Source organism: Chiloscyllium plagiosum, unplaced genomic scaffold (assembly GCF_037043375.1).
Source record: "Chiloscyllium plagiosum isolate Xiang-an unplaced genomic scaffold, Cpla_swu_hap1 HiC_scaffold_22, whole genome shotgun sequence".
Classification (NCBI taxonomy): Eukaryota; Metazoa; Chordata; class Chondrichthyes; order Orectolobiformes; family Hemiscylliidae; genus Chiloscyllium; species Chiloscyllium plagiosum.
In genome coordinates this window covers 69169288-69238679 of record NW_028270160.1, presented here as the reverse complement: position 1 = coordinate 69238679, position 69392 = coordinate 69169288, and the positions used below count along the sequence as shown (strand labels likewise).

Sequence of the window (69392 nt, the reverse complement as noted above, 5' to 3'; positions counted from 1 at the left end):
GAAGAATATTCATCTCAGCACACTGATGAGACCTTGCCTCCACTTGTGAAGAAGAACTATGAGGGAGACATTAGTAGTAGGCAAAAACAAGGGCTGCAGATGCTGGAAACCAGATTCTCGATTAGAGTGGTGCAGGAAAAGCACAGCAGTTCAGGCAGCATCCGAGAAGCAGGAAAATCGATGTTTTGGGCAAAAGCCCTTCATCAGGAATAGAGGAATCTATTGGATATGACATGAAACTTGCAGTTAACAAGTCATGTGATAAACAAAACTGGACTCTACAATATTGGAAGTGGAAGTTTTGGGGTTTGGGTTTGAATCCATAACACTTGAACTATGATGCGAACATGAGATCCATGTTGTCACTTTAACAGTTTGTTGTGCATTGCCTTTGATGCTAGAACCACAACACCTTCAATGAATTCCTACATTAAAAGTGGACTAGTTTCACTGCTATATCCAAAGAAACAAAAAGGAAATCCAAAACAATAGATTAGAAATTTTGTAGGAAACATTGAAAAGTTTGTAATTGCCAGGATTTTATTGCAGTAAGAATTGAAAAGATATCAACGGTCATTATGGTATTTGGGGCAATTTGGGTAACTAGTTCTGATAACATCATGAAACTCCAATAATTGAAGTCATAAATATTCTTCAGCTCACCAACAGACACAATATTAACATCACTGCAACTGCATGAAGTGTTGCCTTTTCAACGTGTGTGCTTACAAAGAACAAAGAGAATTTACAGTCCAGGAACAGGCCCTTCAGCCCTCCAAGCCTAAGCCGATCCAAATGTACTGTCTAAACCTGTCGCCCAATTCCTAGCATCTGTATCCCTCTGCTCCCCACCTGTCATGCATCTGTCTAGATGCATCTTAAATAAATCTACTGTGCCTGCCTCTACCACCTCTGCTGGCAACGTGCTCCAGACACCCACCACCCTCTGTGTGAAGTACTTGCCACGTGTATCCCCCTTAACCCTTCCACCTCTCACCTTGAAAGCGTGACCTCTTGTTATTGAATCCTTCACCCTGGGTAAAAGCTTATCTCTATCCACCCTGTCTATATCCTTTATGATTTTGTAAACCTCAATCAGGCCCCCCCTCAATCTCCTTTTTTTCTAATGAAAATAAACCTAACCTACTCAATCTCCCTTCATAGCTAGCACCTTTCAGACCAGACAACACCCTCGTAAACCTTCTCTGCACCCCCTCCAAAGTGTCCACATCCTTTTGATAATGTGGCAACCAGAACTGTACACAGTATTCTAAATGTGGCCGAACCAATGTCTTGTACAATTTTAACATGACTTGCCAGCTCTTATATTCAATACCCCGTCCAATGAAGGCAAGCATACTGTATGTCTTCTTGACCACTCTATCCACCTGTGCAGCAACCTTCAGGATACAAAGGACCTGCACTCCCAGATCTCTCTGCTCATCAACTTTTCCCAAGGCTCTTCCATTCATTGTATAATTCACTCTTGAATTAGTCTCACCTAAATGCATCACCTCACATTCGTCTGGATTGAAAACCATCTGCCACTTTTCCGCCCAACTCTCCAGTCTATCTATACCCTCCTGTATTCTCTGACAGTCCCTTATGCTTTCTGCTACTCCACCAATCTTCGTGTCATCTGCAAACTTGCTGATCATACCAACAGTGCCCTCTTCCAGATCATTTATGTATATCACAAACAACAGTGGCCCCAACACTGACCCCTGTGGACCACCACTGTCACCTTTCTCCATTTCGAGAAACTCCCTTCAACTACTACTCTCTGTCTCCTGTTGCTCAACCAGTTCTTTATCCACCTAGCTAGAACACCCTGTACAGCATGTGACTTCACTTTCTCCATAAGTCTACAATGGGGAACCTTATCAACTGCCTTACTAAAGTCCATGCATACGACATCAACAGCCCTTCCTTCATCTATCAACTTGGTCACTTCCTCGAAGAACTCTAATAAGTTGGTAAGGCACGATCTCCCCCGAACAAAACCATGTTGTCTATCACTGATAAGCCCATTATTTTCCAAATATAAATAGATCCTATCCCTCAGTACCTTCTCCAGCAACTTTCCCACCACCGACGCCAGGCTCACTGGTCTGTAGTTACCCGCAATATCCCTACTACCCTTCTTGTAAAGGGGGACAACATGAGCAACCTTCCAGTCCGGCACCTCACCTGTATTTAAGGATGCTACAAAGATATTTGTCAGGCCCCAGCTATTTCCTCTCTCGCCTCCCTCAGCAACCTGGGATAGATCCCATCTGGTCCTGGGGATTTGTCCACCTTAATAACTTCTAGCCTACCCAACACATCCTCCCTACTTGTGTCAGAGTGATCCACTCCACCAAGGATATGCAAGTCCTGGGCCTCCTCCACCACCAAATCCTAACCACCTGATATCTAGAGGAAGAATGTCTCATCTTCTGCCTTGGGACCCCCCAACCACCCAGAATCAATATGGGTTTCACCATTTTCCTCATTTCCCCTGCCCCCACCTTCTCCTAGATCCAACCTTCCAACTCAGCACTGCCCTCTTGAACTGTCCTACCTGTCCATTTACCTCCCACCAATCTGCTCCACCCTCCTCTCCAACCTATCACCTTTATCTAACTATTGCATTCCCAGCTACCTTCCCCCCCCCCCCCCCCCCAGCCCAACCCTATCTCTCAGTCCCCTTGGGCCACCCTCCCATTCCTGATGAAGAGCTTGTGCCCGAAACGTCGACTCTCCTGCTCCTCGGATGCTGCCTGACCTCCTGTGCTTTTCCAGCACCAGAGATTCTGATCTCCAGCATCTGCAGTCTCACTTTCTCATACTTAAAATTAAATTGGGCGATTTTTCTTTTTCAATTTCTTTCTGGTTAGTGCAGACATGCTGCACTGAATTGCTTTATTCTGTATCTTTATATTCCTATCGTACCAAACCCACAACACTGATATTCAATCTACAAACAATCTGGACTTGGAAATATTCTACCTTTCATTCACTGCAGCTGTTTAATAATCCTGGATCCCAATCCTATCGAGAATTCAGCTAGATCACATCAAATCGAGTGCAATGCTTCATGAAAGTATGTCGTTCCCAACTTGGCAAGAACAATTAATGACGCAATGCAAATGCTCACCGAGCCACTGGGGAGGAAACTTCATGAAATGATAAATTTGCATGTTATTATATTTCACTTCGATGTCATAATCATTATCTGACTTAGCTTGATGGTTCATGTTTCTCAGGAAGCCTTTCTTCCACCAAGGAATAATTTGTTTTTGGAATCATTAAATGTTTCCTTCACAGCTCTGGTCTTAATTTGTAAACATTTTCCCGAAGGTTTTTTTTTACTGTGGAATAGCAGGCATGATATACATTTATAAAAGTATATCATTTGTCCAAACATGAAAGGCTCTTCCCTTCAATATGAATTGATAAATTTTCAAGCTGTGGTCATTCTTGGTGACAGGCATATTCACTATGGCAAAACTCTTTACTGTATTCATTACATGTAACTTGTTTTTGTTTTGTTTAAAAATATTTTGTAGTTGTAAGAAACCATTTTGAATGAACTCTGCGTGTTAATTTCAAGTCACATTTACCAGTTTGTTTTGTACGTTTTACAATGTGACACATGAGCACGTGGAAAATCTATATTATGATTTGACTAGAGACCAATTATTTCACCTAAAAAGTAGACACAGTGAGTTCAAGGAACTTAGTCAGTGAAAAAAGCTGAATAATTCTCCAGCAACATACAGCAACAGATTTTACTTAATTATATTTATGACAGTGGGCCAGAATTTATGCACCGTTTATATTCAACATCCAGAATTAACAAGAGGCAAATATGGGAACAGACTTTGATAGAGCACACTACGGAGCATATTGATTAGCAAAAGTAATTAGAACAGTGTCCAGAGATTTCTCAGCTAAACTCACATGGAACACGACCAAGCCAAGAAAACTTCACAAGGGGTTGTAATTCCTCACTTTCAATGATCTGGACAGGACACTTCTTCAAGAGTCCCTCAACATTACCTGCCTCAGTGACATGAGTGGCACCTTACTGGTACTTGAACTTGAACTTCATAAGGTGACCTGTTTAAAACTTGACAACATATTTCTTATTTTGTTTAGATTCCCTACAGTGTGGAAACAGGCCCTTCGAAGAGTAACCTACCCAGACCCATTTCCCTCTGACTAATGCACTTAACCTATGGGCAATTTAACATGCTCTCTGCTAGGATCTTGTTACTTGCAGAGCACACACAAGCTATTCTTCTCAGTGAAATATTCATCGTGGCATTTCTTCCATCTCACTAAAACTGATCTGGTATCCTGACATTCTCTGACATGTGGTTTTCATCATCACATGATTTCATCCACTAACCACTAAGCCACCTCACTAATTTCTATTTTGCTCTCAGTTCGTTATCAGTCCTTCAAGTAAACAACTTTTCATTATTTATTTTTCTTTGAAAAAAATATTGTTTCAGTATTTTCTATTTTCTGGTGCATTTTTATTTTTGTACCCCTGACCCTTACTTTTATTGTTTTTCATATCATTAATGAGATGCACAACCTTGTTACTTTTCCTTAAATTTCCAAAGGTTCCTTCAATTACATGCCCACTTCAATCATTTTACTGATTTAATAATAGAATAATGGAAAAATTCTATCATATAACTTACAGCGTAATTTCCATTGCTCAATGAACCAGTTGCTGTTAATGTCAGGGCAATGCTCTCCACCAAGTCTAATATTGCATCCTCCAATCTCTCACAGTAGAATTGGGTAATCAGGTTTAACTCCCTGTCGCTGTAACTATTCAGCAATTGACTAATTCCTTTTCCATCATCGTCTGTCCGAAGAAAGTGAACAAAACATGCAATTAAAAAATCTAATGTAAAAAGTTAAAGAAATATCACACCGAAAACCTTCTACTTTCAACCATTGATACAAAATATTAATTTGCAATAAATAATTGTGCGATTTTACTTGCAGACTCTTCCTGTCTCTATGTAGCAATTTCACAAGGATTAATGGTCTCTTTCTCCTCCTACATGACAGAGTCAAAAACCTAAATTGTTTCAGTTCTCATTAGTTATTTCTAATCACTCTGCCCATAGATATTACACATTTAGGGTAGCAGGCTGAACTTGAACACACTTAAGAATTCTAACCCTGCATCATTGCTGTGTTTTATTAGCATATGTTTCTACCCAGAAGTGTAATCACGTAAAAATGAGTTCTTTCCCACTGCAACTTCTTTTGTTTTTTTTGTATAACGAGCAGCCACCACTAGTAAAAACTCATGTGTATCCAATTGATGATTTACAAGCGCAGCCTTTTTTGGGCAATGCAATACCAAATATAAACATGGCAGGGGACGTAGTAGGAAGAGAGGGAAGGGATAAAATTGAAATGGAGTTGGACGGGAAATAAAGCACTGTATGCTCTGTGGTGTTCCATCCCTCTAAAGGCATTGAGATGGACATTCTGCGCCCCATCTCCAAGGACACCCGGGCTTGAATGGAACCACAGAAGGACAGATAGTTACCTCCCTCCACAGCCACACTGCCAAGACCTGATTACAACCAGCCTGACCATCCAATTGATGTTACGAGCTGGTTCAGTAAACTGAATTTTGTGTTTCCATGTAGCAGGATTGTGAGCCTAGATGATCTCTCCTGCTGCCACAGATCATGTATGAGGGGATAAAACAACTGTTTTTGTTCATAGGTGGTCTGCCCAGTGGCCAAGCACCAAATACCATTCATCTGCAAGTTGTGCTCAGGCTATCCAGTCTTCTGAGATGCTTGTCATGCTGTTTACCATTCTGATAGCCACAGTCACTTCTCAGCCTTTCCTGAAATTGTAACATTCTATCCTGGAGTGTCTGATACTCATCAGGGAATATTGCCAGTAACACAGCTGATCTTTGAACTTTACCTTTTCCATTTCTTCCTTTCATTGAAGTACATTGTATTTGTCCCACATTTACTCCGTCCGTCATAATTTTGCATTTGTTCACAAGCTAAACGAAAGAATATGTACCGTTGTTAGACTGATCAAAATGCTGGCGGAATTTTGTTGCTGCTGCTATTCAACAAATGTAAGCAAACTACATTCTAATAACAGCAAAATGATCGTGTTGATATCAAAATGCAATGACACTGAAAATATTTAACTGTATTGATTAGGATGAAGAGTAATCTAGACTCGGAACGTTAGCTTGTTCTCCCTCTGTGAATGCTATCTGACCGGCGGTGATCTCCAGCAATTGTTGTTTTCAGTTCCGATTCCAGCATCTGCAGTCATTTGTTCCCGCACCTTGATTAAGATCTCAGTGTGTTACCTTCTGGTTATATGATTGCCGTAGAGATCGACAGCACAGAAGAAGGTGATTCCGATTTATCCCCTTTTTCACACCTCTCTCAGACAGGTTGAGCAGGTTAATATTTAATATTTAACCGACACTGTCAACACCCAGCACAGTCAAGGCTTCCTGTGACCCGGCATGAAACGGTCTCACTCAGTGGGAGCGTCCACATCAATCCCGAAGGAGCGGGCTCGGGTTTGAGGACACACCTTGAGGGGCTGAGGCAGCGGAAGGAGCTTCCGGGGCCAGACCTGGAGGGGAGTGACGTCACAATGCCAGAGTAACGTTTTGGACAGAAGGCCTGCTGATTGGTCAGTAACGGTCAGATGACTCACTGTTCATACCTGAAACCTCCATTCACCTTTCCCTCCCCATCAGGTTTAAGGGCAATGGGAGTCAGGCTGGTGGGGGAGCAGTACAGTCCAGGGATTTAGAGTGGGATCTAGACTGCTATTTCTAGAATTAATTGCATGTTTAATGTTCTTTAATGAGATTCTAACTCTAGGGCCGTCTCGTTTGCTGGAAGTTAATTTTAATAGACATTAATTTTCAATGAAATAGTTGTGAGAAGATTAAAATGGCAGTACACTGGGTAGTTTGTTTATCATATCGAATGTGGGAAATAAGAGACAGTTCGAACATTCATGCCAACCAAACCTGTGGGAACTGTCCAATTGTAGCTTCTGTCAGATTACATGGGTCAGAGTGGGGACACACTTCGGGGCATTCAGGAAAGTGGGTGGAAAGCATCATAGACAGGAGTTTTAGAGTCATGGACACTACCAAGGTTCAGGTAGGTAGCTGGAAGGGACAGGCAGTTGGAGACTGGGACACCCCTGTGGCTAAACCATCTCCAACATGTATACCGTTTTGGATATTGAGAGGAGAGGAGTGGAGTGGTGGGTAGGGTCCGATCAGGGGATAACAACAGCAGCTGCCAGAACAGTGCTACCACAGCTGGCACTGTTGTTCAACAGGCAGGATGAAAGTGCAGAAAACCAGTACTAATAGCGGTCTCCATAGGCATTTCTGTGGCTGCAAAAGGGACCAGGATGGTGCATGGCCTCCCTTGTTCCAGGGTCAAGGATGTCTGTGAGTGGGCATAGAACATTGTCAAAAGGAACAATGAGTTGAAGCTGTACAGGACATTGGTTAGGCCACTTTTGGAAAATTGTGTGCAATTCTGGTCTCCCTCCTGTAGGAAGGATTTGTGAAATTTGAAACATTTCAGAAATGATTTGCAGGAATGTTGCCAGGGTTGGAGGATTTGAGCTATAGGGAGAGGCTAACAGGCTGGGGCTGTTTTCACTGGAGTGTCGGAGGCTGAGGGGTGATCTTATAGAAGTTTATAAAATCATGAAGGGGCATGGAAGGGATCAATCGACAAAGTATTTTCCCTGGGGTGGGGGAGTCCGGAACTAGAGGGCATAGGTTTAGGGTGAGAGGGGAAAGATAAAAAAAAGGGACCTAAGGGGTAGCGTTTTCACACAGAGGGTGGTGCTTGTATGGAATGAGCTACCAGAGGAAGTGGTGGAGTCTGGTACAACTACAGCATTTAAAATGCATCTGGAATGGGTACATGAATAAGAAGGGTTCAGAGGGATATGGACCAAGGTGCTGGCAAGTGGGACTAGATTAGATTAGGATATCTGGTTGGCATAGATGAGTTGGACCAAAGGATCTGTTTCCACGCTGTACATCTCTATGACTCTGAGCAGCCAAAGAGTGTGGTACAGGTTGGTATGAATAACATAGGCAACCCCTCTGGGGTTCACATCTCGGGATTACTCCATGTGCCAGTGAGGCGAGGAATAGGAAGACAGTGCAGTGAAAAACATTGCTAAAAGGCTGTCGGATGGAGGGCTTCCAATATGTGGATCGTTGGAATGTCCTCCAGGGCGATTGGGACCTCAACAAGGAGGAAGGATTTAACGCAAATTGGAGAAGCACCAATATCCTGGCAGGGAGGTTTGCTGGTGTCACTCGGTAGGTGTTTAAAGCAGGTGGGAGAAAGGGAGGACTGCAGATGCTGGAGATCAGAGTCGACTGTGGTGCTGGAAAAGCACAGCAGGTCAGGTAGCATCTGAGGAGTAAGAGAGTCAACGTTTCAGTCATAAGCTCTTTATCAGGAATGGGGCTTGTGGGCCAGGGGTTTGAGAGATCAATGGGAGAAGGCTGGGGCTTGGGGAAAATGTAACTGGAAATTTGTTAGGTAGGTGAAAGTGGCAGGGAAAGGTGATAGGGTGGAGTGGATAGGTGGGAAGGAAAATGGACAGGTCAAGAGGGTGGTGCTGAGTTGGAGGCATGGGACTGGGATAAGGTGGAGGGAGAGGAAATGAGGAAACTGGTGAAATCCATATTGCTCCTGTGTGGTTGCAGGGTCCCAAAGTGGAAGATGAGGTGTTCTTCCTCCAGGTGTCGGGTGGTTTGGGTTTGGTGATGGAGGAGGCCCAGGACCTGCTTGTCCTTGGTGGAGTGAGAGGGGGAGTTAAAGTGTTCGGGGGGATGGGGTTGGTTGGCGCTGGTGTCCCAGAGATATTCTCTGAAACAATCTGCAAGTTGGCATCCTGTCTCCCCAATGTCAAGGAGACCACTTCAGGTGCAAAGGATACAGTCGATGACGTGTGTGGAAGTACAGGTAAGTCTCTGTCAGATGTGGAAGAATCCTTTGGGGCCTCGGATAGAGGTGAGGGGGAGGTGTACGTGGGATCAATGTGGACTTCACCAGTTTCCTCATTTCCCCTCCCCTGCACATTCTCACAGTCTCAACCCTCCAACTCGGCACCGCCCTCCTGATCTGTCCATCTTCCTTTTCACCTATCTGCTCCATCCTCCTCTCAGACTATCACCTTCCCCCACCCCCCCACCTTCACCTACTTATCATATTCTCCCACTCTCCCCAGCCCCACACCCCTCCCATTTATCTCTCAGCCCCCCTGAACTACAAGCCTGATTCTTGATGGAGGGCTTTTGCCTGAAACATCGAGTCTCCTGCTCTTCGGATGCTGCCTGACCTGCTGTTCTTTTCCAGCAGCGCACTCTCAATGAAGTAGAAGAACAAACAGGAAGAGGTTACTGAACACTGCAGGATTGGCGATCTGAAGTGAATTTGTTCTAATGCAAGGATTATAACACATTAAACAGATGAACTTGGGGCTTGGATTCATGCATAGAACTATGACATTGTAGCTATTACTTGGTTCAAAGAAGGAAAAGAATGGTAGCTTAATGTTCTATATTTTATCATGCAAAATAGAGAGAGATATAAAAGATGTTGAGGATTATTGATTAGAGAGAATATCACAGGTTTACTGAGGGAGGACATCTTGGAGGGCTTATCCAGTGAGGTCATATGGGTCGAGCTCAGGAATAAGAGGGCTGCAAACCTTTCAATGGGTTTGTATTACAGGCTTCCCAACAGCCAGTGGGAGACAGAGGAACATATCCATGGAGAGTCAATGGAAAAATGTGAAAACACCAGGTTTGTGGTGATGTGTGATTTTAACATTCTAGAAATTGACAAGGACTCTCTTAAGGAAAGGGGCTTTTGTGTGGGTGGGGGTAGAATGTGTCAGTTGAGTCCAAGAGGATTTCTTGAAGCAATATGTCTCTAGTCCAATTGAGGAAGGGAAATACTTGACCCGGTATTAAGGAATGAGCCCAGTCACGTGATCAAAGTTTCAGTGAAAGAACATTTTGGGAACACTGACCATAATTCTGCAAGTTATACATTATTTATGATGAGGATAAAAGTGGTTCCTGGCAAAATTGGGAGAAGCTAGCGATGGCGATATTAGTCACAAACTGGAGCATATAGATGGGGGTAGCTGTTTGCGGATAATATGAGACTCTTTTAAAGGCTAGTGAATTCCAGGCCAGCGTTTCCTGTGAAAGTGAAGGATAATGATGGCTAGATTCAAGTGCTTTGGATGACAATTGGTTAAGCTACTTTTGGAATACTGTGTGCAATTCAGGCCTCTCTCAATATGTTGTGAAACTTCAAAGGGTGCAGTAAAGATTTACAAGGATGTTGTTAGGGTTGGAGGCTTTGAGCTACAGGGAGAAGCTGAATAAACGGAAGCTATTTTCCCTCTAGCATTGGAGGCTGAGGGGTGACTTTATAGAGTTTTATGAAATCATAAGGTACATGTATAGGGTGAATAGTCAATGTCTTTTTCCCAGGGTATGAGAGTCCAATGTCAGAAGGCATAGGTTTAAGATGAGAGAGGAAAGGTATAAAAGGGACCTAAGGGGCAACACTTTCACACAGAGGGTGGTGCATGTCTGGAATGAACTGCCATTGGAAGGGATTGAGGCTGGGACAATTACAACATTTAAAAGGCATCTGGATAGGTACGTGTATAGGAAGGGTTTAGTGGGATATTGGCCAAAGCTGAAAAATGTGTTGCTGGAAAAGCGCAGCAAGTCAGGCAGCATCCAAGGAACAGGAGAATCGACGTTTCGGGCATAAGCCCTTCTTCAGGAATGAGGAGGGTGTGCCAAGCAGGCTAAGATAAAAGGTAGGGAGGAGGGACTTGGGGGAGGGAGGAGGGAATGCGATAGGTGGAAGGAGGTTAAGGTGAGGGTGATAGGCCGGAGAGGGGGTGGAGGCAGAGGCGGAGAGGTCGGGAAGAAGATTGCAGGTCAAGAAGGCGGTGCTGCGTCCGAGGGTTGGGACTGAGAGATGGGGGAGGGGAAATAAGAAAGCTGGAGAAATCTGCATTCATCCCTTGTGGTTGGAGGGTTCCTAGGCGAAAGATGAGGCGCTCTTCCTCCAGGCATCGTGTTGCCGTGGTCTGGCGATGGAGGAGGCCAAGGACCTGCATGTCCTTGGCGGAGTGGGAGAGGGAGTTAAGGTGTTCAGCCACGGGGCGGTTGGGTTGGTTGGTTGGTGCGGGTGAGGGAAAAGCCAGGTCCAGTTGAGGACAAAGAAGGAAATTTCTGCATGAAGCCAGAGGATGTGGGTGAGGACCTTAGTAAATAGTTTGCATGTGTATTCAAAAGAAATGGACATGGTGAATCTAGACAAGGGTATGTTGATAATTCTAGGGCATGTCTATATAAAAAAAGAAGGAAGTGTTGGGCTTTTCAAAAATCCATGAGGTTACAAGTTCCCAGGAGCTGATGGTGGCTATTCTACGGAGGAAATATCTGGGTCCTGGTACAAAATCTTTAAATCCTCTTTAGTTACAGGAGAGATCCAAGAGGACTGGAGAATAGCCAGTGTTGTTCCCTTGTTTCAGAAGGGCAACACGGATAATATGGAAATGCAGTGAACCTTGTCAGTGGTAATTTAACATACCTGGTCAGTATGGATGGGTTGGACCGAAGGGCCTGTTTCCTTGCTATACAACTCCATGATTTTATACCGCCAAGCCAAGAGATCTTGGAGAAGATTCTTAGGGCCAGGATTTACTCACATTTGAAAAAAAAAGGACTAATTAGTGACAGGCAGCAAGGCTTTGTGTGGAGAAGGTCATGTCTCACAAACTTGATTGAGATTTTTGAGGAAGTGGCAAAGATCCCTGAAGAGAGCAGAGTGGCAGATATTGTCTCACTGGATTTTAGCAAGGCCTTTGTGAAGGTCAGTAATGGTAAGCAGATACTGGGGGTGAAGTCATATGGCCATATGACCAGTATTGTTGCACAGGGATCAGTATTGAGACCCCTCATTTGTTTATAAATAATTTGGAGGAGAATGTCCATCGTCTGATCAGTAAGTTTGCCGATAACACAAACATTGAGGGAGCTATGGATAATGTGGAGGATTGTCAGAGGATACAGCAGGATTATAGATAATCTGGAGATTTGGGTGAAGAAATGGCAGATGGACTTTAATCTGGAAAAATATGAGCTGATACATTTGGAAGGTCCAATGCATAAAGGAAGTTACACAGTATTTGGCAGAACCCTTAGAAGCATTAAAGTACAGGGGCTTGAAGCATACAGGTCCACAGTTCCCAGAAAGGGACAATGTCAGTGGATGAGGTAGTCTAGAAGGCATATGGCATGCTTGCCTTCATTGTTTAGGACACAGAGTATAAAAATTGGCAAGCCATGTTGCAGAGCGTTAGCAAGGTCGCATTTGGAATATTGTGTACAGTTCTGGTCATTGCATCATGACCAGAAACATGTGAGAGCATTGGAGAGGGTACAGAAAATGTTCTCCAGGATTTTGTCTGGTTTGGGAGGTATTATCTGTGAAGGAGATTGGACAAGATTGGTTTTTACTTGAACACCAGAGGCTGAAAGGCGGCCTGATAGAGATTTACAAAATTATGAAAGGCATGGATAGAATGCAGTTTTTTTTTCCCCAGGATAGAAATCTCAATTACTAGGGGACATAGATTTAAGGGTAAAGGGGGAATGATTAAAGGAGGTGGGAGGGGCAATTTCTTTTTCCACAGAGGGAACTTCCTGAGGAAGTGGTGGATGTGGGTATAATTACAATGTTTAGAAAGAGATGAGAGAAGTGCATGAATAGGAAAGGTTTGGAGAGTTGTAGGCCAGGAGCAGGCAGGTGGGACTAGTTTAGTTTGGGATTATGCTCGGCATGGACGGCTTGGACTGAAGGGTCTGTTTCTGTGCTATATGACAATATGACTGACTCAATGTGCTTTCAGAGGAAGTGGTCAAAGCAGACATTATAGCAATGTCTATTGGCATTTTGACAGACATGATTGACAGGAAATAAAAGGATACAGACAATACAATATACCACACTGTTCACCTCCATCAACATCGACCTGGCAAAGGAAACACTTACCACACTTTTAGAAGAGACTATCTCACACACCCCAACCACCATCCAATCACATTACCAACGAAAACATCATGAAGCTAGTGGACGTGTGCCTCACCACCCACTTCACCTTCAACAACTTAATCTACAAACAAACCAACGGCACACCCATGGGATCTCCGCTATCAGGATTCATAGCAGAAGCGGTAATGCAAAGACTACAACAAACAGCCCTACCGACCATCAAACAAAAAATCTGGGTCCGCTACACAGATGACACCTTTGTCATCACAAAACGAAACAAGATAGAAGAGACATTTAACATCATCAACAACACCCTCACAGGAATAAAGTTCACCAAGGAGGAAGAAACCAACAACAAACTCGCATTCCTAGACGTCACAGTCGAAAGAAAGGACAACAGAGAACTACAAACCTGCGTATACAGAAAACCGACAAACACTGACCAAATACTTAACTACACCAGCAACCATCCCAACACACACAAACGAAACTGTATCAGAACACTATTCCAACGAGCCGCCACACACTGCAGCACAGACGAACTTCGGAAAACAGAGGAGAGCCACCTATACAACGTATTCAAGAAGAACAGATACTCAAAAAATACAGTCCGCAGATTCCTCAAGAACAAACCATGACAAGCAGACCAAACACAGCCAGAAACCCTAACCACCTTACCATACATCAAAGAAGTTTCAGAAATGACAGCCAGACTACTAAGACCCTTCGGAATCCTAGTAGCACATAAACCCACCAACACTCTCAAACAAAAACTAACAAACTTAAAAGACCCAGTGCAACCCATGGACAAAACCAACGTCATCTACAAAATTCCATGCAAGGACTGCCACACACACTACGTAGGACAAACAGGAAGAAAGTTAGCCACCAGGATACACAAACACCAGCTAGTCACAAAAAGACACGACCCTCTCTCCCTCGTAGCCCTACACACGGATGAAAAAACCCACCAATTTGATTGGGACAACATATCTATCCTGGGACAGGCTAGGCAAAGACATGCCAGAGAATTCCTAGAAGCCTGGCACTCCAACCACAACGCCATAAACAAACACATAGATCTAGATACCATCTATCAACCCCTCAGAAAAAGAACAGGAAATGACATCACCACAAATGTCAGGAACCCCATCCAGGACAAACATATAAATAGAAAGCAGGAGACAACAGCTTCGCTTCATTTGGAGGTCACCACTGATGATGTTACCGAGCCAGGTAATGCAATGTTTGGATATCAAACCTACAGCTCAGCGAGCAAACCTACACCCTAAACCTCAACCTGAGCTACAAACCTTCACAAACCTTGCACATACAATACTAGTCCGATTAAAACACCCCTGATTAAGATTTACAAAAAAAAACAAAACTTCTTATCTCAAAATCAGACAGCTTTTGTTCTTCTCTGTATTTCAGTCTTCTTTCAGTCTCCTTGGGGATATTGCGTGACAGGTTACTGATCGATAAAGGGACCTTTTTAAGAGAGCTATTTTGCTGGGCAGTGTGGAGATGCTGTTGCATTTGAGAAGATGGTCCTCCCAACTGTTCAAATTTCCCTGGACTTATACCCCTAAAGCACTGGATTGTATCATTTTAAGATTGTCAATATACCAAATTCAAACTGGATTGGAGTTTGGTATTTTTTGGGGTATAATTTAAACTGATTGGCCTAATTCGATTCTGTTTTGTCGTTTCCTGGCAACCAGCTACCCTAGCTACACCAGTAGCTGGGGCACGTTACATTATCTTTTCTTTTTTCTGTCAGGTAGTTCTGTAGCTTTTAACTCTCTTAAAGGTATAGTACACCCCACATCTTCACAACACTCACCCAAAATTAACTTGTTGGATAAATTAATTTTGTACTTATGGATGCTTCTTAAACTCGCATTCAGATGCGTTGTGGCACAGCTCTGAAGTAGATGGGTTTTAAACAGAGGCCTCTGGGCTAGGGGAAGCAATGGCCTAGTGGTATTGTCACTAAACTGTTAATCCAGGGATGCTGGTAATGAGCCTGGTCCCCAAGTTCAAATTCCACCGTGGCAGCTGGTGGAGTTTGCATTCTGTACAAAATCAGGAATGAAGAGTCTCACAATGACCGTGAATCTATTGTTGACTTTTGGGAAAAGCCCTCCTGGTTCACTGATGTTCTTTAGGGAAGGAAACTGCCATCCTTACCTACATGTGACTCCAGACCACCTAGCTAATGTGACTCAATCACAACTGGCCTCTGGGCAATTAGGGAGGTGAATTAAATGCTTCCTGAGCCAGCAAAGTCTTTCTCCTGTGAATGAATACAAAAACCCAGCCAAAAGAGTCTCTAAATATTTCAATCAATCTGTTCAGACCCATCTTTAGAGAAGCTGGGTCTTGAACCCAGGGCTCCTGGGCCAGAGGTAGAAGTATCGCAAGAGCCCAATTTTGCTCCCGTGTTGAATATTGGGAGTAGCAATCTAAATTATTCACAAGTACTTAAAGGGTGAGGTGCAATGTTACTAAGCGTAATGTGCCTTCAGAGGCATATTGTGCAGTGGTAATGTCCCCATCTCTGAGTCAGGTGGCCAGAGTCCGAGTCATGCCTGCTCCAGAGGTACGCAATAATATTTCTGAACAAGTTGCTTTGCGGAAAGTAAAATGAACAGAATGGTTAGTTTTCAACCATCATTTATTGGTGCCCTGTTGCTCAGAATTTGAAATGCCCATTTTTAGGATGGTGCTTTTGCCTCCAAGGCAGAAACATATGGGATCCTGCTCCCAAGACCTGCTCCAGGTGGATGCTTGTTGCATAATAATAATGGAAAGTCACTCATCATCTGCGACATTCTCTGGTGGAAATTTAAAACTCCATTACAGGAGCCAGAAAACATCACACCACTGCTAGTTCAGTTTGGGAAAGCTGGGCGGCATGGACAAGTTGAACCCAAAGGTCTGTTTCTGTGCTGTATAATTCTATGACTGCAAGATTAGAAGAATTTTGAGCTGAGTTCTGTTCCTCAACTAACAACCCAGAGGTCACAGACATTTCATGTGATGTCTCTTTATAAATTTAGAAGTTTAAGCGATAATCTGATCAAACTCTTTGGGATATTAACAGGAAAAGACAGGGTAGGTAGGGATCAACTCTTTTCACTGATTCGAGAACTAGGTGATATAGTCTGTGTATAGGACAAAAGGTGTTAGGAAGCACATCTATGCATAAGGCAGGTAGATATTTAATATCCTCTTCCACAAATAGCTATGGATGCTGTATCAGTTCTAATTTCAAATCTGAGGTTGATAACTTTTTGTTAAGCAGAGATATTAAGGGATCTGCGTCAAAAGCAAGTAAATGGGGTTAGGCCACAGATCAGCCGTGATCGCATTGAATGGCAGAAGAGTCTTGAGGGGTTGATCAGCCTATTCCTGTTCCTATGTTTCCTTTCATTTTAGTGTTTATTGGGTTGTCAGTGAAACTGTTGTCAATTTGCCCACCTCTTGACCTCAGCAGGCTTGCGAAGCGTGACAGAGAGTATTTACCAGTCAATCACACCGTGGGTCTGCAAAAAAAAAATGGGATGGCAGATTTTCTTCCCAAATGTAAGTTGCTGAAAAAATAATCAGCTTTGATGAAAATAGGTGTTACATTCACTGCCACTGTATTCCACGTGATTTCATAGATTTCAAATTGAATCAGCCAACACAGCAGAATTGGTCCACTGTCTGGAGCTTTCATCGTATTAGTTCAAGAACCACAATACAACAATACTGCCTCTGTGCAAAATAAATGTTCTTTACTTCTATTCGTTACAATAATGTGAAAGGACTTCAAAGTCTGTGAGAAGATTTATAGCTCGGATGCTCGTTGTTGTGGTTGTGTGACTCCACTTTCAAGGAACTATGAACCTGTATCCCCAGATCTCGTTGTTGTATAACGCTCCCCAGAGGCCCATGACTGTAACTCCTGCCCCGGTTTGCCCTACCAAGATGCAATATCTTGCACCTGTCTAAATTAAACTCCATCTGCCATTCCTCGGTCCAGTGGACCAGTTCATCAAGATCTCGCTGTATTCCCAGATAACATTCTTTACCATTCACTATACCATCGATATTGGTCTTATTCACAAATTGGTTAACCATTCCTACTAAATTCACATCCAAATCATTTAAATAAATGATGAATAACAGTGGACACACAACCTCCACCACCCTCTGTCAAACCAATTTTGGATCCAGTTGGCTAGCTCTCCCTGAATCGCAGGAGCTTTAACCTTACTCAACAATCTACCAGGTGGTACCTTGTCAAAAGCCTCACTAAAGTCCACATAGACAACATCTCCTACATTGCCCTCATCTACTTTCTTGATCACCTCTTCGAAAACTCAGTCAAATTCATGAGACACGATTTCCTATGCAAAAAGCTATGCTGACTATCCCAGACTATCGTTGCCTTTCCAAATACCTTCAATCCTGTCTCTCAGAATCCCCTGTAGGAACTTACACAGATGGTAAGCTCAATGGTGGAAAGTTCCCACGCATTTCCCTGCAACCTTTCTTCAATAATAGTACAACATTAGTAACTCTTCAATCTTCGGGCATTCCATTCCTGGCAGTCGATGATACAAATATCTCCACCAGGGACCTCTCAGTATCCTCCCTAGCCTCTCACAGTCCAGGAAGACATTTCATCAGGTCCTGGGGATTGAACCTTAATTCACGTTAAGACTTCAAGCACCTACTCTTCTGTACTTTGGACTGTCTTTAAGACATCACAATTTATTTCACCAAATTCCCTCGCATCCATGCCTTTCTCAACAGTAAATACTGACAAGACATATTCATTTAGGATCTCATCCATCTCTTGTGGCTCTAGCAGGTCTCCCAACCTCCAGTTCCGATCATCTCTACACCAGGAGAGATCCCAATGATCCAAGTACCTGAATACCTGCCCCATCTCTCAAGCCACGCACTCATCAGCCACATCCTCCTATTCCTCCTCCCGCTTCCACATGGCACCGGAAGTAGTCCAGAAATTACTGCCCTCGAGGTCCCACATTTTAACCTTCTGCCTGACTCCCTACTATCACTGTTCAGGACCTAATCCCTTTTCCTACCCATTCAGTTGGTACCAATATGTACAATGACTGCTCACACTCCCCTCAAGAATTTCATGCAACCACTCAGGGATGTCCCTGACCCTGGCACCAGGAAGGCAACACACCACTTTGGTGTCTCGATTGCTGCCACAGAAACATTTGTTTTTAACTGTCTGTAACCGTTACAGGCATCTAGACATAATTCTTGACTGAGGAAAAATAGTTGTCACCACAGCCTTCTCACGTGACCTGATCAATCATTAAACTTTTTCCTTTGCATGTAACCTGCCCTCAAAGTTGAAAGACTGAAGCCCGTTTGTGTAACCTTTGTTCGGGACTTGCAATGATAGATCGTAAACTGATGGCTTCCTATCAACAAGTATAATTACAAATCAATAAAAACTAGTGCTTATCAGATTGAGTCACCCTTGGTAATTGTAATCGGAGTCTCAACTTTGACCAGAGAGTGGGACAAATTGACTGTAAGGACGGGAAGAAGACTCTCAATCAGTGGCCTTTGGTTAGGCTGTGTGGTTAACATGATACTGTATACATCCAATTGTGTCACTTTGCACCGTGCTCATTATGAGGTAGGAACAAAATCAATGAAGCATGGCTCTAAACACCACCATTCCAGTAAAACTCTACTTCTCCCACTAATTTGAGTAAAAAACAACAGCTTGAGGTATCAGTCTGATTACTGCGTCACTTTGTTTCGAAATAAGAATAAATGTGAGTGTTATCTATTTTGGGTATTTTCACAGACGGTCAGACTTGTCCTCTGCTCTTTGCAGCCTCCTTCCTAAGCAAGTTGTCAGAAAAAGCTCAGCAGAGAAGATGGAAAATTGATCACATTAATTTCCCAAGCCAGATATTGATGTGGTTGAATCTGCAGCTATTACCAGAGTCTCAGTGTTAAATGGAAGGATATTTGATAGTGACTGAAACAAACAGAAATTGCTAGAAAAGCTCAGCAGGTCTGGCAACAACTGTGCAGAGAAATCAGAGTTAACGGTTCGGGTCTAGTGATCCTCCCTCAGAATGTTGCACACTGTATAAGGGATTCTTTTGAAATTATTGTAACAAAGAAAAGTAGAGAATAGTTCTGAGGACAGGTCACTGAATCCCAAACATTGTCTGATTTCGCTCCACAGATGTGACCAGGCCTGCTGAGCTTTTCCAGCAATTTCTGTTTTTGTTTCTGATTTCCAGCATCCCCAGTTCTTTCAATTTTTATTTGATAGTGACTACTTCAAACAACTATAAACATGACTGCACTTGGAGCATACATTGCCACGGCACTTCTATTTGCCATTAAGCCAAACAAAACCCAATTCCTAAGCTGCTATACCTAATCTTTTGTCATCCCTAAACACGATCCTGTATGAGTATCCTTTCACATTGTTGTGGTTCTGTTTGCCGAGCTGGGAATTTGTGTTGCAGACGTTTCGTCCCCTGTCTAGGTGACATCCTCAGTGCTTGGGAGCCTCCTGTGAAGCACTTCTGTGATCTTCCCTCTGGCATTTGTAGTGGTTTGAATCTGCCGCTTCCGATTGTCAGTTCCAGCTGTCCGCTGCAGTGGTCGGTATATTGGGTCCAGGTCAATGTGCATATTGATTGACTCTGTGGATGAGTGCCATGTCTCTAGGAATTCCCTGGCTGTTCTCTGTTTGGCTTGTCCTATAATAGTAGTGTTGTCCGAGTTGAATTCATGTTGCTTGTCATCTGCGTTTGGCTACTAAGGATAGCTGGTCGTGTCGTTTCGTGGCTAGTTGGTGTTCATGGATGCGGATCATTAGCTGTCTATGTAGTGTACAAAATCCCATGCAAGGACTGCACAAAATACTACATAGGACAAACAGGAAGACAGCTAACGATCCGCATCCATGAACACCAACTAGCCACGAAACGACACAACCAGCTATCCTTAGTAGCCACACACGCAGATGACAAGCAACATGAGTTCGACTGGGACAACACTACTATTATAGGACAAGCCAAACAGAGAACAGCCAGGGAATTCCTAGAGACATGGCACAATCAATAAGCACATCGACCTGGACCCAATATACCGACCACTGCAGCGGACAGCTGGAACTGACAACCGGAAGCGGCAGATTCAAACCACTAAAAATGCCGGAGGAAAGATCACAGAAGCGCTTCACAGGAGGCTCCCAAGCACTGAGGATGTCACCTAGACATGGGACGAAACATCTGCAACACAAATTCCTAGCTCGATGAACACAACCACAACAACGAGCACCCGAGCTATAAATCTTCTCACAGACTTTGAAGTCCTTTCACATTATTGTAACAAATAGAAGTAAAGAACATTTATTTTGCACAGAGGCAGTATTGTTGTATTGTGGTTCTTGAACTAATAGGATGAAAGCTCCAGACAGTGTACCAATTCTGCTGTGTTGGCTGATTGAATTTGAAATCTATGAAATCACGTGGAATACAGTGGCAGTGAATGTAACAGCTATTTTCATCAAAGCTGATTATTTTTTCAGCAACTTACATTTGGGAAGAAAATCTGCCATCCCTTTTTTTTTTTCGCAGACCCACGGTGTGATTGACTGGTAAATACTCTCTGTCATGCTTCGCAAGCCTGCTGAGGTCAAGAGGTGGGCAAATTGACAACAGTTTCACTGACAACCTAATAAACACTAAAATGAAAGGAAACATAGGAACAGGAATAGGCCGATCAACCCCTCAAGACTCTTCTGCCATTCAATGCGATCATGGCTGATCTGTGGCCTAACCCATTTACTTGCTTTTGAAGCAGATCCCTTAATATCTCTGCTTAACAAAAAGTTATCAACCTCAGATTTGAAATTAGAACTGATACAGCATCCACAGCTATTTGTGGAAGAGGGTGTTAAATATCTACCTGCCTTATGCATAGATGTGCTTCCTAACACCTTTTGTCCTACACACAGACTATATCACCTAGTTCTCGAATCAGTGAAAAGAGTTGATCCGTACCTACTCTGCCTTTTCCTGTTAATATCCCAAAGAGTTTGATCAGATTATCGCTTAAACTTCTAAATTTATAAAGAGACATCACATGAAATGTCTGTGACCTCTGGGTTGTTAGTTGAGGAACAGAACTCAGCTCAAAATTCTTCTAATCTTGCAGTCATAGAATTGTACAGCACAGAAACAGACCTTTGGGTTCAACTTGTCCATGCCGCCCAGCTTTCCCAAACTGAACTAGCAGTGGTGTGATGTTTTCTGGCTCCTGTAATGGAGTTTTAAATTTCCACCAGAGAATGTCACAGATGATGAGTGACTTTCCATTATTATTATGCAACAAGCATCCACCTGGAGCAGGTCTTGGGAGCAGGATCCCATATGTTTCTGCCTTGGAGGCAAAAGCACCATCCTAAAAATGGGCATTTCAAATTCTGAGCAACAGGGCACCAATAAATGATGGTTGAAAACTAACCATTCTGTTCATTTTACTTTCCGCAAAGCAACTTTTCAGAAATATTATTGCGTACCTCTGGAGCAGGCAAGACTCGGACTCTGGCCACCTGACTCAGAGATGGGGACATTACCACTGCACAATATGCCTCTGAAGGCACATTACACTTAGTAACATTGCACCTCACCCTTTAAGTACTTGTGAATAATTTAGATTGCTACTCCCAATATTCAACACGGGAGCAAAATTGGGCTCTTGCGATACTTCTACCTCTGGCCCAGGAGCCCTGGGTTCAAGACTCAGCTTCTCTAATGTCGGGTCTGAACAGATTGATTGAAATATTTAGAGACTCTTTTGGCTGGGTTTTTGTATTCATTCACAGGAGAAAGGCTTTGCTGGCTCAGGAAGCATTTAATTCACCTCCCTAATTGCCCAGAGGCCAGTTGTGATTGAGTCACATTAGCTAGGTGGTCTGGAGTCACATGTAGGTAAAGATGGCAGTTTCCTTCCCTAAAGAACATCAGTGAACCAGGAGGGCTTTTCCCAAAAGTCAACAATAGATTCACGGTCATTGTGAGACTCTTCATTCCTGATTTTGTACAGAATGCAAACTCCACCAGCTGCCACGGTGAAATTTGAACTTGGGGATCAGGCTCATTACCAGCATCCCTGGATTAACAGTTTAGTGACAATACCACTAGGCCATTGCCTCCCCTAGCCCAGAGGCCTCTGTTTAAAACCCATCTACTTCAGAGCTGTGCCACAACGCATCTGAATGCGAGTTTAAGAAGCATCCATAAGTACAAAATTAATTTATCCAACAAGTTAATTTTGGGTGAGTGTTGTGAAGATGTGGGGTGTACTGTACCTTTAAGAGAGTTAAAAGCTACAGAACTACCTGACAGAAAAAAGAAAAGATAATGTAACGTGCCCCAGCTACTGGTGTAGCTAGGGTAGCTGGTTGCCAGGAAACGACAAAACAGAATCGAATTAGGCCAATCAGTTTAAATTATACCCCCAAAAATACCAAACTCCAATCCAGTTTGAATTTGGTATATTGACAATCTTAAAATGATACAATTCAGTGCTTTAGGGGTATAAGACCAGGGAAATTTGAACAGTTGGGAGGAGCATCTTCTCAACTGCAACAGCATCTGCACACTGCCCAGCAAAATAGCTCTCTTCAAAGGTCCCTTTATCGATCAGTAACCTGTGACACAATATCCCCAAGGAGACTGAAAGAAGACTGAAATACAGAGAAGAACAAAAGCTGTCTGATTTTGAGATAAGAAGTTTTTTTTTGTAAATCTTAATCAGGGGTGTTTTAATCGGACTAGTATTGTATGTGCAAGGTTTGTGAAGGTTTGTAGCTCAGGTTGAGGTTTAGGGTGCAGGTTTGCTCGCTGAGCTGTAGGTTTGATATCCAGACGTTGCATTACCTGGCTCGGTAACATCATCAGTGGTGACCTCCAAGTGAAGCGAAGCTGTTGTCTCCTGCTTTCTATTTATATGTTTGTCCTGGATGGGGTTCCTGGCATTTATGGTGATGTCATTTCCTGTTCTTTTTCTGAGGGGTTGATAGATGGTATCTAGATCTATGTGTTTGTTTATGGCGTTGTGGTTGGAGTGCCAGGCTTCTAGGAATTCTCTGGCATGTCTTTGCTTAGCCTGTCCCAGGATAGATATGTTGTCCCAGTCGAATTGGTGGTTTTTTTCATCCGTGTGTAGGGCTACGAGGGAGAGAGGGTCGTGTCTTTTTGTGACTAGCTGGTGTTTGTGTATCCTGGTGGCTAACTTTCTTCCTGTTTGTCCTACGTAGTGTTTGTGGCAGTCCTTGCATGGAATTTTGTAGATGACGTTGGTTTTGTCCATGGGTTGCACTGGGTCTTTTAAGTTTGTTAGTTTTTGTTTGAGAGTGTTGGTGGGTTTATGTGCTACTAGGATTCCGAAGGGTCTTAGTAGTCTGGCTGTCATTTCTGAAACTTCTTTGATGTATGGTAAGGTGGTTAGGGTTTCTGGCTGTGTTTGGTCTGCTTGTCGTGGTTTGTTCTTGAGGAATCTGCGGACTGTACTTTTTGAGTATCTGTTCTTCTTGAATACGTTGTATAGGTGGCTCTCCTCTGTTTTCCAAAGTTCGTCTGTGCTGCAGTGTGTGGCGGCTCGTTGGAATAGTGTTCTGATGCAGTTTCGTTTGTGTGTGTTGGGATGGTTGCTGGTGTAGTTAAGTATTTGGTCAGTGTTTGTCGGTTTTCTGTATACGCAGGTTTGTAGTTCTCTGTTGTCCTTTCTTTCGACTGTGACATCTAGGAATGCGAGTTTGTTGTTGGTTTCTTCCTCCTTGGTGAACTTTATTCCTGTGAGGGTGTTGTTGATGATGTTAAATGTCTTTTCTATCTTGTTTCGTTTTGTGATGACAAAGGTGTCATCTGTGTAGCGGACCCAGATTTTTGGTTTGATGGTTGGTAGGGCTGTTTGTTGTAGTCTTTGCATTACCGCTTCTGCTATGAATCCTGATAGCGGAGATCCCATGGGTGTGCCGTTGGTTTGTTTGTAGATTATGTTGTTGAAGGTGAAGTGGGTGGTGAGGCACACGTCCACTAGCTTCATGATGTTTTCGTTGGTAATGTGATTGGATGGTGGTTGGGGTGTGTGAGATAGTCTCTTCTAAAAGTGTGGTAAGGTCGATATTGATGGAGGTGAACAGTATTGTATATTGTATTGTCTGTATCCTTTTATTTCCTGCCAATCATGTCTGTCAAAATGCCAATAGACATTGCTATAATGTCTGCTTCGACCACTTCCTCTGAAAGCACATTCCAGGCACATTGAGTCAGTCATATTGTCATACAGCACAGAAACAGACCCTTCAGTCCAAGCCGTCCATGCCGAGCATAATCCCAAACTAAACTAGTCCCACCTGCCTGCTCCTGGCCTACAATTCTCCAAACCTTTCCTATTCATGCACTTCTCTCATCTATTTCGAAACATTGTAATTATACCCACATCCACTACTTCCTCAGGAAGTTTCCTCTGTGGAAAAAGAAATTGCCCCTCCCACCTCCTTTAATCATTCCCCCTTTACCCTTAAATCTATGTCCCCTAGTAATTGAGATTTCTATCCTGGGGAAAAAAAACTGCATTCTATCCATGCCTTTCATAATTTTGTAAATCTCTATCAGGCCGCCTTTCAGCCTCTGGTGTTCAAGTAAAAACCAATCTTGTCCAATCTTCTTCACAGATAATACCTCCCAAACCAGACAAAATCCTGGAGAACATTTTCTGTACCCTCTCCAATGCTCTCACATGATGCAATGACCAGAACTGTACACAATATTCCAAATGCGACCTTGCTAACGCTCTGCAACATGGCTTGCCAATTTTTATACTCTGTGTCCTAAACAATGAAGGCAAGCATGCCATATGCCTTCTAGACTACCTCATCCACTGACATTGTCCCTTTCTGGGAAGTGTGGACCTGTATGCTTCAAGCCCCTGTACTTTAATGCTTCTAAGGGTTCTGCCAATTACTGTGTAACTTCCCTTATGCATTGGACCTTCCAAATGTATCAGCTCATATTTTTCCAGATTAAAGTTCATCTGCCATTTCTTCACCCAAATCTCCAGATTATCTATAATCCTGCTGTATCCTCTGGCAATCCTCCACATTATCCATAGCTCCCTCAATGTTTGTGTTATGGGCAAACTTACTGATCAGACGATGGACATTCTCCTCCAAATTATTTATAAACAAATGAGGGGTCTCAATACTGATCCCTGTGCAACAATATTGGTCATATGGCCATATGATTTCACCCCCAGTATCTGCTTACCATTACTGACCTTGACAAAGGCCTTGCTAAAATCCAGTGAGACAATATCTGTCACTCTGCTCTCTTCAGGGATCTTTGCCACTTCCTCAAAAATCTCAATCAAGTTTGTGAGACATGACCTTCTCCACACAAAGCCTTGCTGCCTGTCACTAACTAGTCCTTTTTTTTCCAAATGTGAGTAAATCCTGGCCCTAAGAATCTTCTCCAAGATCTCTTGGCTTGGCGGTATAAAATCATGGAGTTGTAGAGCAAGGAAACAGGCCCTTCAGTCCAACCCATCCATACTGACCAGGTATGTTAAATTACCACTGACATAAGGTTCACTGCATTTCCCATATTATCCGTGTTGCCCTTCTGAAACAAGGGAAACAAGGCTATTCTCCAGTCCTCTTGGATCTCTCCTGTAACTAAAGAGGATTTAAAGATTTTGTACAAGGACCCAGAAATTTCCTCCCTAGAATAGCCACCATCAGCTCCTGGGAACTTGTAACCTCATGGATTTTTGAAAAGCCCAACACTTCCTTCTTTTTTTATATAGACATGCCCTAGAATTATCAACATACCCTTGTCTAGATTCACCATGTCCATTTCTTTTGAATACACATGCAAACTATTTACTAAGGTCCTCACCCACATCCTCTGGCTTCATGCAGAAATTTCCTTCTTTGTCCTCAACTGGACCTGGCTTTTCCCTCACCCGCACCAACCAACCAACCCAACCGCCCCGTGGCTGAACACCTTAACTCCCTCTCCCACTCCGCCAAGGACATGCAGGTCCTTGGCCTCCTCCATCGCCAGACCACGGCAACACGATGCCTGGAGGAAGAGCACCTCATCTTTCGCCTAGGAACCCTCCAACCACAAGGGATGAATGCAGATTTCGCCAGCTTTCTCATTTCCCCTCCCCCACCTTATCTCAGTCCCAACCCTCGGACTCAGCACTGCCTTCTTGACCTGCAATCTTCTTCCCGACCTCTCCGCCCCCACCCCCTCTCCGGCCTATCACCCTCACCTTAACCTCCTTCCACCTATCGCATTCCCTCCTCCCTCCCCCACGTCCCTCCTCCCTACCTTTTATCTTAGCCTGCTTGGCACACCCTCCTCATTCCTGAAGAAGGGCTTATGCCTGAAACGTCGATTCTCCTGCTCCTTGGATGCTGCCTGACTTGCTGCGCTTTTCCAGCAACACATTTTTCAGCTTTGGCCAATATCCTCTAAACCCTTCCAATACACGTACCTATCCAGATGCCTTTTAAATGTTGTAATTGTCCCAGCCTCCATCCCTTCCAATGGCAGTTCATTCCAGACATACACCACCCTGTGTGTGAAAGCGTTGCCCCTTCGGTCCCTTTTGTACCTTTCCTCTCTCATCTTAAACCTATGCCTTCTGACATTGGACTCTCATACCCTGGGAAAAAGACATTGACTATACATGTACCTTATGATTTCATAAAACTCTATAAAGTCACCCTTCAGCCTCCAGTGCTAGAGGGAAAATAGCTTCCGTTTATTCAGCTTCTCCCTGTAGCTCAAAGCCTCCAACCCTAACAACATCCTTGTAAATCTTTACTGCACCCTTTGAAGTTTCACAACATATTGAGAGAGGCCTGAATTGCACACAGTATTCCAAAAGTAGCTTAACCAATTGTCATCCAAAGCACTTGAATCTAGCCATCATTATCCTTCACTTTCACAGGAAACGCTGGCCTGGAATTCACTAGCCTTTAAAAGAGTCTCATATTATCCGCAAACAGCTACTCCCATCTATATGCTCCAGTTTGTGACTAATATCGCCATCGTTAGCTTCTCCCAATTTCGCCAGGAACCACTTTCATCCTCATCATAAATAATGTATAACTTGCAGAATTATGGTCAGTGTTCCCAAAATGTTCTTCCACTGAAACTTTGATTCCTTAATACCGGGTCAAGTATTTCCCTTCCTCAATTGGACTAGAGACATATTGCTTCAAGAAATCCTCTTGGACTCAACTGACACATTCTACCCCCACCCACACAAAAGCCCCTTTCCTTAAGAGAGTCCTTGTCAATTTCTAGAATGTTAAAATCACACATCACCACAAACCTGGTGTTTTCACATTTTTCCATTGACTCTCCATGGATATGTTCCTCTGTCTCCCACTGGCTGTTGGGAAGCCTGTAATACAAACCCATTGAAAGGTTTCAGCCCTCTTATTCCTGAGCTCTACCCATATGACCTCACTGGATAAGCCCTCCAAGATGTCCTCCCTCCGTAAACCTGTGATATTCTCCGTAATCAATAATCCACAACATCTTTTATATCTCTCTCTATTTTGCATGATAAAATATAGAACATTAAGCTAGCATTCTTTTCCTTCTTTGAACCAAGTAATAGCTACAATGTCATAGTTATATGCATGAATCCAAGCCCTAAGTTCATCTGTTTAATGTGTCATAATCCTTGCATTAGAACAAATTCACTTCAGATCGCCAGTCCTGCAGTGTTCAGTAAGCTCTTCCTGTTTGTTCTTCTACTTCATTGAGAGTGTGCTGCTGGAAAAGAACAGCAGGTCAGGCAGCATTCGAAGAGCAGGAGACTCGATGTTTCAGGCAAAAGCCCTCCATCAAGAATCAGGCTTGTAGTTCAGGGGGGCTGAGAGATAAATGGGAGGGGTGTGGGGCTGGGGGGAGTGGGGGAATATGATAAGTAGGTGAACGTGGGGGGGTGGGGGAAGGTGATAGTCGGAGAGGAGGAGGTGAAAAGGAAGATGGACAGATCAGGAGGGTGGTGCCGAGTTGGAGGGTTGAGACTGTGATAATGTGCAGGGGAGGGGAAATGAGGAAACTGGTGAAATCCACATCGATCCCATATACACCTCCCCCTCACCTCTATCCCAGGCCCCAAAGGATCCTTCCACATCTGACAGAGATTTACCTGTACTTCCACACACGTTATCGACTGTATCCGTTGCACCCGATGTGGTCTCCTTGACATTGGGGAGGCAGGACGCCAACTTGCTGATTGTGTCAGAGAATATCTCTGGGACACCAGCGCCAACCAACCCCATCCCCCCGAACACTTTAACTCCCCCTCTCACTCCACCAAGGACAAGCAGGTCCTGGGCTTCCTCCATCACCAAACCCAAACCACCCGACCTGGAGGAAGAACACCTCATCTTCCACTTTGGGACCCTGCAACCACACAGGAGCAATATGGATTTCACCAGTTTCCTCATTTCCTCTCCCTCCACCTTATCCCAGTCCCATGCCTCCAACTCAGCACCACCCTCTTGACCTGTCCATTTTCCTTCCCACCTATCCACTCCACCCTATCACCTTTCCCTGCCACTTTCACCTACCTAACAAATTTCCAGTTACATTTTCCCCAAGCCCCAGCCTTCTCCCATTGATCTCTCAGACCCCTGGCCCACAAGCCCCATTCCTGATAAAGAGCTTATGACTGAAACGTTGACTCTCTTACTCCTCAGATGCTACCTGACCTGCTGTGCTTTTCCAGCACCACAGTCGACTCTGATCTCCAGCATTTGCAGTCCTCCCTTTCTCCCACCTGCTTTAAACACCTACCGAGTGACACCAGCAAACCTCCCTGCCAAGATATTGGTGCTTCTCCAATTTGCGTTAAATCCTTCCTTCTTGTTGAGGTCCCAATCGCCCTGGAGGACATTCCAACGATCCACATATTGGAAGCCCTCCATCCGACAGCCTTATAGCAATGTTTTTCACTGCACTGTCTTCCTATTCCTCGCCTCACTGGCACATGGAGTAATCCCGAGATGTGAACCCCAGAGGGGTTGCCTATGTTATTCATACCAACCTGTACCACACTCTTTGGCTGCTCAGAGTCATAGAGATGTACAGCGTGGAAACAGATCCTTTGGTCCAACTCATCTATGCCAACCAGATATCCTAACCTAACCTAATCTAGTCCCACTTGCCAGCACCTTGGTCCATATCCCTCTGAACCCTTCTTAGTCATGTACCCATTCCAGATGCATTTTAAATGCTGTAGTTGTACCAGACTCCACCACTTCCTCTGGTAGCTCATTCCATACAAGCACCACCCTCTGTGTGAAAACGCTACCCCTTAGGTCCCTTTTTTTATCTTTCCCCTCTCACCCTAAACCTATGTCCTCTAGTTCTGGGCTCCCCCATCCCAGGGAAAATACTTTGTCGATTGATCCCATCCATGCCCCTTCACGATTTTATAAACTTCTATAAGATCACCCCTCAGCCTCCGACACTCCAGTGAAAACAGCCCCAGCCTGTTCAGCCTCTCCCTATAGCTCAAATCCTCCAACCCTGGCAACATTCCTGCAAATCTTTTCTGAAATGTTTCAAGTTTCACGAATCCTTCCTACATGATAAGCAAACTTACCCAGTGTACTACCATTTTAATCTTCTCACAACTATTCCATTGAAAATTAATGTCTATTAAAATTAACTTCCAGTAAACTAGATGGCCCTAGAGTTAGAATCTCATTAAAGAACATTAAATGTGCAATTAATTCTAGAAATAGCAGTCTAGATCCCACTCTAAATCCCAGGACTGTACTGCTCGCCCACCAGCCTGACTCCCATTGCCCTTAAACCTGATGGGGAGGGAAAGGTGAATGGAGGTTTCAGGTAAGAACAGTGAGTCATCTGACCGTTACTGACCAATCAGCAGCCCTTCTGTCCAAAACGTCACTCTGGCATTGTGACGTCACTCCCCTCCAGGTCTGGCCCCGGAAGCTCCTTCCGCTGCCTCAGCCCCTCAAGGTGTGTCCTCAAACCCGAGCCCGCTCCTTCGGGATTGATGTGGACGCTCCCACTGAGTGAGACCGTTTCATGCCGGGTCACAGGAAGCCTTGACTGTGCTGGGTGTTGATAGTGTCGGTTAAATATTAATCTGCTCAACCTGTCTGAGAAAGGTGTGAAAAAGGGGATAAATCGGAATCACCTTCTTCTGTGCTGTCGATCTCTACGGCAATCATATAACCAGAAGGTAACACACTGAGATCTTAATCAAGGTGCGGGAACAAATGACTGCAGATGCTGGAATCGGAACTGAAAACAACAAATGCTGGAGATCACAGCGGGTCAGATAGCATTCACAGAGGGAGAACAAGCTAACGTTCCGAGTCTAGATGACTCTTCATCCTAATCAATACAGTTAAATATTTTTAGTGTCATTGCATTTTGATATCAACATGATCATTTTGCTGTTATTAGAATGTAGTTTGCTTACATTTGTTGAATATCAGCAGCAACAAAATTCCGCCAGCATTTTGATCAGTCTAACAACGGTACATATTCTTTTGTTTAGCTTGTGAACAAATGCAAAATTATGACGGACGGAGTAAATGTGGGACAAATACAATGTACTTCAATGGAAGGAAGAAATGGAAAAGGTAAAGTTCAAAGATCAGCTGTGTTACTGGCAATATTCCCTGATGAGTATCAGACACTCCAGGATAGAATGTTACAATTTCAGGAAAGGCTGAGAAGTAACTGTGGCTATCCGAATGGTAAACAGCATGGCAGGCATCTCAGGAGACTGCATAGCCTGAGCACAACTTGCAGATGAATGGTATTTGGTGCTTGGCCACTGGGCAGACCACCTATGAACAAAAACAGTTGTTTTATCCCCTCATACATGATCTGTGGCAGCAGGAGAGATAATCTAGGCTCACAATCCTGCTACATGGAAACACAGAATTCAGTTTACTGAACCAGCTCGTAACATCAATTGGATGGTCAGGCTGGTTGTAAACAGGTCTTGGCAGTGTGGCTGTGGAGGGAGGTAACTATCTGTCCTTCTGTGGTTCCATTCAAGCCCGGGTGTCCTTGGAGATGGGGCGCAGAATGTCCAGCTCAATGCCTTTAGAGGGATGGAACACCACAGAGGCATACAGTGCTTTATTTCCCGTCCAACTCCATTCGATTTTATCCCTTCCCTTTCTTCCTACTATGTCCCCTGCCATGTTTATATTTGGTATTGCATTGCCCAAAAAAGGCTGCGCTTGTAAATCATCAATTGGATACACATGAGTTTTTACTGGTGGTGGCTGCTCGTTATACAAAAAAAAACAAAAGAAGTTGCAGTGGGAAAGAACTCATTTTTGTGTGATAACACTTCTGGGTAGAAACATATACTAATAAAACACAGCAATGAAGGGCTCCTATGGTGCAGGATTAGAATTCTTAAGTGTGTTCAAGTTCAGCCTGCTATCCTAAATGTGTAATATCTATGGGCAGAGTGATTAGAAATAACTAACGAGAACTGAAACAATTTAGGTTTTTGACTCTGTCATGTAGGAGGAGAAAGAGACCATTAATCCTTTTGAAATTGCTACATAGAGACAGGAAGAGTCTGCGAGTAAAATCGCACAATTATTTATTGCAAATTAATATTTTGTATCAATGGTTGAAAGTAGAAGGTTTTTGGTGTGATATTTCTTTAACCTTTTACATCAGATTTTTTAATTGCATGTTTTGTTCACTTTCTTCGGACAGACGATGATGGAAAAGGAATTAGTCAATTGCTGAATAGTTACGGCGACAGGGAGTTAAACCTGATTACCCGATTCTACTGTGAGAGATTGGAGGATGCAATATTAGACTTGGTGGAGAGCATTGCCCTGACATTAACAGCAACTCTGATTCATTGAGCAATGGAAATTACGCTGTAAGTTATATGATAGAATTTTTCCATTATTCTATTATTAATCAGTAAAATGATTGAAGTGGGCATGTAATTGAAGGAACCTTTGGAAATTTAAGGAAAAGTAATAAGGTTGTGCATCTCATTAATGATATAAAAAACAATAAAAGTAAGGGTCAGGGGTACAAAAATAAAAATGCACCAGAAAATAGAAAATACTGAAACAATATTTTTTTCAAAGAAAAAAAATGATGAAAAGTTGTTTACTTGAAGGACCGATAACGAACTGAGAGCAAAATAGAAATTAGTGAGGTGGGACCCCATGGCTTAGTGGTTAGTGGATGAAATCATGTGATGATGAAAACCACATGTCAGAGAATGTCAGGATACCAAATCAGTTTTAGCGAAATGGAAGAAATGCCATGATGAATATTTCACTGGGAAGAATAGCTTGTGTGTGCTCTGCAAGCAACAAGATCCTAGCAGAGAGCACAAATAAAAATACCATGGTGGGGAGGGATTGGTGGATTTAAGGGAGACGCTGGAATATCCAGTGAGTTCAGTTTCCAAATCGGTTATGATGGAATTCTTCAGTTTATGTTGTATGCAGCTTTTGGTTTAAGCCCTAACACTTTGGTCATTCATTACTGAGAGAGCTAAGTTTGGCTCGACCTAGAAATAAGTGAAACATTGTCACAGGGCGGCACGGTGGTTCAGTGGTTAGCATTGCTGCCTCACAGCACCAAGGTCCCAGGTTCGATTCCAGCCTCAGGCAACTGTCTGTGTGGAGTTTGCACATTTCTCCCTGTGTCTGCGTTGGTTTCCTCCAGGTGCTCCGGTTTCCTCCCACAGTCCAAAGATGTGCAGGTCAGGTGAGTTGGCCATGTTAAATTGCCCATAGGTTAGGTGCGTTAGTCAGAGGGAAATGGGTCAGGGTAGGTTACTCTTCGAAGGGCCCGTTTCCACACTGTAGGGAATCTAAAAAAAATAAGAAATATGTTGTCAAGTTTTAAACAGGTCACCTTATGAAGTTCAAGTTCAAGTACCAGTAAGGTGCCACTCATGTCACTGAGGCAGGTAATGTTGAGGGACTCTTGAAGAAGTGTCCTGTCCAGATCATTGAAAGTGAGGAACTTCACCCCTTGTGAAGTTTTCTTGACTTGGTAGTGTTCCATGTTATTCATGTCCGGTGAGTTTAGCTGAGAAATCTCTGGACACTGATTAGCAAAAGTAATTAGAATAATGTGCTCCAGAGTGTGCTCTATCAAAGTCTGTTCCCATATTTGCCTCTTGTTAATTCTGGATGTTGAATATAAACGGTGCATAAATTCTGGCCCACTGTCATAAATATAATTAAGTAAAATCTGTTGCTGTATGTTGCTGGAGAATTATTCAGCTTTTTTCACTGACTAAGTTCCTTGAACTCACTGTGTCTACTTTTTAGATGAAGGTAATTTGTCTCTAGTCAAATCATAATGTAGATTTTCCACGTGCTCATGTGTCACATTGTAAAACGTACAAAACAAACTGGTAAATGTGACTTGAAATTAACACGCAGAGTTCATTCAAAATGGTTTCTTATAACTACAAAATATTTTTAAACAAAACAAAAACAAGTTACATGTAATGAATACAGTAAACAGTTTGCCATAGTGAATATCCCTGTCACCAAGAATGACCACAGCTTGAAAATTTATCAATTCATATTGAAGGAAAGAGCCTTTCATGCTTGGATAGATGACATACATTTATAAAAGTATATCATGCCAGCTATTCCACAGTAAAAAAAAGCGGCAAGTACTTCACACAGAGGGTGGTGGGTGTCTGGAGTGTGTTGCCAGCAGAGGTGGTAGAGGCAGGCACAGCAGATTTATTTAAGATGCATCTGGACAGATGCATGAGTAGATTAGATTAGATTATTTACTTACAGTGTGGAAACAGGCCCTTCGGCCTTACAAGTCCACACCGCCCCGCCGAAGCGCAACCCACCCATACCCCTACATTTACCCCTTACCTAACACTACGGGCAATTTAGCATGGCCAATTCACCTGACCTGCACATCCTTTGACTGTGGGAGGAAACCGGAGCACCCGGAGGAAACTCACGCAGACACGGGGAGAACGTGCAAACTCCACACAGTCAGTCGTCTGAGGCGGGAATTGAACCTGGGTCTCTGGCGTTGTGAGGCAGCAGTGCTAACCACTGTGCCGCCCAAATCTTGGTTAGAGATAGTCAGCATGGCTTTGTGAGGGCAGGTCTTGAGTAGGTGGGGAGCAGAGGGATACAGATGCTTAGGAATTGGGCGACAGGTTTAGACAGTACATTTGGATCGGCTTAGGCTTGGAGGGCCGAAGGGCCTGTTCCTGGACTGTAAATTCTCTTTGTTCTTTGTAAGCACACACGTTGAAAAGGCAACACCTCATGCAGTTGCAGTGATGTTAATGTTGTGTCTGTTGGTGAGCTGAAGGATATTTATGACTTCAATTATTGGAGTTTCATGATGTTATCAGAACTAGTTACCCAAATTGCTCCAAATACCATAAATGACCGTTGATATCCTTTCAATTCTTGCTGCAATAAAATCCTGGCAATTACAAACTTTTCAATGTTTCCTACAAAATTTCTAATTTATTGTTTTGGATTTCCTTTTTGTTTCTTTGGAAATAGCAGTGAAACTAGTCCACTTTTAATGTAGGAATTCATTGAAGGTGTTGTGGTTCGAGCAAATGCAATGCACAACAAACTATTAAAGTGACAACATGGATCTCATGTTCGCATCATAGTTCAAGTGTTATGGATTCAAACCCAAACCCCAACACTTCCACTTCCATTATTGTAGAGTCCAGTTTTGTTTATCACATGACTTGTTAACTGCAAGTTTCATGTCATATCCAATAGATTCCTCTATTCCTGATGAAGGGCTTTTGCCCAAAACATCGATTTTCCTGCTTCTCGGATGCTGCCTGAACTGCTGTGCTTTTCCAGCACCACTCTAATCTAGAATCTGGTTTCCAGCATCTGCAGCCCTTGTTTTTGCCTACTACTAATGTCTCCCTCATAGTTCTTCTTCACAAGTGGAGGCAAGGTCTCATCAGTGTGCTGAGATGAATATTCTTCACCAATCGAACATCATTAATGTAACAGCTTTTCACAATTATGACACTGCTGTTTATCATTTTCTCTCTTTCATTGTTTTCCTTTCTATTTCTTCTTTTTCTTGTTTCTTTCTGGTTTATTTCATTGTTCTTCCTTTGTTTCTTTCTTTCCCATCTTTCTTTTTCCCTCATTTCCTCCATCAATTCATTCTTCCATTCCGTTCCTTCATCTATTGTTTCCCTTTTCCCTTTCTATTTTACCTGTACTTCTCTTTTATTCCAGTATATCTGTAATCTGTCAGAGCATCAACAGAGAAAGGAAGCAACAAAACATCTTCTGAACACAGTGACCAAAACCAATGGCTGCAGAGAACGAATATTTTGGGAAACATTGGTGAAAATGCAAGAATCAAAGCCAAAACTGAAACTCATTCTGAAAGGAATTCAGAGCAGAGGTATTGTACAGTCCAAGTATTTCTAGCAATCAAACATGGTTGCCTCTTTAATGGGTGAGGCTGCCACACACTACTAATGAAATGAAACATCTTTCCCAGGTTTTGACTTGCTTTATAATGCACGCATCGGAGAGATGGAAGGAGAGCTATCAGATCACCTCAAAGGTAAGTCAAAATAAAAGTAATCGTTAATCATAAAAACGTACCGCATTAATTAAGTTCTAACATTTTATTTGTGTCTCACATTTCATCACTAAAAGGAAACAAACCCTCCAAATTATTACCATGAACTGTTTCTATAAAATGCAATCCAAGTTACAACACGAAGCAAATGAACTGGAACTTGGGCATGGACAGTGTTCCATCTGCCACAAATCATATGCCATATGTGTGATATTGAGCTTTGTTGGAAATTGCTGAATGCTCATTTTGATTTTCCCAGCTGCTCTGGAGCAGACTGAGCCCAACCTTCCAGTTTTAGATGCTGAACCACAAAGTCACATTCAGTTTTGCAAGTCAGTTGGTTTCAAAATCTTCCCTGGTACTTTGTCAGGCCATTATTTCTTTTCCCTTCAGTCACATCAGGGTCTGAAAAGAAGTCTTGCTTTTACTGTCAATACAAGGCCATCGGGTGCCTTTATGCAAATGTAAACCTCAATATCGCCAGAGTCTCAGAGTCTACAAAGTCTGTATTGGGCTGGAGTCACATAGAGCTCCAGACCCAGTTAAAGCTTAAATCAAATACATGACAGACTGAGTAAAGATGATGTCATTTATAGGATCACAATTGGTTCTAGACTAGTTACTGATGAAGTCAGATCTGATGAATACAGAAGTTAGAGTGTGGTCCCATAGTGTGGATAGACTGAACTGATATGTATGTACTGGTTGATTCATATGTCGGCTCCACCCTGGGCAATGACTTGAAACGCACATTGACCTAAAGAAGGTGAGGATATGGGTCACGTATAGAAACAGAATCATTAAACATCCAAGTGTCATATTTCTACCGACTGCATATGTACTAGAGTTCAACATGTATCAGATTGCACACATGTTGTTTGGGCATTGAATGAAGGCACAAATAGGGCTACAATGATATTAGCTTGACCTAATTGATCAACCAGGACTAGATAAGGAATTGTTTTTCAATAAGTCACATATCCCAGAAACACATTTCTACACACAGTGCTGAAACATTGGATTTGTGAAGAGCCCATATTTGCTGAAATCTTACTGACATAGAGTAGCTGTGTCAAAGACTGTACTCAATTGTCTGGCCAGGCAATTAGTTGACTTGGAAACATATTTAGGCTCATATCGAGATAAGATTTGCTTCATCTATGTCTCGGACTTGTTAAAACATGAAATCAAATATAGGGTCAAGCTGGGTATAGGTAGATTCACATGAAGATTCAGAATAGACAGGGAGTCCATTCACATACAATCCTAGACTGTACAATGAGAGGCTTCAGCTTTCGCACTGAAATGGACAATGAGTTGATAAAATTGGTGGAAGATCCCACTGTGATCCTTATACATCGACAGTGTTATTTTATAATTATGGTTCACATAGCACATTTAATTGTATCACTGGTTTGTCATCCTGTTCCCAACATTAAGCATTGAAAAAGTGAGTGTTATGCACAGTCCCTATTCAGCCAGTGGGCCATATGTTTACATTAGGTATAAATTGTCTGAGATTGAAGCAGACATCAATCTTATAAACACTCTGATACTATCTCCACTGGGGACAACAGACAAAACAAAAATGAATACAGTAAATAATAAGTGAACAATGTGATAATATTTGGCTTCTCAGATGTTCCAATGTTAAATTCTCCTCAAATGGAGATGGAGATGACGATAGAGTGGAGGGGCTTGTCTGTTATAATGTAAAGTCTACTATAATCCATCTGATTCTCCCTGATTTATATTTAATTTAATTCAGTATTTATTCGGTAAGATTAATTTCTAGCACGGCGTAGTAAAATTTGGATTCGACTCACATATTTTGTATTGCTACCCAACTCAAACTCCTCCTTGCTTCTCATTAATTGTTTTAATGTAGTTAATTCACAAATAAGAACAATGCCAACATAATTTTGATCATTGTCATGAAAGGTATACAAGAGCAACACAAGCAACACCTCTTCCACCAAACCGAACATGTGGTCAAACACATCATCAAAGGAGACAGCAAAATAACGACCATTTCCCTCACTGATCGATATACAGAGCTTATCATTATTTCCACTCTGCGTGAACGGAGACTAGTGGAACATGAGCTCCTTTCCAGAGGCAGGGAACATGAAGAATGGCAGCGGAAGTACGTCACCAGCGAACTTGAAAAAATCCGGATTGATCAATTATTCAGGAGCAGTTTTGGCCACTCCAGCCTGTCTGGCACCACGGTGGTTAGTGGAGTGGCTGGCATTGGTAAGACAACAATGGTGCAAAGGATGGTCCATGAATGGGCAGCAGGAAACATCTATCCTCAGTTCCAATTTGTTCTACATTTCACATTTCGAAATCTTAATGCCATCAACAGAGCCGTTTCTCTGACTGAAATGGTATTGGATCAGTAGCCTTATTTAGAAAAGATAATTGAAGATATCTGGATGAAACCTGAATATCTTCTCTTGGTTTTTAATGGATTAGATGAGTACAAACACCAGATTGATTTCACTGGCCGCGTGGCTGGTGATGTCTCTGCGAATCACTGTGTTGCGCCTGACTGCAGATGTGAAGTTTTTGAAATGGTGTACTCCCTGGTACAGCAACAGCTGCTCAGAGGTTGTTCTGTGCTGGTTACCAGCCGGCCGACTGCCCTTGACTCATTGGAAAAGGCCAATGTCAACCTTTGGGCTGAGATCCTGGGCTTTCTTGCTGATGAAAGAAAATAATTTTTCAGAAAGTTTTTTGTCAGTGAGCAACTCGCTACCAATGTCTTCAAACACGTCGAGGAGAATGAGATCCTGTACACCATGTGCTACAACCCTTCATATTGCTGGATCATTTGATTAGATTAGATTACTTACAGTGTGGAAACAGGCCCTTCGGCCCAACCAGTCCACACCGACCCGCCGAAGCGCAACCCACCCATACCCCTACATTTACCCCTTTACCTAACACTATGGGCAATTTAGCATGGCCAATTCACCTGGCCTGCACATCTTTGGACTGTGGGAGGAAACCGGAGCACCCGGAGGAAACCCACGCAGACACGGGGAGAATGTGCAAACTCCACACAGTCAGTCATCTGAGTCAGGAATTGAAGTATGCTCAACATTAGGCCTGCTCTTTACACAGCTGAAGTGCAAGCAACCTCTTCCCAAAACCATCACTCAACTTTTCTCCATCTACCTTTCCAATCTCTTGGACAACCACAAGCGAGATGTTGAGGACCAGCGGATGGTTTTACAGCGACTCGGGGAGTTGGCTTACCAGGGAGTTTCGAAAAGGAGAATTGTTTTTAATGAGAATCACTTCATTCAGCACCAGCTGGAGTCCAGCAAATTCATTTCAGGATTCATGACGGAGATCTTGGAAAGGGATGACACAGCTAAAAACATTGTGTACACATTTCTTCACCTTACCATCCAGGAATTCTTGGCTGCCCTGGCTCAGTATTTGAGTCCAAAGCATCAGAACATGGTGGAAATGCTTCACTGTGCTTTTAAGAAGGATGATGGTCGGTTTGAGATTTTTATTCGATTTTTAGTTGGTCTTTCAACACCCACTTCATCTCGAAATCTGGAACCATTCCTGGGTCCGCTGTCTCATCACACGACCAGTCAGGTGATAGACTGGCTGCAAGCCAATGTTCAGGCAGAAATCAAACACATGAACAGAGTCACTGGAAAGAGGAAACTGCTGAACACATTCCATTATTTGTCAGAGTCTCAGAATAGAGCTTTAATTCAGAAGACCATTGGATCTGTGGAACGTTTGAACTTTGGGGACTCCAATCCAAAGAATGCACTGAGATTGAACCCAATGGACTGTTTTGTAATGTCTCATGTTGTACAACTTTGTGAGTCAGTGATGGAGTTGAATTTGGAGAAATGTTATATTCAGAAGGAGGGGATCAAACGATTGGCCCCTGCAATCCACAAGTGCAAAGTTCTAAGGTATGTTTGATCCGGGTGAAATTAGATAACATGTCAGCAATGACCCATTGATTTTCTCTTGTAAATTCCACCTGATATGAATTTCATAGGATCATAGAATCTCTACAGAGCAGAAAACGGTCATTTGGACCATCTAGTCTGCAACAACCCTCTGAAGTGCATCCCATCCAGACCCCTCCCCTATCCCTGCATTTCCCAAGGGACATGAAAGGCTACAGAAAAGATTTAGAAGGATGTTGCCAGGGTTGGAGCGTTTGACCTATAGGGAGAGGCTGAATGGACTGGGACTGTTTTCCCTGGAGCATTGAAGGCTGAGGGTGACCTTATATATAGAGTTTATAAAGTCATGAGGAACATGTTTAGGGAAAATAGGCAAGGTCTTTTCCTTGGGATCTGGGAGTGAGAGGGGAAAGATTTAAAAGGTACTTAAGGGGCAATTTCTTCACACAAAGGATGGTGTGGGTATGGAATGAGCTGCCTGAGGAAGTGGTGGAGGCTGGTGCAATTACAACATTTAAAAGGCATTTGGATGGGTATATGAATAGGAATCATTTAGAGGGATATGGGCCAAATGCTGGCAAATTTGATTAGATTAATTAAGGATATCTGGTCAGCATGGACGAGTTGGACCAAAGAGTCTGTTTCCTTGTTGTACACCTCTATGACTCTATAACCCATCTAGTCTGCACATCCCTGGAAACTATGGGCAATTTAGCACGATCAGTCCATCTAACCTGCACATAGTTGACTGTGGGAGGAAACCGGAGTACCCAGAGGCAACCCCCGCAGACACTGGGCGAATGTGCAAACTCCACACAAACAAACAGTCACCCAGGAATGGAATCAAACCCAGATCCCTGGTGCTGTGAGGAAACATTGCTAACTGTTGAGCCACTTGTTACTATTGTAGCTGAATCACAATTACTATTCGTTTTTTTTTCTGAGAATCAAGGAGTTTTCCATGCCTTTTATTTATTTTTAACGCTACTACCGCATTGACCTTGATACTGAGTGCTCTAACTATAACAAAAAAAAAGCACCAGACTAACTTGATTGGTCTTACACTGTGAGACATTCAAAGCCACAAGGAGTCTGGCAGAGTCTTTAACTAGTGCTATGACAAGGAAACAAAGAACCGAGCCAAATCAACGTACCTCTGTGTTCACAACAGAGTAAAATTAAAACCTTCAAAGATTTTAACCTCAACAATTCCTAACCAGACTTTATAACCAATCACAGACTCTGTTGATAATGAAACGGTAGGTTAATAACTGAAACAGCAAAAAAAAAGCAATTTATTACCAATATAGGAACTTTAGCAGAGCAAAATTAAACAACAAAGTTTGAAACCAATAACCTTGTTTTCAGGGCAATTCACACAAAAGACAGACAGACAGACAAATAAACACAGTGAAGGGATAATTAAAATAAAGTAACAAAACTGGCCAGATTAAGTGGTTTTCATATCTTACTCTCAATGTATATTTAATGGTTTCTTTGTTAATTTTCTGAAGATATCGATCTGTGCCACCTTTGAATTCACTCTGAGGACTGAAATTCTGAAATAAAGTGGAAGGTTAGGCAGGGAGCATTTAAATCTTCATGCTGTAACGTCAATAGCTAAGTTCATTCTCTCAAAAGCACAGCCAAAAACCAACTTAAACCGTGATCTATGGCCTATGTTTGACCATCTCGTTCTCTCCCAGAAACAAATGGAAATTGCTGTTCTGAAGAAAGCTCATTGGACCGAAATATGTCTATCCACAGATGCTGCCAGACCTGCTGCGCTTCTCCCTCAATTTTTGTTTTTGTTTCTTATGTCCAGTATCCACAGTTCTTTCGATTTTATGTTCTATCCCAGGCTTGTACACAACAATTCCCAGGTACTGGCCTGATCAATTCCCAAACATTTCTTATCTGGTTCAATGTGCTGCTCTCCCACTGTGCTGAAACATCTACAGGATCCTATTGATCAAGAGCTAACCTGCCATTACCTGTGAGGCCCCACCTCGCGAACAAACAGCAGCTTGTTTGTTTGTTTTGTTGAAACACAAGTTGCTGTTCACAATCCAAAGATCATCTCCAGCTCATTGCAGTTCACAGCTACAAATCAAAATCGATAAAATAATAAATTAAACGAAAAGTTGGCGAAGGTTTGAACACTAATCCTAAGAGGCCCTCAATTAAATGAACAGACCTGGTGTGTGACTGAACACAGTTCACTGACAGAGAATAGCAATGGAGATCAGGTGGCAAATCAAACTGTTGAACCCAACCTCTGTCACCAATTGTGTGCTATTGCAGAGATGAATATCATCCTTTGTAGTTTACATTTACAAACCAAAGCTAATCTGATATTGTATTTGACCCAACCATTCACTAGATAAATAGTAAGTGAATGCTGTACCTAGTTCAATGCAGAATACGTTGCTAACACAGCAAGGCTGCCATTCATGTATCTGAAACTGTTACGGGTGAGGTCAGGGTGGGTTTGAAATAGAGGTTCAACAGTCTGTGATTTACAGGAGGCATGATCTGCCCTTTGTGGTAGCACAAAATTCACCATTCACCTCAGCAGCAGGGAGATTGGGCAGCTCATCACCACATATTTTACATGACTGTTGGAATGAACGATTATCCATTCTGCTTGGAACTGAAAACATGGCATGTGTATTGTTGAATGCATCCGAGAAGCAGGAATTTATTGATTGATTGATGTCTATAAGTCTTTTTCTTTGTTGTGTTATCCAAGCAGGGCAATAATGCCTCACAATTAACCATTACTTTTACTCTTTGCTGGATTACATATGGATGAGTTCAATGGAATATAATTGCACAAATGTTTAAAAAAAAATGGATATAAGACAATCAATTTTCTGTCTTGCGTTCAACTTGTCATAGAGTCAATTAACATGGAAACAGACCCTTTGGTCCAACCAGTCCATGCTGAACGTAATCCCAACTAAACTAGTCCCACCTGCCTGTTCCAGGCCCATATCCCTCCGAACCTTTCCTTCTCATGTATTTATCGAAATACCTTTGAGAGTCGTAGAGATGTACAGCATGGAAACAGACCCTTCGGTCCAACCTGTCCACGCCAACCAGATATCCCAACCCAACCTAGTCCCACCTGCCAGCACCTAGCTCATATCCCTCCAAACCCTTCCTATTCATATACCCATCCAAATGCCTCTTAAATGTTGCAATTGTACCAGCCTCCACCACATCCTCTGGCAGCTCATTCCATACACATACCACCCTCTGTGTGAAAAGGTTGCTCCTTAGGTCTCTTTTATATCTTTCCCCTCTCACCCTAAACCTATGCCCTCTAGTTCTGGACTTCCCGACCCCAAGGAAAAGACTTTGTCTATTTAGCCTATCCATGCCCCTCATAATTTTGTAAACCTCTATAAGGTCACCCCACAGCCTCCGATGCTCCAGGGAAAACAGCCCCAGCCTGTTCAGCCTCTCCCTATTGCTCAAATCCTCCAGCCCTGGCAACATCTTTGTAAATCTTTTCTGAACCCTTTCAAGTTTCACAATATCTTTGCAATAGGATGGAGACCAGAATTGCATGCAATATTCCAACAGTGGCCTAACCAATGTCTGGTACAGCCGCAACATGACCTCCCAACTCCTGTACTCAATACTCTGACCAATAAAGGAAAGCATACCAAACGCCTTCTTCACTATCCTATCTACCTGCGACTCCACTTTCAAGGAGCTATGAACCTGCACTCCAAGGTCTCTTTGTTCAGCAACATTCCCTAGGACCTTATCATTAAATATATAAGTCCTGCTAAGATTTGCTTTCCCAAAATGCAGCAAATCGCATTTATCTGAATTAAACTCCATCTGCCACTAATTGCACCCATATCCACCACTTCCTCAGGAACTACCCTCTGAGTTTAAAACAATTTCTTCTTGTGACTTTTTTAACTCTGTCTCCTCTCACCTTAAAAATGTGCCCCTAGTCTTGAAATCCCCCATCCTCGGGAAAAGACACCTACCATTAAGCCTTTTTATGCCGCTGATGATTTTATAACCCTCTGAGGTCACCTCTCAACCTCTTATGCTCCAGTGGAAAAAAATCCCAGTCTATCCAGCCTCTCCTTATAACTCAAACCTTCCATATCAAAGCTTCCTGGTAAACCTTTTCTGAACCTTCTCCACCTTAACAATATTCTTCTTTTACCTAAGTGACTATAACTGGACACAGTATTCCAGAAGAGGCCTCACCAAAGCAAACTTCAAAGAATTATGTACCTGAATCCTTAGCTCCCTCTGTTGTACAACACTGCCCAAAGCCCTCCCATTAACTGATTAACCTCTCCCCAAGTTTGTTGTATCAAAATGCATTTATCTAGATTGAACTCCATCTGCCATTTCTCAACCCATTGACCCATTTTGTCAAAATCCCTTAGAAAATCCTCTTCTTTACTATGCCACCAATTCTGATATCATTTGCAAACTTACTAACCATGCCTTCATCCAAATAGTTTCTATAAGTGACAAACAAAAGACAAGCCAGAACCGATCCCCATGGAACATTGGTGGTGACAGGCCTCCAAGTCTGAAAAACAACCCTCCACTTTGTCTCCTGCTGTTAAGCCAATTGGCAAGCTCTCCCTGAATCCCATGTGTCCAGTTTTGGGTTAAAATATATATTCTATTTCCAGGTCATAAAATGGGTAGTACATAATAAGGCCATCTGGCCAATTATGTCTGCACTGGCTCCTTAAATGGCCTACACACTTCATCCTATTCCCCTCCTCTTCCCTCAAAGCTATCACATGTTTTCTCTTCAGGTATATATCAAATTCCTCTTTTCAGAGTTGTACTGGGTTGTACGGTCAATAGCCTTTCAGTCAGTGAACGAGTAACAGAAATTTACTGAGTAAAATATATGATAAGAACTGTACACCTCTCATTTTTCATCATTCAAGCAATTAATCTACTGTTTGAAATATGTGTTCACTGGTCACCAACTAATTCAGTGAGAATAGTTATGCAAGATTTCAATCTGTTTTCTAATACTGCACAACACTGTTCTATCTGCCCATGCCTCAGTGTGTCAATGAGAAACAATTGGATGGAGTTTCTGTAAGGTGAAGTTTATGTTATGTTAATCGGAGAGATTTCCCACTCCTTGATTGTTTTTTTTTCTTGGCTGTTAGGCTGAATGACAATAACATTGGAGATGCAGGAGTCAACATTTTGTCTGCATCATTGGCGCATTCGGAATGCAAAACAAAGCGATTGGAGTAGGTAATCTTCCCAACATTAACCCCAAATTTTATGTGCAATGATTTGTGGCAAGTCGGGAATTTGCTGTATCTTTAGCATGACCACTGTTGAATATGTAGGGGAAGGTGAGGACTGCGGATGCTGGAGATTAGAGTTAAGAATGTGGTGCTGGAAAAGTACAGCCAGTCAGGCAGCATCCGAAGAGCAGGAGAAGCGATGCTTTGAACATAAACCCTTCATTAGGACTCCTGATGAAGGGTTTATGTTCGAAATGTCGATTTTCCTGCTCCTTGGATGCTGCCTGACCGGCTATGCTTTTCCAGCACCACATTCTTCGATCTTGCTAGACTGCATCTGGAGTATTCTGTTCTGTTCTGCACAACAAGTATATATTAGACTGCAATCAAATTTCAACAGGAAGATATTAGGGAGAAATTGAATCAGAATCTTTTTGTGGAAATTATGGTCACATGGTAACCAATGGAGATGTTTAAAATGCTGAATGATGGGACAGGATCGTTAGCTAAAAGATCAAGGAAAGAGCATTATTTTAAAGTTACAGTTAAGCCATTCATTCAGGAGCCAGTTCAAACCACACTTCTTCCAACTAGAGATTCTCAACAAAAAGTTATTAAGATTCAGAGACAAAAGTAAAAAAGTTAAGTTAATTTTTTTGTTCAATTAATACAATTTGGCCTAAGCTGATGTGTTTACATCCCACGTTGTTACAATGCTTGAGGAGAGATGCAGGGCATCGGAGAAAGGAAGAAATGACTCATGAAAAGGATTTCATGGATCCTGAACATAAGGTCTGAAGATAGATTGAAAACATTGGATCCGTCTCCATTAAGGAAAGGAAGCTGTGATGTAATTTGAATGAAGTATTAAAAATGATAATGACAGTGGAAAGAGTCGGTAACAATAAACTGTTCACTGCCATGAAATGATCAAGTATATCAGCACAAAAATTCAAGAAATTGCCAAAAGAAGCAAGAACAATGTGAGATAATCTTTTCTGCACAGTGACTGGTTAAGGTTGGAATGTTGTGCCTGACTGACATCATGGCAGAGGCCGGTTCAACTGAAGTGTTCAAAAAGGAATTAAACTTTGGTCTGGAAAGGCCCAGTGCACAGGGATACGGGATACAGAGTGGCAGGAAGTGAATTGCTCATTCGGAGCCTCGAATCACCTCCTCCTGCATTGTACCCTGTTTGATTCTGTGAGGCTGTAGGTACGCATATTCTTTTCAAAATTAAGAGTAAGGTCTTTCAATTAAGGTGTTAAAGACTAAAAGCATTAAAGTTAATTGATTATTAGTTCGTCATTACTGAGTCAAATAAAATGAAAAGGAGGCTGATGGTTCAAAAGTTTTCTCACTTTGTTATGCTGATCCAATTATTGCTCTTCCTTCTCAGTGGAATTTCTTTTATCTTTTCGAGCTGTATTGAAAACTGATTTGTAATTATCAATCTTTAGTTTGCAGGATAACAATCTGACATTTGCTTGCATTGAAGACCTGAGGATGGCATTTAGTCAGAGCGAATCATTGTCAATGCTATACCTGGATGGAAATAAATTCACAGATGATTGCATTCCGAAAATGAGAAACTTCATCATCTGCAAGAATTTGGAGCTGATTCAGTGAGTGCATATGTTAAAATATTAAACATTTCCATTGTATTGTAAACAATAATTTCCTTAAATCATGTCCACAGCAAGTTCTTCAGGGGTGCTTAACATATTAATTCACCGGAACATAGAAAATCAGAGCAGCAGCAGGCCATTCAGCCCATAGACCCTGATCTATCGTTATATATATATATATATATATATATATATATATATATCATGGATGATTATCCAACTTTGAACCCTGTTCCTGTTTTCTCCCTGATATCCTTGACCCCTTTAACCCTTAAGAACTTTATCTGCCTGGCGTTATAGAGATGTTCAGCACAGAAACAGGTTATTTTGTCTAACTGTCCATGCTGAACAGATACCCCAAATTAATCTAGTTCAGATGGAGTTTAATTTAGATAAATGTGAGGTGCTACATTTTGGAAAAGCAAATCAGGGCATGACTTATACACTTAATGGGAAGGTCCTGGGGACTGTGCTGAACAAAGAGACCTTGAAGTGCAGGTTCATAGTTCCTTGCAAGTGGAGTCACAGGTAGATAGGATAGTGAAGAAGGCATTTGGTATGCTTTCCTTTATTGATCAGAGGACTGAGTCTAGGAGTTGGGAGGTCATGTTGAAGCTGTACATGACATTGGTTAGGCCACTTTTGGAATATTCTGTGCAATTCTGGTCTATCTCCTAGAGGAAGGATGTTGTGAAACTTGGAAGGGTTCAGAAAAGATTTACAAAGTTATTGTCAGTGTTGGAGGCTTTGAGCTGTACGGAGAGGCTGAATAAACTCTGTTTTCTCTGGAGTGTCGGAGGTTGAGGGGTGACCTTATAGAGGTTTATAAAATAATGAGTCCCATGGTTAGGGTAAATAGACAAGGTCTTTCTCTGGGATGGGGGAGTCCAGAACTAGAGGGCATAGGTTTAGGGTGAGAGGGGAAACATTGAAAAGGGACCTCAGGGGCAACCTCTTCATGCAGAGGGTGGTGCTTGTATGGAATGAGCTGCCAGAGAAATGGTGGAGGCTGGTACAATTATGACGTTTAAAAGGCATCTGGGTGGGTACAAGAATAGGAAGGAAATGGGACAAGCGCTGGCAAATGGAACTAGATTAGGTTAGGATGTGGAGCTGCCAGTGTTGGACTGGGGTATACAAAGTTAAAAATCACTCAACACCAGGTTATAGTCCAACAGGTTTAATTGGAAGCACTAGCTTTCGTAGCGCTGCTCCGGACAACCACCTGAAGGAGCAGTGCTCCAAAAGCCAGTGCTCCAATTAAACCTGTTGGACTATAACCTGGTGTTGAATGATTTTTGGATTAGATTCGGATATCTGGTCAGCATGGACGAGTTGGACGGAAGGATCTGTTTCTGTGCTGTACATGTCTCTGACTTGTTATGGACCAGGCCAGACCCCCTCAAAACAGTTCAAGAAAGTAGCCTAGACCCTAACTTTGCTCGTTGTTTTAAGAAGGTGTAAAGTGGATATTCCAGGAGAGGTGCCATTGGTCAAACCACTTGGTTTTAAACAAAACCAAATTTATTTACAAGATTACCCAATGCAATAGAAGCAAAAGAGAACCGAATGCAGAATAACCTCACCTATCCAAAAACCAAACAGACTTTACCTGTTGTTCCCTATACTTGCAACAATCCCCATAAATACCTCGTGGCGCAAAAGGTAGCATCAAACACAGGGTCTTACAGGAGAGAGATGTCAGACAGAGAGGATCAGCACGAACCTGCTTCTTTCACGTAACTGTTTCTTGGATCAGCAGCCTCAAAACACTACCTGCCTGCTTTCAGTGAATAGCCAGACGTCCAAAAACCAAATCAAACCAGAGAAAAGCTGAGCTGGCGGAAGTGACCAGCTCAAATTCTTTTAAAAATAAAACTTTTTGCTGGAGGCAGTATCTGTAGCTATAATCAAACTGGCCCTAAAACCCTTCGAAACCCAAACCTTTTGGAACCTGTGTCTTTTACGATCTCTCTGGGGGGGAAGAAAACCAAGTACAACAGAACCTTGTTAAAGGAGCAACATCATCACAGACTCTATTTGACAGCATTTGGCCCTAATCCCCCTCAACCCTTTGCATTCATAAACCCATCCAGATGCCTTTTATATGCTGTAATTGTACCAGCTTCCACCACTTCCTCTGGCAGCTCACTCCAATCTCATACCATCCCTCTGTGTGAAAAAGCTGCCCCTTAGGACCCTTTTAAATCTTGCCCCCTCAACTTAACCCTATGCCCCTAGTTTTGGTCTCCCCCAACCCTGGGGAAAACATCTTGTCTATTTGACCTACCCATGCCCCTCATTGTTTTATAAACCTCAATAAGGTCACCCCTCAGCCTCCCACGCTTCAAGGGTAACAGCCCCAGCCTATTCAGCCTCTCCCTTTAGATCAAACCCTCCAACCCCAGCAACATCCTTGTAAATCCTTTCTGAACCATTTCAACTTCCACAACATCCTTCCTATAGCAAGAAGCCCAGAGCTGCATGCAGCATTTCAAAAGTGGCCAAAGCAATGGCCTGCACAGCCACAACATGACGTACTAAAGCAAAGAAATACAGATAGTAGAAACCTGAAACAAAAGCCAAAATTGCTGAAGAAACTCAACAAGCCTGACAGCATCTGTGGAGAGAAAGTAAAGTTAATGTTTCGAGTCCAGTGATCCTTCTTCACAGCTGACTCTATTTCTCTATGTGTAAATCTGCTGAGTTTCACCAGAAATTTCTGTTCTTTTTGAGAACAATATTTAACTTTTTCTTTCCAACCATTCAGTGTTTTAGCCAACAAGGACTCTCTCTGACAGGGAATTTCACAGACTCACCTCAACCTGAGTGAAGAAATTTATCCTCATCTCAGCTCGAAATAGCCTACTCCAGATCCTTAGACATTGACCCTTTGTTCTGGACCTTGGGAATATCCTTCCTGTGTTTACCCTGACCTTTCCTGGTGAATTTTGTAGGTTTCTAAAAGGTGCCCCATATTATTCTAACCTACAGTGAAAATAGTCCTAACTGATCCAGTCTCTCTTCATTCATCAGTCCTGCTATCCCACGAGTCAGTCTGGGAAACCTTTGTTGTATTCCTTCTATGCATGAATGTCCTTCCTTAGATAAGGGACAAAAACTATACACATGACTTCAGGTGTAGTCTCACCAAGGCACTGCATATAGGCAACTAGACAGCCCTGCTCCTGTCGTTGAATCCTCTTCTCTCTTTTTTTTCTCTTTTTCTGTCTCTCTCTCTGCCTCTCTCACACCCGGACTCTCTTCGCCTCAGCATGCTACTCTCTAAGGGGTTGTGGGGGTGAGAGAGACTGTCACACATCTCCTTCTGGAATTTGTCTTTACAAAGGAAGTCTGGAGAAAGATGCAGTGGCCTTTGTCAAGGTTCATCCTGAGCAGCTCCATGACACAAGACTCTGTGTTCTACAGTCTGTTCCCCGGGACGCACAACGAGACAAACATCAACTGCTCCTGGAGGACCGTCACCTTGCTGAAAGACACTCTTTGCTCTGCCTTAAAGTTGTTGATTGTTAGTTCCCACCTGAACACACACACTGCTGTTCACCCTCCCTTTCCAGGAGTTAATCCAGCTGTTCTTTGACACTGAATACTCAGCAATCTCCTTCCCTGTTCTAGTGATTCAACTTCCAGAGTTTTCCTCAGTCACTTCTCACTACCACCCTCTGGTGGATGCTTTTTCTCCTGCTGAGTCCCATGGCCTCCGCGATTCCCATCTCATTAAGTTGAAACAAGTTGTTATCTCTTATTGGTTCCCTTTGCGCTAGTTTCAGGTCTAGTCTGGTTGACAATGTCCTCACGAATTAACGAATTTGGTCCCTTGTGTTGCTGCTGAGAATCTGATGCTCCCCAGTCGGAATCTATTCTCCATCCTTGACATTTGAAGCACGTCTTTGAGGTGGTGTTCAAAGTACAATCAACATTTCAGTGTGAAGTGATGAAAAATCAGCAAAATAAAAATCCTTGCCCATATCTGTCTTGATACCAGTCGTTAGGAAGGAGTCATTACCGTGTTAATTACGTGTGTTGTAAACTTTAGTGCCAAAGTTGAAACCAGATATCCATCCCATTTTCATTCCATATTAATATCTGAAACATACATCTTTAACCACACATTGTATATCAGTCAGAACTATTTAATATCTTCTGAAAATACCTCTGGGCCAGACCAGGTAAGATTCCCAGATTCCCTTTGGTGATGGACATGAGTGAAGCAGATGTGTATTTACAGCAATCGCTGATTAGGTTATGCAATGGTGACTATGAAACTAACTTTCAATTCCAGATGGATTAATTATTTGAGATAAAATTCAGCCAGTTGCTGGCATTTGTACTCTAGGTCACTGCATTACAAGTCCAATGCGATTTCCCCCAGTCCAACTACATCCTCAATTTACATCATTCCCCAAATATCAATACCTTAGTTTCTTACAGCACTGTCTGTGTGTGCAGCAGCTCATTAGATTCTCTCTCCCCCACCACTTACACCCATTTGTTACTGTTTAGCTGCTCACAGTTTGATTTCAAAATGTGTGTTTCAATTGGAAAATTATGAATGATTCTGTCATTTTAACTTTATTAATTGGTTGGTTATTAATCATTAATTTCTTTCTTAGATGATGGAGGAATCAGTTCAGTTCAGATGGAAAGAAGCAGCTCCGATCACTGAGAGAATGCAGGGCCGGTGTCCGAGTATTTGTGTGATCAAAGGATCAAGAAATTACCAACTATTTGGTCTTAATATTACTGAGAGGTGTATTTCTCTCACCTCCATCAAGTGAAACACATGAGATATTACATTGGCTCAAGAAAAACAATTCCTGGAATTCTGAAATAGAATGGGAACGATGTGGAGTATTCAGTAGAAACATTCAGTAGCAGCTGGTGTGTGTTGGTATGTGGGTGATATTCACCGTCGAGCACAGGGAGATGGAGCTGTGACTGTGAAGCTTTTATAAAAGAGTCCGAGAGATCGCCGTCATAGAAACAGGCCTTTCGGCCAGCGTGCCCATGCTGTCCAGTTTTCACCGTTAAACTAGTCCCTTTTGCCTGTGTTTGGTCCATGTATCCCCGTATCTAACCCATCCATACACCTGTCTAAATGTTTCTTAAATGATGAAATTGCACTCACTTCCACCACCTCTGGCAGCCCATTCCAGACACTCACCATCCTCAGTGTGAAGAAAACTGCCTCTCTATACCCTTTTGTATCTCTCCCCTCTCACCTTAAACATATGCCCTAGTGTTTTAGACTCCCTTGGGGAAAAGCTGCTGGCTACCTACCTTATCTACGCCTCTCATGATTTTATAGTTCTGTATAAGGTCACCCCTGAATCTCCTACGCTCAAGGGAAAAATGTCCCATCCTATCTCATCTCTTCTTGTAGCTCAAACCTTCCAGTCCAGGTAACATCCTAGTAAATCTTTTCTGCCCTCTTTCTAGTTTAATAGTTACTTTCTATAGTAGAGCGACTAGAATTGTGTACAGTATTCCAAATGTGACCTCACTCATGTCATAGAGTCAGAGATGTACAGCATGGAAACAGACCCTTCAGTCCAACCCGTCCATGCCGAGCAGATATCCCAACCCAATCTAGTCCCACCTGCCAGCACCCGGCCCATATCCCTCCAAACCCTTCCTATTCATATACCCATCCAAATGCCTCTTAAACGTTGCAATTGTACTATCCTCCACCACTTCCTCTGGCAGCTCATTCCATACATGTACCACCCTCTGCGTGAAATAGTTGCCCCTTAGGTCTCTTTTATATCTTTCCCCTCTCATCCTAAACCTATGCCCTCTAGTTCTGGACTTCCCGACCCCAGGGAAAAGACTTTGCCTATTTACCCTATCCATGCCCCTCATAATTTTGTAAACCTCTATAAGGTCACCCCTCAGCCTCTGACGCTCCAAGGAAAACAGCCCGAGCCAATTCAGTCTCTCCCTATAGCTCAAATCCTCCAACCCAGGCAACATCCTTGTAAATCTTTTCTTAATCCTTTCAAGTTTCACAACATCTTTCCAATAGGAAGGAGACTAGAATTGCATGCAATATTCCAACAGTGGCCTAATCCTGCACAGCTGCAACATGACCTCCCAACTCCTATACTCAATACTCTGACCAATATAGGAAAGCATACCAAACGCCTTCTTCACTATCCTATCTACCTGCGACTCCACTTTCAAGGAGCTATGAACCTGCACTCCAAGGTCTCCTTGTTCAGCAACACTCCCTGGGACCTTACCATTAAGTATATAAGTCCTGCTAAGATTTGCTTTCCCAAAATGTAGCACCTCGCATTTGTCTGAATTAAATTCCATCTGCCACTTCTCAGCCCATTAGCCCATCTGGTCCGGATCCTGTTGTAATCGGAGGTAACCCTCTTCGCTGTCCACTGCACCTTCAATTTTGGTGTCATTTGCAAGCTTACTAACTGTACCTCTTATGCTCACATCCAAATCATTTATGTAAATGACAAAAAGCAGAGGATCCTTGTTGCACTCCAGTGGTCACAGGCCTCCAGTCTGAAAAACAACTCTCCTCCACCACTCTCTGTCTTCTACCTTTGAGCCAGTTCTGTATCCAAATGGCTAGTTATTCCTGTATTCCATGAGATCTAACCTTGCTAATCAGTCTCCCATGGGGAACCTTGTCAAAGCCTTACTGAAGTCCATATAGATCACATCTACTGCTCTGTCCTCATCAATCCTCTTTGTTACTTCTTCAAAGAGCTCTTGTACACCTGCAACAAGGCATTCCAACTCCTGTACTCCATACTCTGCAATTTGTTCAATTTTACAATAAACCTGTTTGTTATTAATTATTTCTTATTACTACCTGTCTTCAGTTGTACATAAAGCTATACTCAATTTGTCATAAACATATGGTTGTTTGTGTAATAAACATATGTTCAAGTGTGTAATTATTCCCAGCGTTAGACTTTAGTGACAGTCTGTGTTAGATACTGGGTCAGAGATTGGTCAGTGCTGTAGCTGTTCCCCTGTGGGAATGATAGGGTCTGCATCAACAGTGTGTGTAAATACTGGGTCAGAGATTGATCAGCGCTGTAACTGTTCCCCTGTGGGAATGACAGGGTCTGCATCAACAGTGTGTGTAAAATCAGTCAGTATCAGGTCGTAGTTTGGAACCAGTGACCATCTGCACAACGTGTGCCTGTCCCACTCTCATCAAATACACTGGAGACCCCGACACTTGCAGAGATCCCGCTAACAAAACTCTGAAAGAAATCACATTTGTAAGGGAAGATTACTTAATTAATCTCCCTCCCAGTCCCTAAAAGGCCATTTTTTGATGCTCCCACTGCATTCACTGTGAATTCACTTTGACCATCTCTGGTCCCTATCTCATATCGGGTTGCAGGGTGGGGTCAACTTGTCAATGTCCAACGACAATTTTGTCGATTTGTCTGTTAAATATTTGCCTCTAACACAGATCTCCACAAGGTTCCATTCAGTCTTAGAGTTCAACAAATGGTGCATCGTCCAATGGTAAAGACTGGAAAGGACCCAGCATCTCATTGTGCACTCGTGTGTTCAATTCAGGCTGCACTCAGCTAAATATTCAAATATCAGTCTCCCACACTGTTGACTATGTATTACTGTAGACAATACAAACGTGCACTCTGCTAACTGTCTACATGTCATTGTCACACACTGTAGACAGCAATCACTGTTGGAAGTTCACACTTTGCACACTACAGAGTGTCCGTATATTAGTTATCAAATATTATAGATGTTGCATTACTATAGATATTGTATTACTGTAGACAGTACATACGTTGCACACTGTGGACTGTCCATACATCAGTTATCTCATACTGTAGACATTGTATTCCATGCCAGCACTGTAGCTGTACTGGCACACCTTTATTAGGCATGTGACAATTTTTAGAGACTGATGTTGTCAGGATGCACAACCTTTGCAGTATACAGTGCGACCAGTCAGGTGATGGCAGCTTAGTGGAACAGGGAGGGTTGAACCTAGACTAAGTGTGGGATATCCAGTGACCAGGACCCAGCCCGTGCCATCCCCACATCCACACACAAACCTCTCTCTCTCTGTCAGACTGACTTGTTAGAACCAGCCGAGATTGCTGCAGATCTGTTCCAGTCCCAGAGTCACAGCTTCTTGATGCTGTTCAGACTGAGCTGGAGGGAAAGGAATTGCTGGATCCTTCCCTATTCCAGCAATTATTTCACACAATTCCCACGGGATCAACATAAGGTATGAATGAGACTGACATGAACCTGTAAAGTCAGCAAGTTTTACTTTTTGATTGAGTTTCTGAGGGTAAACATCAATCCTTTTCAAAGACGGCCATCCAGTGATTACACAGATCTGTTATACAAGTCTGTTATTTGTACAAATGACCATGAGATTCAGCTCTTCCTTGACAACAAGCTAAGGGACACTGAGGTAATGCCAATGGTTCTGCAACATTATACAATATTGGGGTGAAGATATAGCCACAACTACTCCTCTGTTTTCATTGATTTGGTTCCAGTTTCTTCCATCTGTGGGAAAGTTGGCATGGTGGCTCAGTGATTAGCGTCACTGCTTCACAGTGTCAGGGACCTGGGTTCAATTCCACCCCCTGTCTGTGTAGAGTTTGCATGTTCTTCTTGTGTCCATATGGGTTTCCTCCTTCAGTCCAAAAGTATAGAGGTTAGGTGGATTCACTATGCAGTAGTGTCCAGGGGTGTACAATGCTAGGTGAATTGACCATGGTAAATTGGGGTTACAGTGTTAAGGTGATGCACTGAGTTTAGGTGGGATGCTGTTTGAAGGGTGAGGGCAGACGCAATGGTCCAAATCACCACCTTCTGCATTGTAGGGATTCTATGATTCAGACAGATTGGGCAAAGAGAATGAATGAGCAATTGACTTCCAAAACAGGCTGCATAAGGATAATAACAGAGCACAATTTCACACAGAATTACCACCATCTGACATAGTTTAAGAGAAAAGAAAAAAAAATAGGAAATTCAGTCTCGTCACTTCAGGGGCTGATTCTGAGCTGGCTACCCACAGCCAGTGTACTGTGCACATGCAGATAAAAGGTGACCTGATAATGGGATACCAGCTCAATGCAGTTTTTTCAGAATCACAATTATTTTACCATCTACAACACTACCTGCATCCCCCTACACACCGTTCCCAGCAGCATCTCATTCATCCACCCACAAAATCAGCCACTAGAGATATGCAAATGTCAAGTTAAGATATTAATAAACTTTCCATGCTTTGGAAACACTAGGATCTGTATTTGGACACTCTATGCTGTTCTATTTGTTCATTACAATGCTGATTTATGTAACAGAACATTTCACTGCTTTCTTGATCTGGTGCCTGAATTTGGACTATGTTGCCCCACAAATAAATGCATTTGTGCAACCACTTCAATTCACCAAAATAACTCCGACTTGTTCAAATACGTGTAAAGAATGATTTCCATCGATGGGATCAGTTCGAGGAATAGTATTGTAAATGAAATTTATCACATATGTGGATCACAAAATAACAAAGCTGCCAGAAATGTAGAGAGTAAAATTATAGACCTCCTTCTGCTCTCCATCTCTGGATCACTGTGATTCTCTTCTTTGTTCTGACCCCTCAGTCCCTTACGGACTCAACTGGCTACTATAATGTGTCTGACTGTCAGAGCGTTGAGCAGCAGAATTAGATCAAATGGCAACAATGGATTAAGAACTGTAAGGAACCATTTAAATCCCACCCAGCTGGGATTCACTATAATAGATCGGCTTTGAAATACAAAACCACGGTAGGTTGTTGTTAGAACTACAACAGCATTTCTCTTTGTGCAATATTTAGTTTTTCATTTTCTGGAAGCAGATAGTGACAAAACGATCAAAGCTGAAAGTGGCAATGAACCAAACAGAGCAAGAAGTGGCTGTTATTGAAAGGACATAGTTTATGCTTCACACAGGAGTTTTATCTAAGAAAGATAAAGGGAAATAATAAACATTGATCTGCCTCAGTATGACCTCAGTGATAACAACCATCAGATCAGATGCTGCCATAGCCACCAGGTAGCAAGAGGTGCAGGAAGACAGGCCACACTTTCCAGAGACAAAATATTAAGTGCCACTAAATTAACTGTTGCTAGGGAGAGAAAAGAAAATAGACTAAAATAGTTTGAAGCAAACATACTGTCCGAGTCCAGGCTATCATATCTGTATTTTGATACAAAAAGACATGGACTTTGAATTAAGCAAATGGTTAAACATCACAACTGCGATCTCATTTAATCTCAGACATACCTATTCCAAGGTTTAATACACAGAGAGTTTATGGGATAAACTTTAGTCCACTTCCTGAAAGCTGATTGACATCTTTGTAAGTTTCAATGAGATTTTTGAACCTTGATTTAACTGACTTTGCAGTTTGAGCATTTCCCAGCCTGGTGTGGGAAATCAGGAAGCTGAAAGGAGGTAAACCCAGAATCAGTGAAAATGTAAGCACGCTTCTTATCAGGCTGGAAAAATGGGAATGGTTTTCTTTGACTTAGCTCACCTATTTTAGAGTCACGAGAAGCTAAAGCTGCACAATGTTGAAGATCGGATCCCATTCCGGTTGTATCTTCAGATCGTACTGGGATTTGGTCAATCTAAGTTTGGTCAGACATTCCTAATTTTAGACATTACCTGGACCAGAATTCCACTCCAGATTCCACCATGTTACCCCATTTCCCATCACACCTCTGGATGATGACTTGAGTGGCCTCTTGCAGATGAGTAACAGAAGGTCCAAATACGAGGATGAAGCCCTGTATGGAAGAGTTGTCTTCTGACCAAAGTTTAAACACATTGCTAAAGAATCATATCATGAGCAGTGACCTCAGTTACCAAAGTGGACCAAATGCAGCTGGACCTCAGTTTGCTCTGGATTCCCCATTTGTGTAGGGGTGGGAGCAGGAGAGCAAGATGAGCTGGGACAATGAAGCAAATAGAAACAAAACCAAAGCTTTTGGAACAGATTTAATTCTGTAGAAGGGTCACCAGGCTCAAAACGTTGACTTTGCTTTCTCTCCACAGATGCTGCCAGACCTGCAGAGTTTCTCCAGCAATTTCTGTTTCTGATTTGATAATATCAATTTTTCTTTTGCAGGCATCGCTGGTTTAGATATCACTGTACTAAACAGTCATGCCAACTACAATCAGAACCTCACTTGTATCCGAGGCAGTAAATCAAAACTCCAGAGTTAATTGAGACCAACCGACCAGTTTGAAAATATATGATAAAAAGTGACCTGGTATCTGCAGAAAGATGGTCAGCAGTATCAGTCCCACAGTAAAACCAGCATATTTACACAGTTTCTGTACAAACCCACTTACCCGGAATACCAATGATGGCCAGGATCATGTCATATATTTTGCTGACATTGCGAATAATTCCGTGCATTTTCTGACTGCATTACTCTGCCTCGAACAACCCGACTGAATTAAACTTGGAGTCAATTATCTATATTCTCTGGAAATCTCCACAGGGACATTCAGATTGCAGCATTTTCAAAGATTTTGTGTACAGTTTGGGTTAACAAATTCTGGCAGCTATCCACATCAGAACACTGATGAGGTAGAATATGATGATACTGAATTGTTAAGTAATACAATTGGATAATTTATTTAAATCAATGATTTTTTTTGTTGCAAAAGTATGCAGCATTTTATGAAATAATATGTGCAATACACTCCATTAAAGTCCATTTCAAATCATACAGAACAGAAAAGGCAAAGTGACCATAATCCTGATCTTTCATTAGACAGAAGTCACTGGTGGTGGTTTAACCTGAAGATCACGACATCTCAGACAAAGGGAAAGGTTGAGAAGGAGAGTCCTTCTTGGTAACCTCAGCCAATGTGCCATTTGAACTTCTGCTATTAGTATTACAAGCCAGCTGCCCTGCCAACTGAGCTAAACCAATGGCTCATAGTGTTCAGGGCTGTGCAAGTTAGGTGCATTAAATTGGGGTAAACGTAGAGTAGTAGGGTAGGGGAATGGGCCTGGATGGGTTACTCTTCAGAGGTTCAGTGTGGACTTGTTGGGCCGAAGGGTCTGTTTCCACATTGTAGGGATTCTGGAAAAAAAAGGCAATTGTGATTGTTGGCCCTTATTTCAAGGACGTTGGAGTATAAGAGTAGGGAAGTCTTCCTGTAACTGTACAAGGTGCTGGTGAGACTACATCTGGAGTACTGTGAACAGTTTCAGTCCCTTTATTTAAGGAAAGGCATCATTCCATTGCAGGCAGTTCAGTGAAGATTCACTTGGATGGTCCCGAGAATGGATGGATTGTCTTATGAACAAACATTAAACTGTTTGGGACTGTACTCACTGGGATTCAGAAGAATGAGCCGTGATCTCATTGAAACATAGGCTTTGACAGGGAAAATGCAGGGAGGATGTTTCCTCTCATGGGAGGGTTGGCCAGTTCACCGAACCTGCACATCTTTGGAATGTGGAAGGAAACTGGAGCATCCTGAAGAAACCCACACAGACACAAGGAGAACGTGCAAACTCCACACAAACAGCTACTAGAACAGTTTGTTGATGGTGTTTGGAGGTGGCAGAAATGGGGCTTATGCAGTGTAGAGATACCTAACTCACATCTGGTTTTCTTCCATTGTCCAGTCCCTTCCCACTTACATCTATAATTTCTCTAATACTTTACATCAGTTTCAGAATTTTCAGTTTGCAGGCTCTAGCCACCTCCCCTTTACCGTGGACAAGCAATCCTTTCCCCATCCATCCCCATCAGGGTGGTCTCAGGGCTCTCTGCTTCTTCCTGGAAAAATGGCCTGATGGGCCCTACCCACCAGCACCCTCCTCCACCTGGCTGAGCTTATCCTCACCTGAACAGCTTCTCTGAATGGCACTCACCTTCTTCAGGTCAGAGAGGTGGCCATGGATACCCACATGGAGCCCAGTTATGTTGTCTCTTTGTGGGGTATGTGGACAAGGGAAGAAAAGAAGAACTGAGTTAGGTCTCTCTACACTCCATAAGCCCCATTTCTGCCACCTCCAAATGTCATCAACAAATATGTCCTCCCATCTCCTCTCCTCTCATCCTGTGTCAGCCTTCTGCAAGGACCATTCTCTCTGGGAGACTCTGGTGCACTCCTCCTTCATTCTGCAACCCCATAAGGTGGAATATCTGCCCATTTACTTCCTCCCTCATCAATATCTCAGCGGCTAAACACACCTTCTAGATGAAGTCATGCTTAATCTATACTTCACTCGATTTAGTTTACTGCAATCCCTGCTCAAAATGTGGTCTCTACTACACTGGGGAAACAGCATAGACTGGGTGACTGCTTTGCAGAACATCCATGTTCTGTGTGCAAAAAAATGTCCCTGAGCTTCCAGTTGCTTGAAACTTCAACATCCCATCTTGCTCTCTGGCCTACATCACTGTGTCAGGCTTGCTGCATTGTTCCAGAACAGTGCCTCATTTTCTATTTGAGAGCTCTAGAGCCTTCTAGACTCTGAGTTCAACAATTTTAGAACTTGAAACACCTTCTCCCATTCCTTGCCCCAACCCCAAGCCTTGTCCTTGCCTGGTCTGCTATTACATACCAACCCATTATTAGCCATTAATTTATCCCCCTATTAGCTATTTGATTTCCCAGGCTGCTCCACTTCTCCGTCTGCCCAACTGTTTATCTCTCTCTCTGGGCTCTATCTCCACTTTACTCCTTCCCTCCCCCACCCCCAACCCACTCTATCTTCTGCATAAAAAAACAACGTTTTCCTAGTGACTAGCAGTTCTGTGGAAGAGTCACTGGACCCAAAATGTTAAATCTTGATTTCTCTCCACAGCCACTGCCAGACTTGCTAAAGTCTTCCAGCAAATTCTGTTTTTGTTGGTGATATTAGATTAGATTACTTACAGTGTGAAAACAGGCCCTTCGGCCCAACAAGTCCACACCGACCCGCCCGGACCCATTTCCGGCCCCCCCCCTTCACCTAACACTATGGGCAATTTAACATGGCCAATTCACCTAACCTGCACATTTTTGGACTGTGGGAGGAAACCGGAGCACCCAGAGGAAACCCACACGGACACGAGGAGAATGTGCAAACTCCACACAGACAGTCACCTGAGGCAGGAATTGAACCTGGGTCTCTGGCGCTGTGAGGCAACAGTGCTAACCATTGTGCCACCGTGCCGCCCAGATTGCTAAAGTCTTCCAGCAAATTCTATTTTTGTTGGTGATATGTTGTGATTTGTTTAATTAAATGCTGATTGGAAGCTGCTGCTGTTCCAGACCAATCATGTGATGCTGAGTGACCAAGGAACATTGCAATTTGCTGAAACACTGGGGTTTCCCGAAGTCCCAATGGAGGCTTTGATTACAGAACGTTTAGGGGATTGATGGCAGCGAAACCTCCAAGCAGCTTTCACCCCAGTGGATTCGCAAATGGAAGTGTATTTAATTCTATCTTATTTTGTTCATTAAACTATACCTTGTACAGAATCCTGTACAATGATTTTTATTGACCTCAATATCATTATGGTTATGGGGTTTTAGTGTGGGCTCATTTGATATAATTAGCATTTCTTACAATATGGTACTTGTTTGAATCAAGTTGCCGGTTACCTTCCCTGTTTTACTATGGTGTTAGATGTGGAGCTGGAGTTGAGCATGATTTTCTGAATTCCCATATCTGCAGAATCTGAGCCAAAATGTAGAAAGAAGCACGAGCCTGGGTTATGGCCAGAGCTACTTTTACACTTGGATGTTATTCATTCACCCTCCATTTGCCTAAAATAGTCACATTCGCAATAGTGTTTATCACATTGTACACAGATCCTCAGAACATGGTCACCGGGCATGTGATATCAGAGTTAATCACTTATACTTGCAGTAACCAGCAGTTTCCTTCTACTATGTTAAAGTTTTAGGTGAAAGTGAGGACTGCAGATGCTGGAGATCAGAGTCAAGATTAGAGTGGTGCTGGAAAAGGACAGCAGGTCAGGCAGCATCCGAAGAGCAGGAAAATCGATGTTTCGGGTAGGAGCCCTTCATTAGGAATGAGGCTGGGAGCCTCCGAGGTGGAGAGATAAATGGGAGGGGTGTGGGGATGGGGAGAAGGTAGCTAAGTGTGCAATAGGTCAGAGAGGAGGGTGGAGTGGATAGGCGGAAAGGAAGATTGGCAGGTGGGACAGGGCATGAGGAAGGTGCTGAGCTGGAAGGTTGGAACTGGGGTAAGGTGGGGGGAGGGGAAATGAGGAAATGGTGAAGCCCACATTGATGCCCTGGGATTGAAGTGTTCCGAGACGGAAGATGAGGCATTCTTCCTCCAGGCATTGAGGGGTGAGGGAGTGGCGGTGGAGGAGGCCCAGGACCTGCATGACCTTGTCAGAGTGGGAGGGGGAATTCAATTTCTGCCGTCACTCATAAAAGATTTTATCTTTGTGACTAAGGCTGTGCAGAAACGTGAGCATAACTTCAGTACACCATGCACTAACTTCATGTTCTGAAGTTTGACTATCTGCGAACAATATTATGTCATTATTGGAGCATTAACACTTGCTTCAGTTCAAGTGGACAAGTAGAGGTCATTTTAACCTAGTTGCTGTGCTTAATTGGTTAAAGTAGTTTAATACTGAAGGGCTGTGCACTGATACTTTATATATGATTTCCAATTTCTTAAGCTTCATTTTTAGCTAACATAGTGACCATGTGCTATTGCATTAGATAGTTTTGGGAATGTGGCCTGTGCCACCTCCACTGGAGGCCTAACCAACACCTTGGTTGGCCGGATTGGTGATCACCCCTGCATAGGTAAGCATAAGGTATTCCTAACTTATCTGCTTTTGCACGCTCTATCCATGCAGTCACAGAGCAAGAGAAACCAACTTCCATTCACTGAGGGTGGAGCAAAAGGGAAGTTGGAGGGCTTGAAGGAGACTGGGGGGAGATAAGGAGGTCAAGGAACTATAGGAAGCAGGGGAAATGGAAGGATTGGTGAATGGGGGGAGAATAGGGAACGGGGCTGAATTCTGCCTGGGGAAAAGGTAAATGGAGATGGAGAAGAGGGACACTTGGAGGGAAGTCCCATGTGGAACCAAACCACCTTTTATCAACTATCATTCCTCCATCAAATACATGCACTGGCCATTCATCCTGCTGTCAGTGGAGCCTGTTTCTTTTTCTATAAATAGTTTCTATCAAATCTTCCCTTCACCTACTCTGCTGTAAGAAGAATATTCCTAGCTTCTCTTGGTTCCAACTATTCTTGCTATCATCCTTTATCCTAAATACCATTTCAGTGAATCCCCTTTTTGTGTGTTGCCATTCGTCCTATATTATGTTACCCAGTGTTGAGCAGAGTTCTCTGACTGGGACTTAACCAATGATTTTTCAAAATCGGGAGAAAATCTTTTGCTTTATTGCAATCTTTGCATCTATTTGCTCCTTCATAATGTCAGAGGCGAGAATATTTACTGATGACCGTACAATGTTAAGCACCATGTGCAGCTCCTGTCCTTCTGTATCCTGAAGCCACTTGTCAAGCTGTTGCTTCCAATTCTGGAATCTCCATCATTGAAAAAGACAAAGTTGACAGGTGCATTCACATTCGTGTCCTACCTTAATTTGGAACTAGATTGGTATTCCTGCATTGTCACTGAATCAAAGTCATGGAAGTCCCTGCCTAACATCAGTATAGATGCACCTTCACCGGATAGACCAGTTGTTCAAGTCGGCAACTCACCAGCACTGTCTCAATGGAAGTGAATGACAAGCCTTGCTAGTGTTGGTCCTGTTGCTAAACTGTAAGTTAAAAACAAGATTGCTGGAAAATCACGTATCCATAACTTCTCAACACAAATGGAGCTCCATTTCAGGTGCATTGTTTGTAGATATGTTCTATGTTCAAAGTTATTGCACAGCTCTGGAGCAGGTGGGATTTGATCCCAGGCCTCCTTGACAAGACACACAGATTTTACCTAAGAGACCTTCAACTTATGGATTTATGAGGTGCAATTTTGGATTGATTGTCTAATCTATGTTATAACTCTGTCTGTAGATGCACTATTTAGTTCCTGTAGAGGGAAATAAACGTTTTGCTTTGGGAGCAGAGCATGATAATTGGAGCTGTTCTGGGAACGTCCTTAAAACAGGTAAACATCTTATAATTCCGACAAATTTTCATAAGCCACAACAGGTTTTAAAACTAAATTGGTTGTCAACTTGTCTGAAACATCCTACAAAAGCAATAAAAATCATACTAAATATGAAACCTTTCTGTCTTCTCCCCATGCTCAGTAATTGGACTGCATTTTGCAGCTGAGGATGATGTAAAAATGCTGAAAATATGTTGCTGGAAAAGCGCAGCAGGTCAGGCAGCATCCAAGGAGCAGGAGAATCGACGTTTCGGGCATGAGCCTTTCTTCATTCCACTGACTGCCTGATTTTACAATATCATCTCAAAGGTCTCTTCTGTTTTGAGCAACTGACTATGCAGTGATTGGGGAAAAAAAATGATGTTTTGCAGTGCCCTTCCTGAATGACTTCTGGATTCTCACCAGAAGTGAAATTCATTTTGAGTATATTCTGTCTTCATTTAGATCTCCACCGAACCTGCATCTTTATGTCCAAGGCCTTTCCAAATGCTTGTTCCTTTTCAAAAAACTTTGAGCAAAGAGAGAGTTTTAACTACTTCAAGTTAAAGTAACAGTGGTGCAATATAGTTCGTATTTTGAAATACTTCCATTGGAAACTTTGACGAAAGAAAGAGTAACAGGGATTTTAATGCTTGGCTTTTTTTTAAAACTGAAGACAATTCTTTGAGAAATCTAATCTAATCTAAAAATAAAGTGACAAAGCTGATTGATGAGGGAAGGGCTGTAGATGTCATACTCATGGACTTCAGTAAGGCATTTGATAAGGTTCGAGCTGAAAATGTGTTGCTGGAAAAGCGCAGCAGGTCAGGCAACATCCAAGGAGCAGGATGCTGCCTGACGTTTCAGGCATGAGCCCTTCTTCAGGAATCTTCGGGCTCATTCTTCGGATATTCTTCGGGCTCATGCCCGAAACGTCGATTCTCCCGCTCCTTGGATGCTGCCTGACCTGCTGCGCTTTTCTGGCAACACATTTTCAGCTCTGATCTCCAGCATCTGCAGTCCTCACTTTTTTCCATTTGATAAGGTTCCCATGGTAGGCTGATGGAGAAAGTGAAGTTGCTGGGGCTCCAGGGTGTATTAGCTAGATGGATGGAGATCTGGCTGGGCAACAGGAGACAGAAAGTAGCAATGAAGGGAGTTTCTCAAAATGGAGAACTGTGACTAGTGGTGTTCCACAGGGATCCGTGTTGAGACCACTGTTGTTTATCATATACATCAATGATCTGGAGTGATGTACAGGTGGTCTGATTTGCAGATGACACGGAGATTGGTGGGTTAGCAGATGATGAAGGGGACTGCCAGAGAATGCAGCAGACTATAAATAGATTGGAGAGTTGGGCAGAGAAATGACAGATGTAGTTCAATCCAGGCAAATGTGAGATGATGCATTTTGGAAGATCCAATTCGAGAGCGAACTACACGGTAAATGGAAATGCCCTTGGGAAAATTGACGTACAGAGTGTTCAGGCCCTGAAAGTGGCAATGCAGGTCGATCGAGTGATCAAGAAGGCATACGGCATGCTTTCCTTCATCGGACAGTGTTGAAGAAAATCTCAGATGCAGACCTTGGGAATTGACCAAGCTTATTACATCTCATAATATGTCATGGGTAGCAGCCAGTCCATAAAACAAATGGATTGTGACTGCATCGAAAAGCTCCAGTTCAGTCGGGATTTATAAATGGCCCAATGACAATTTGCTTAACTAGACTCACTACCACAATTAGCCACTAGATGGCCGACTTACACTTGCATGCAGCAGAGTTGAGACCTTGTCAAGAGTGGGTATTAATGGTGCATTGTTCTCACGACTTGGGTCAATACTCTATATTCAAATGCTGATTAGCGACAGTGTCCAGATAAGGCAGTTCATAAGTCATGCGAGTAAGCATACTATCTCATAGGTAAGGCAAGTCTATTTCTAGAGCAAATTATACAATGATGGAAGAGAAAGTTAAAAATCAGACAACACCAGGTTATAGTCGAACAGGTTTATTTGGAAGCACTAGCTTTTGGAGTGCTGCTCCTTCATCAGGTGGTTGTGGAGTATAAGATTATAAGACACAGGTCTTTTTCAATATATCATTTCAGTTACATCGCACTGTAAACTTTTGCTATAAATTCTGTGTCTTACGATCTTATATTCCACGACAATCGAAAGCGCTGCGAAGGCTAGTGCTTCTAAATAAACCTGTTGGACTATAACCTGGTGTTGTGTGATTTTTAACTTCGAACCGAATGCAATATTCTAAGTATGCTTAACCAACATAATATAAAGCTGCAACATGACATCCTGACTCTTGGACTCAATGTCCTGACCAATACTGGAAGTACGACACACACCTTCTTAACACCCTATCTACATGCGTGGCCACTTTCAGGGAGCTACAAACTTGAACCCTAATATCCCGCTGTACATCGATATGTTCAGGGTTCTGCCCTTAACTATATACTTTTCCTGAACATTTGATTTCCTAAAAAGTAGCACCTCACACTTAGACAGATTAAATGCCATCTGACATTTCTCCGCCCATATCTGCAACTGATCTATATGCCGCTGCATCCTCTCACAACCTTCTACAATATCCACAACTCTACTGATCTTTGCATCATCTACAAACTTACTAACCCACCCATCTACAACTTCATCCAAGTCATTTATATCTGTTAAAAGGCTGAGGTCCCAGTATGATTCCCTGCGGAACACCACTAGTCACCATTCTCCAGCCAGAAAAACACCCTTCCACAACTACTCTCTGCATTCTATGGGCAAACCAATTCTGAATCCATGTGGCCAAGTTACTGTGGATCCCATGCATTATACTCTTCTGGATGAGCCTACCATGAGGGACCTTGTCAAAAACCTTACTAAAATCCATGGAAACAATATCCACCCGCTCTATCCTCATCGATCACCTCCAACAATTCAACCAAGTTAGTACGACACAACCTGCCCTACACACAGCCATGCTCACTGCCCCTAATTAGGCAGTGCTTTTCCAAATGTGCTTAAATCCGATCCTGGAGAATTCTGTCAATAGCTTCCCAACGACTGATGAAAGTCTCACCAGTTTATAACTTCCTGGATTATCCCTAATTGCAGTCTTGAACAGAGGAACAACATTAGCTGCTTGCCAGTCCTCCAGTGGCTAGTGAAGATACAAATGTCTTGGTCAAGGTCCCAGTAATCGCCTCTGTTGCCTCACTCAAAAACCTGGCGTAGATAGCATCAAGCCCTTGCGACTTATCAACCTTAATGCTCTTCAAAAAACCCAATACCACTACTTTCTTGATCCCAAAATGCCCTTGCATATTAGCATGCTCCACACTAATCTCACTATCCTCTAAATCCTTCTTCTGGGTCAATACTGACACAAAGTATTCATTTAGGATTTCGCAAGCCTCCAAGGTCCTACCTTCTCCTCATTATCCTCTTGTTTTTATTTTTAATGTATGCCTAGAATGCCTTGGAATTCTCTTTAAACCTATTTGTCAATTTCATGGTCCCTTCTTGCTCTACTAATTCCCGCTTGAATTCTTTCCTGCTTTCTTTATATTCTTTACAATCCTTGTCCAATTTTAGCTTCCTAAACCTTCCATTTGCTTTTTTTCTTTTTGCGTTAACTCACAACCTCCTTCTTTATCCAAGGTTCCCTTACCTTGCTATCCTTATCCTTTCTCCTTACTGGAACATGCCGGTCCCAATGTTGACCCGTTGGGAACTCCACTCCAAATCTTCCTCCAGCCAGAAAAATATCCACTGACCATTGACTCTCTCTTTCCTTTCACTCAGTTAATGTTGTATCCATGTTGCCCATGCCACTTGTACCATGATTTATAATCTTCTGCACAATTTGTTGTATGCTATCTTCTGGAAATCCATGTTAATCACATCAATAACATTGCCCTCATTGACCCTTTCTGTTAAGTCATCAGAAAACTTCAGCAAGATAGTTTTACACAATTTCACCTTGACATTTTTTAACCAACCCACCTTTTTTGATGTGTGAGAAACAGAGCTCACAATATAATAAATTTCAGTCTGAGTCAAATTCCGAAGCAGCAAATTTTATTGAAACATTCTTGCAAGAAGGGGTGACTAGCAGATAGCCACCCCCATCCAAAAATTACTCCACAATTTATACAGTTTAATTCTCAGTACTTCCCCGTTTACCTCAATGGCCTTCAAACCTATCAATATTCCATATTGTGTTCTGCCCCTGCCCAGCTGTGCTCCGCCCTTGTTTACTTCTCCCCTACTCCAAGCCGGGTGACCCTCCCCCCTATCAGTGACTTGGCTTGCCTCAGTGCTGACATGAGGGAAGTTTGCTGAGCTTAGAATATCTTGATGTTCTTTTTCAACTTATCTATTTGTCTGTAACCTCTTCCAGTGTTTGCAGGCATGTTCCATTCTTGTATGCACATTTTAGCTTACTCAGCTCTTTGCTGAAACCATTATACACTGGTGTAGGTTAGTTCATTCACCTTGCATAAGCAATTAAGCTTGCAGAAGCAACACTACTTTACCAATATCCCACACACGTGATTATCAGTTTTATCACAATAGTTGTTTCCAGAAGCTCTCCCAACACCAGTGTTAAACTGACAAGGCTGTCAATTCCAGGATTAACTTACAAGTCTTCACAGAACAAGGTCATAATGTTGATAACCCTGCAGTCTCCTGACACCTCCTCTCAGTCCAGAGGAGACTGTAATGTTGTGGCCAGTGCCCCTCTCACTTCAATCAGAATCCTTGGATGTATCTCATCCTGATCTGGTGTCCTGTTAACCCCGAGCGCCAACATCATTTGGACAGGTAATTGGATAGAAAAACTTTCCTCCTCAGTGTATCCGCACATTAACAGTTTACTGATTAGTATCATAGATGTTTTCTTACCCTCACTGGAAACATTTGAAAATAAACTCTCCAAATTCCTAACCGCGAGCTCGCGCAGAGTCGGTTAAACGGCCGCGCCTCGAGACCCCGCGTGAGCCCTCAGGGCGGGCCTTTACTCTCATCCAGCTCTGATTGATCAGAACATCTGTCAATCTCGTGCTTATAGCCAATAGAAGTGCGGTCCCGCGTTGGGAACGTCATCTGGAAGTGAATGTGGATGAAAAGAGAAATCGCTGGAGAAACTCGGTAGGTTTGGCAGCTTCTGTGGAGTTAAAACAAAGGTAACGTTTCAGATTCAGTGACCCTTCATCAGTACTGAAAGTAGCTCGGGAAAAAGTGCAGTTAGTGGCTCTCACTCCTGCAATAGGTGGAGATGGAGCCCAGAAAGAGAGAGAAGAGATGCAGATAAAGGGGATGGATAATTGTGAGGCAGGGAGAAATAAAAGCTGATACAGGAGAAAATGTAGGAGCAGATTACTGCAGATACTGGAATCTATTGAAAACAAGTCACATTCCTGATGAAGGGCTTATTTCTGAAATGCGGATGGCACATCATTTCTGCATTTTTGGGGTTTCTCTTGAGGGAA

General features: G+C 42.7%; 1 protein-coding gene and 1 pseudogene across 2 annotated transcripts in view; one reads left to right on the top strand and one right to left on the bottom strand.

The window, feature by feature from the left end:
* Positions 1 to 6142, bottom strand: part of LOC122545590 (NACHT, LRR and PYD domains-containing protein 3-like) — a 24144-nt gene extending 18002 nt beyond the window's left edge. The window contains 2 exon segments of the mRNA XM_087999166.1: positions 4698 to 4867; positions 5959 to 6142. Of these exon segments, the coding sequence (XP_087855292.1) occupies positions 4698 to 4867; positions 5959 to 6022 (234 nt within the window). The 5' untranslated portion in view covers positions 6023 to 6142.
* A 24367-nt stretch (positions 6143 to 30509) lies between these two features.
* Positions 30510 to 53655, top strand: LOC148146033 (NACHT, LRR and PYD domains-containing protein 3-like; annotated as a pseudogene). Its single transcript, XR_015760977.1, has 9 exons — positions 30510 to 30891; positions 31997 to 32168; positions 35524 to 35695; positions 35795 to 35860; positions 37820 to 38737; positions 38976 to 39828; positions 45006 to 45092; positions 46553 to 46717; positions 51355 to 53655. The product of XR_015760977.1 is annotated as an NACHT, LRR and PYD domains-containing protein 3-like (transcript).
* The last annotated feature ends 15737 nt before the right edge of the window (positions 53656 to 69392 follow it).